This window comes from Chionomys nivalis, chromosome 7, assembly GCF_950005125.1.
Source record: "Chionomys nivalis chromosome 7, mChiNiv1.1, whole genome shotgun sequence".
Lineage (NCBI taxonomy): Eukaryota > Metazoa > Chordata > Mammalia > Rodentia > Cricetidae > Chionomys > Chionomys nivalis.
Window position 1 is genome coordinate 4,338,102 of NC_080092.1, and position 71,053 is coordinate 4,409,154.

At 49.5% G+C, this 71,053-nt stretch overlaps 2 protein-coding genes across 3 annotated transcripts; both read right to left on the minus strand.

The window, feature by feature from the left end:
- Positions 1-388: 388 nt before the first annotated feature.
- Positions 389-51,821, minus strand: Ciita (class II major histocompatibility complex transactivator). Of its 2 annotated transcripts, none has more exons than XM_057776024.1 (20): positions 51,505-51,821; positions 30,360-30,503; positions 30,096-30,191; positions 28,608-28,670; positions 28,386-28,466; positions 25,746-25,790; positions 24,706-24,852; positions 24,432-24,566; positions 22,745-22,909; positions 21,977-22,045; positions 18,155-19,796; positions 17,211-17,369; positions 16,287-16,358; positions 10,505-10,585; positions 9,516-9,608; positions 6,798-6,884; positions 3,039-3,122; positions 2,846-2,929; positions 1,481-1,577; positions 389-1,026 (listed from the first exon to the last, which is right to left on the minus strand). In XM_057776024.1, the coding sequence occupies exons 1-19, from the start codon at positions 51,785-51,787 to the stop codon at positions 1,502-1,504; spliced, it is 3,606 nt and encodes a 1,201-aa protein (XP_057632007.1). In that variant the 5' UTR covers positions 51,788-51,821; the 3' UTR covers positions 389-1,026; positions 1,481-1,501. The 2 variants fall into 2 exon arrangements, with proteins under 2 accessions (XP_057632007.1, XP_057632009.1); XM_057776026.1 differs by lacking the exon at positions 51,505-51,821 and adding an exon at positions 42,114-42,244.
- A 16,592-nt stretch (positions 51,822-68,413) lies between these two features.
- Positions 68,414-69,458, minus strand: LOC130878129 (aminoacyl tRNA synthase complex-interacting multifunctional protein 1-like). Its single transcript, XM_057775931.1, has one exon. The coding sequence runs from the start codon at positions 69,396-69,398 to the stop codon at positions 68,460-68,462; it is 939 nt and encodes a 312-aa protein (XP_057631914.1). The 5' UTR covers positions 69,399-69,458; the 3' UTR covers positions 68,414-68,459.
- Between the last annotated feature and the right edge of the window lie 1,595 nt (positions 69,459-71,053).

The following is a 71,053-nucleotide window of genomic DNA, read 5'->3' on the forward strand; positions in this document are numbered from 1 at the left end:
GAGTAGCTGGTGCATTTGAAATGTAGTGGGTGTCTGAAGAAGGCAGAGCAGCTCCCAGCGCAGCAGCTCCCATCACAGCAGCTCCCAGTGCAGCAGCTCCCAGCCGCAACAGCTCCCAGCGCAGCAGCTCCCAGTGCAGCAGCTCCCAGTGCAGCAGCTCCCATCACAGCAGCTCCCAGCCGCAGCAGCTCCCAGTGCAGCAGCTCCCAGCGCAGCAGCTCCCAGCGCAGCAGCTCCCAGCCGCAACAGCTCCCAGCGCAGCAGCTCCCAGTGCAGCAGCTCCCAGTGCAGCAGCTCCCATCACAGCAGCTCCCATTGCAGCAGCTCCCAGCCGCAGCAGCTCCCAGTGCAGCAGCTCCCAGCCGCAGCAGCTCCCAGTGCAGCAGCTCCCATCACAGCAGCTCCCAGCCGCAGCAGCTCCCAGCGCAGCAGCTCCCAGCCGCAGCCCTTCCAGTCCTGTAGTCTACCATTTCCCTAGCTCTTGGTTCACACCCAGGATCTCAGCCAGGCCTGACTCAGCCTTGACTGAAGGTTTGTGGAGACAGTCCACAAGTAGAAAGAGCTGTCATAGACTCCCTGTCACATTTAGAAGTCTTCAGGCCGAGGGCCACCCTGAGTGTCTTCAGAGCACCCAGCAGGCCTTATCGGGAGTGGCAGGGAAGAAGTGCCTTCTCACCAGGCTGGCCCTGGCCTGGCTGGTACTTCATTGCTTCAGTTCTGCACTCTGGTCTAGAATGTCAGAGAGAAGGTCTTCGGCCTCCTGGGTGAAGCCACTGAATGCAGCCCCAAGCCTGTCTGCTAGTGCTCAGAACCACCGAATGGGGCTGGCTTCCTACCTGGCCCTGTAAGAGCATGGAACTGCTCTTGGGGCCTGTAGAAGACCAAGACTTGTGTCCGTCCCTCATCTAGGCAGAGGCGACTCTGAGCCTGAAGGGGCAGGGTGACCAGAGGCCGACTCCCTGCAGAAGCACTGAGTCCACAGTACCCAGTGCAAGGTCCAGCGTGGTCAGCGTCCCCGAGTCCGTGCTGTGGGGGATCAGGAGACACAGGTGAGTCAATGAGCTCCCAGGGGAAGAGCCTTGACAGCAGAGGAGGGGATGTCAGAATGTGGGGGACAGGTCAGGGGGTAATGTGGACAAACAGGGTGAGGGGACAATGGTCTTAATATTGTGGCAGGAAATGTATTAATTTCCTATGAAGATGAACCCAAGAGAAATAGCAAGAAGAAAGACTTGCAAATTTCGAAGGAAGGACTACCCAATACCAAGATAGGGATTATAGAGACTGGCTCAGCCTGTCTTTCCCCAGTACTTAAGCCTGACCTCAGGGAGGTTCCTTGGCCCAAGTCCCCAAAGTCTGGAGGACACTTGCCAATTAGGAAACAGGAAGCTCCAGATGACACGTGAACCCAACCAACCTTGCTTGATGTCTTTGGTCCTACCTCACAAGGATACTGACCCCAGTGTCCCTACCCAGTTACCTTGTCCAGAGCACAGCAGGGTCATCTTAGGCTGATCCGGGAATCCAGCTGCTGCAAGTGTTCCTGAACCCCAAAGGGGATAGTAGGTGTCCACATTCTGCAGAGGGGGCATGGAACTTCAGGGCCAGGACTCCCCAGGACAAGCTACCCACAGCCCCACCTCCTACTCTGCATAGAGCCTTAAACACACCCCACCTGGCAGCGCGCAGACCAGCATGGATGAACAGGGCGCTACAAGGCCCCCTTTCAATCCTGACTTGCTGTGTGGCCTTGAACAGGTGTGCTCTGCCAAATTCTCTTTAGCTGCAAAGTGAATCCTATTGTGTTTTAGTATGGTCTGTCCTCCACAAGCTCATGTGGTGAGTGCCTCCCCCCAGACTGGGACACTGGTTTGAAAGCATAAGCAGGCCATTGTGGGTGGACTTTTGAAGTCAACAGCCAAGCAAGTTCCGGTAGCTGGCTGCTCCTTTCCAGAGTGTGAGCAGCTGCAGGCACATACTCTTGCAATCAATGCCTTCCCATCACAATGGACATGGACGGCACCGTGTGAGCCTGTGAGCCCAAATGCACCTTTCCTCCTTTTCCTTGCTTCTGCCGGGTGTTATGGTCACAACGAGAAAGGAATCCAGAGAGGTCACTATCTATCCTGGAAGATGGACACAACTGTGCAGATCAAAGCCACCGAAAGATCAAAAGGTGCTGGATGTCAAACATCACAGTGGCTTAATAAGAACAAGTTTAAAGCTGGGCACAGCACATGCATCTGCAGTACCAGCTTCAGAAGGCTGAGGCAGGGGGATCATGAGTTCAAGTGCAATTCTGCTTCAAAAACAAGTAAAAAAATGGTCTAACTATATGAAGTTGGTATTTTTATGTTTAAGGATGACTGGATTAGGCAGTTTCATTTGGCTTACCTTGATGAAATATCTATTGTGTTTTATGTGGCAATGGTTTCCTAAGAGTTTAGGGCTGGGGACATGGCTCATGTGTTGGACCACTTGCCTAGCACACACCAAGTCCTGACTTTGATCCCCTTTGCCACATGGGGTTAGATGTGGCAGTGCATGTCTGTAATTTCAGCATTTGGGAGATGGAGGCAAGAGGGTCATACTTGGCTACATAGCAAGTTCCAGGCCATCTCAGGCTGCACGAGATCCTGGCTCCCACAAAGACATCTTCCTGTTTCCTGACTAACATAACCGTCTCAAGTCTCTGCAGATTTCACATCCTTGTCCAGAGAGGAAGAAGCCAAGGCCTGCAGGGCAAATCACTTGCCAGCCCAAGCACATAGATTGCTAAGCAGGGGTGGGATTTGAATTCTAGAGTCGCACAAGGATCTCCAACCCCAGGGACAGCGCAACTTACGCCAGCGTTTCCACTTGAGGGCACTTCTGAAGGCTGGAGGCCAGCTGCTGGGCACCGGCAGCCGTGAACTTGTTGAACTGGACACTGAAGAGAGAGGCCCATCCTGAGACCTGGCTACTCACATCCCAAGCCTTCCCACGATGCAGGTAGGGGACCCTTGGCTCCCCAGGTACCACTGAACCCCTCCACTCACTCCATCACTCGCAGGGACACCATGTCCGGAAGCACTTGTGCCAGGCTCTTGGCTCCTGCATCATGGATGCAGTTATTGTACAGGCTGCCAGAAACAGGAAGGAAAGGGTTTGGGTGCTGGGCTATCTCAGAGTCAGGTGGATCCACACTCAATTGAGATGACGGCTCCATTTTATCTGTCAGCTCATCTGCCTACCTACCTATCTGCCTGCCGGCCTGCCTGCCTACCTAACTGCCTACCTATCTACCTACCTGCCTGCCTACCTACCTACCTACCTACCTACCTACCTACCTACCTACCTACCTATCTGCCTGCCTGCCTGCCTACCTACCTACCTACCTACCTTCCTACCTGCCTGCCTACTTACCTACCTACCTACCTGCCTGCCTACCTACCTGCCTGCCTACTTACCTACGTACCTACCTACCTGCCTACCTACCTACCTACTTACCTACCTGCCTGCCAGCCTGCCTGCCTACCTACCTACCTACCTACCTGCCTACCTACCTACCTACTTACCTACCTGCCTGCCAGCCTGCCTGCCTACCTGCCTGCCTGCCTACCTACCTACCTACCTACCTACCTATCTACCTACCTGCCTACCTACCTACTTGCCTACCTACCTACCTGCCTACCTACCTACTTGCCTACCTACCTACCTACCTGCCTACCTATCTACATGCCTACCTGCCTGCCTACCTACCTACCTACCTGCCTACCTATCTACCTACCTACCCACCCACCGACCTACCTACCTACCTAATAGACAAGGGACCATGTATCTCAAGCTATCCTGGAACTTGATATGTAGTCAAAGATAACTTTGAACTTGTGATTCTCCTGTCTCCGCCTTCTGAGTACTAGGACTACAGGCATGTGCCATCACACCCAGCTTCTCAGTGCTGGGGATGGAATGAAGCCAGGGCCTCATACATGCTAGGCAAACACTCTGCCAACTGAGCTACATCCCCAGACAGGCCCTACTGTCCCATTTTACAGATGGACTAATTGAGGCCCAGAGAGTTGCAGCCAGTTATCTGTAGTTTCATGGTGAGTTCAAAAAACAGAGAATTGTACACTGGCTTTGACAGGTCAGGTCTATATTGTAGCTACGTAGGAAACTGAGGCAGAGAGATTGTAAGTTTAGACCAGCCTGGGGTACATGAGACCCTGTCTCAAGATAGAAAGGTCGGTTTAATTTTCTGCATTTTTATTTTTATTATTTTTGTGTATGGGTGGTTTGCCTTCATGTGTGTGCAGTGCCTGAGGAGACTAAATGAGGGCAAGGGACCCCTGGGACTGGAGTTACAGATGGTTGTGAGAAAAATGTGTTAGCTAGAAATTGAATCCAGGTCCTCTGCAGGTGCAGCCAGTGCTCTTAACTGCAGCTCTTGAAAACAGAAGGTTAAAGAAGGCTGGGGTTAGAGCTCAGTGTAGCGTGTTTGTCTGGTGTACATGAAGTAGCTCTAGGCTTCATCCCCACGCACGTGGGTCAGCGCACACACACACACGGGGGGGGGGAGGAGAGAGGAAGACAGGAGGGGGAAAAGGGGGAGAGAGGGAGAGGGAAAGAGGGGAGGAAAGAAGTGGGGGAGAGATGAGTGAGGAGAGGAGGGGGAGGGGTAAAGGTGCTTCCCAGCCCAAAGCATTTGGAAACTCCAAGGAGAACAACTTCCCAGGTTCAAAGGCTTGCCTCTTTCTGTCTGGGCAGGTCACTGGATTCCCCTATGCGTGCTGTTGTTCATTGTAAAATGGGTAGGAAGGGGTCTCTGTAGGGAGAGTGGGTGGGTTCTTGCTGGTTTATGTAGTGGACTAAATGTTAGCCAGGGTCTCACAGTGTGACATACTCACAGAAACCACCGAGGGCCACATGAGACACCACAGAAGGGGTGACCTGTGTTGGCCATGGGAAAAAGAAACCCTGAAAACTGCTAAGACTCTGGAGACTTTGATGTTGGGATGAGTGTAATTTGCATGAGATAGCCATAAGTCCTCTGTAACTCCCGTCCCAGGGGATCTGATACCCTCTTCTGGCCTCTGCAGGTACTGTGTGCATTTGGCACATGGGTGTACACACAGACATGACACCTGTGCCCATAAAATAAAAATATTTTTTAAAAATTAAAAAGGGGAAAATGAGCTGAATACCATGGTTCACTGCTCTCTGCTTCTTGACTGCAGAGGCAGCTGCCTCACACTCCGGCCACCGTGCTCCCCGCCGTGATGGACTGCACCTCACATTGTGAGCCCTAACAACCCATTCCTTCCTTAGGTATCTGGTGGTGGTGACAATGGTAGTGAGCAAGCCTGCCTGGCCCATAAGCACCTGCCTGTGTGTTCTGGACTTCCCTGACCTCCCACCCTCCCGTCCCACCTCCCATTCAGCCACCTTAGGAACCCTTCTGCCCCTGAGAATCCATCTTCTTCCTGCTTCGAGGCCATCGTACCGCTGCCCTGTAGAGCTGCTCACCTCTAGTTTCCCACACAGGGCCATGTCTCACCACGTCACAGCACCCCTGCTCTCTGAAATAAGCTGGTGACACTCCCATGGTACTCTCCTGGGACATACCAATTCCCTTCCTAGAGTAAACCACTGTCCTAAACACCCCCTCTTTATGTCTGTGCTCTGTCCGGTGTGCAACTTGAGGGCAAGGACATCCCATAGTTTAAGGTAGGGAATGCTGTGCACTTAGCACAAGTATAGGGCACCGAGTACCTATGTTATGACTTGTGCTGTGCACGACCCGCTCATCCGCACAGAGGACCGGGTTGGAAGGGCATTAGAGATGGACAGAAGTCACCTTTCCTGGAACATGCCTTGGGGGAAGGAATTCTTTCCCAGCTGGGTAGCCGAGAGCTACTCATGCTGAGCTCAGCGACTGGGACTCTGACTCAGGCTCCCTTCTCTCAGCTCCTAGAACCACACCAAGACTGGCTGAAAAAGTTAGAACTGCTACACTGAGACCCACCAGGAGGTGGCAATGTAAGCACTGACTACCGTGGTAATGGACCACTCAGAAGCCAGCCTGCAGGGCTCCAGTCCGCTCTCCTGCTGTGGGTAGAGGCTAAGGCACAGCCATCCACTGCTCACTAGGGACAGACTGGGGTATAACATGTGATCCACTGACATGATTCTTATTTTCCAGATGAGGAAATAGAGGCTTAGAACAAGTAAGCAACTTGCCCCAAGGTTCTGGTGATGTTCAATTCATCCTAGGTTGATGCACTGTAGGACCCAGCCATGATAAGCTTAATAGAGACCTGAGTCTCAGTAGTTTACCCTGAAGCAATACCTGGTTGCAGGAAGGATCACAAACTGAGATTACACAGGCACCACCCAAGAACAGACCATCTAAAGGAAATGCCTAAGTTCCAACCATTGTAGATACGATCACCTGCTGGCACACACTCACCAGAACACCCCTAGACAAATGTCAGCCAATCAGGGGTCCTGAACCTTAGAAATCCCTCACCCCCACCTTTACTACTATAAAAACCCAACTCTAACTGAGCTAGGGGTGCTGCAATTGTTCCAATACGTTGGGCACACAGAGAGTCAGAGTTTGCAAACTTGTGTAGAACAAAGGCTCTTTGCTTTTACATATGGGATTTAGTCTCCTTGTTGGTTTTTTGGGGGACTTTGTTGATCTGAGCATAACAACACCACCTCGTGACGCAAAGACCTTGCAGCCAGCAAGAGGAGACCATCTTCCTGCCCCCCCCATCTTCCTAGCCCACTCAGCAGGGCACCCCACTCACCTCAGCCTTAGGAGGGACTTGGCAAGGGCAGGCAGGGCTTCCGCAAGCTTGCAGGCACCCACATCCGTGATGCTGTTCTGGGACAGGCTACAGGGAGGGACACAGGGAAGAAAGAGTTCAGGAGTGGAAGGCTCTCACTTCCCCATTGGCCCCCATCATGAGGCTGGAAATGCACCCCCCTCTCCTCAGGTGGCCAGTAGTCACCGACCTATGATAGCCAGTGTCAGGGAGGGCCATGGGGCATGCAGTTGTACCCACAGGAACCACTTACAGATAAGAAGGTTTGTTACAGAGGCAGTGGGTGGCAGGGTGCGAGGTAGATGAGAGAAAAGGTGCTCCCCTCTTCTGCCTGCTCTCTGATTTGCTAGTGACCCCTTTCCTCTTGGACTACAAACAGTAGGTGCTCAATAAATGTGGACATGTCTGGGACTAGAAAGATGAGAGAAGAGAGGGAAACCTATCTCATGGTGTACCTAGGCCACTGTAAATTATGAAGACATCTACACTGTGTATCAAGGAAATGGCCACATGAATTCTTGGGACATTTTAGGCTTCTTAACTTGGTTTATAACATGGAATGTTGACAGATTTAAAAAAAAATGTTTTGTTTTGTTGTGAGAATCGAACCCAGGGTCTTATGCATGCTAGACAAGTGCTCTCCCATTGCTGTGTTCCCAGTGCTTTTGAATTCAAAAAAATATCGTCGTTGTTGTAATGCGTGGAGGTGCATGCTGCCATCGTGCGCATGTGCGGAGGACATGCATGTGTGGATGGGCGTACTGCCATCGTGCGCATGTGCGGAGGACATGCATGTGTGGAGGGGCGTGCTGTCATCGTGCGCATGTGCGGAGGACAGCTTTGTGGAGTTGTGAATTAGAACTCCCAGAAAGAAGCTGTGACTACAGAGACTGACAGATTAGAACTACAGTGACGGGGCGGGGCTAAAAGATAAACCCTCTTAGAGTCTATTAACTTAGTGGACCACTAGCTTCCATCAACCCAAGAGCTAGGACTGTCAGACAGCATCTTGGGCCTGTAGAAAAACTTCCCCCATCTTGCTGCACCGCCTCTCTGGTGAAGCCACCAATGTATTTTTTGTTTGTTTTGTGTTGTGTTTCGAGGCAGGGTTTCTCTTGTAACAACCCTGGCTGTCCTGGAACTCCCTCTGTAGATCAGGCTGTCCTCAAACTCAGGCGTTTGCCTGTCTCTGCCTCCCGAGTGCTGGGATTAAAGGCATGCACCGCCCCCACCCCCAACCTATTTTAAACTGCCTTGATTTATGGCTGTCTTTGTTCTGTTAAACTGTAACACTTCATGAAATGCGTCCATGTTGGAACCTGGAATTGGAGCGTCTAAGTGTGCGTTCCGAGCATTGGCCACTCCAAATGGCTCCCAAATAAACTCTTAGGTGCGTTTAGGGTGAGAGCAGTGTTTTGGCATTGCCGCACTTTCCCGTGAGTTCTGGAAAGCAGACTAGGGCCTCCAGCTATACTCAGAGGTGCCTTCACCCTCTGTGTCATCTTTTAAATTTGTATTCTGAGGCAAGATCTGATTATGTAGACCAGGCCGGCCATGAGGTCAAGGGTTCCCTGTTGTGCAGTCTCGCCAGTGTGGGGATCACAGGAGTGTGCCCCGGGGTTCAACGAGAAAACATGTCCAATCCCCATACCCACTCCAGAACGGTTCAAACGAGACTGGCGCCAGGCACTTTACCGCTAAACCCTAATCTGTTGCTTCCCTTCCAACATGCCAGTGTAGTTTCACTCGCTCAGCTTTTATTACAATGGATTTTATTACATCGTATTTTATATGTTTTTTTTCCTCTTTCTCTTTTCGAGTATGTGTGGAAGTCAGAAGATAACATGTAGGAGTCAGTTTTCTCCTGCTCCTGTGTGGGTCCTTAGGATGGAACTGAAATTGTCAATTTGGCAGCAGCCACCTTTGCTGGCTAAGTCACCCTGCCAGCCGTCCCCCACTTTTATTTTCTTGAGACTGATTCTCCAGGCTGGTCTTAAACTCATGGTCATCCTACTGTCTCAGTCTCCCCATGCTACTATGCCCAGCTTCCTGTATTATAATTATGATTTATTTGCTTGTTTGCTTCTGGTTTATCCTATGTAAAGATGCCTGAGGCCTGGAAGCAGGCTCTTTAGGTTCTCCACTGTTGCCTAGGATAGACAGCAAGGGTTCTTTAAGTCTGTGTTGATTAATCCAATAAATGAGGTCTGGAGAAACAGCTCAGTAAGGTACTTGTCTCACAAGCATGAAGACAGGAAGTTGATCCCCAGAACCCACATAGACACCTAGGCATGGTGGTGCATGCTTATAATCCCAGCACGGGTGGAACTCTGGGGGGCTCACTGGCTGGCTAACCTGGCATAACTAACTGGTGAGTTCCAAGCTGGAGAGAGAGAGACACTATCTTAAAAGAAGTGGGTGGTGCTTCTGAGGCAGTCCCTGTGCTACACACACACACACACGCACACACACACATGCACTCACACATACACATGCACACACACGCACTCACACATACGCACACACACACAACACACACATACGCGCGCGCGCGCACACACACACACACACACACACACAGGAAGAACACTAATGGACAAGCAGTGGCTGGAGGGAGAGTGTATGGTGACCCAGAACAGGAGTGAATGGCAGATGGTGGGGCAGAACTGAGGCGGTGGGAGGCAACCACATTGTGCTTACTTGAGCGTCTCCAGGACCTTGAGCTGAGGAAAGGTGGCTGAGAGCTTCGACACACCGTCGTCCCCAATCTTGTTCTCACTGAGTGAGTCCAGGCTGCAGTGGGATCAGATGGTGGCCATTAGCCCTCTGGTCCCAGATCAGCCCCCTCCAGCCCTGGTGCTACCTGCTTCACTCTGGGGGTGCCATCAGCTGGCCACCCTGAACTGGAAACTCAGCTTGGCTTTATAGGAGTCTCCTGAGCAGGTCAGCTTCTCTAACCTCTTGGAGCCTCAACTTTTTAGCAGTTTCCTGCTCCCGCCTGTCTGCCCTTTGGGATTGCTAAGAGCAGTGAAGGGGCTGTGTGGGGAAAAGGATTTCAAAACTTTCAAAAGAACTCTAAACTTTTTTTTTTTAAATCTGGGGATTCCCGTCCTCTGTCCCTTCCCTGTACTAGGGGTCACAAGTCCCCACAATGAGGTTATTTGGCCCCCATATAGTTCTCCCGCTGAAAAAGTAGTGGGGTACAGAGGGGGAAAAACAAGAAAGGTTCCCCTAGTCCGGGTTTGTCAGAGCATGGGGGGAGGGGGTCCAGGACTTGTCATAGCACAGGGGGAGGGAGTCCAGGACTTGTCAGAGAGCAGGGGGAGGGGTCCAGGACTGGTCAGAGCAGGGGGAGGGGTCCAGGACTGGTCAGAGAGCAGGGGGAGGGGTCCAGGACTGGTCAGAGAGCAGGGGGAGGGGTCCAGGACTGGTCAGAGAGCAGGGGGAGGGGGTCCAGGACTTGTCATAGCACAGGGGGAGGGGGCTTAGGGCTTGTCAGAGCACAGGGGAAGGGGGTCCAGGACTTGTCAGAGCACAGGGGGAGGGGGTCCAGGACTTGTCAGAGAGCAGGGGGAGGGGGTCCAGGACTTGTCAGAGCACAGGGGGAGGGGGCTTAGGGCTTGTCAGAGAGCAGAGGGAGGGGGTCCAGGACTTGTCAGAGCACAGGGGGCCCAGGGTCTGTAACTTACTCCAGGTGCTGCAAGGATGAGAACACAGGAAGGATCTTTGCCAGTGTGGGGAAAGCCTGGGGGCCCAATACCGGGCCCAACCTAGGAAGAAATGGGCAGAAATCAGACACTGAACAGTCACAGTTGATGTGGGAGTGATTTCTTTATAATCTGTTGCTTTCATTGGTTAATTAATAAAGAAACTGCCTAGGCCCATTTGATAGGCCAACCCTTAGGTGGGTGGAGTAGACAGAACAGAATGCTGGGAGAAAGAAGCTGAGTCAGTGAGTCGCCATGATTCTCCCACTCCAGACAGACGCAGGTTAAGATCTTTCCTGGTAAGCCAGCTCGTGGTGCTACACAGAATATTAGAAATGGGTTAGATCAATATGTAAGAGCTAGCCAATAAGAGGCTGGAACTAATGGGCCAGGCAGTGATTAAAAGAATACAGTTTCTGTGTAATTATTTTGGGTAAAGCCATGTGGGCAGCCGGGTGCCGGGGACGCAGCCCTGCCGCTCATATTACAACACACAGCGGACTGCAGGCTGGAAGGACAGTCTGAGCCCCCTTCCCTGCCTCCCTGGCTTACCAGCTGGGCTCCCAATGCCCGCCTAGGACCCCTGAGAGGCCTGCTGAGGCTTCCTGACTTCACTTTCCGCTTTCAGCACCAACCCAGGTCTCATTCCTGCTGATGTCACATGCCCTCACCCTTGCCCTGTGACATTCTCCCCAATGCCAGCCAAGGTCCATTCTCAAGGTCACACCTGATCGCCTGTCTTTGCATTTGTGTGTGTGTGCTTGAGACAGGTTTCTCTATGTGGCCCTAGCTGTCTAGAACTAGGTCTTTGGGCCAGGCTGGCCTTGAACTCAAAGATCTGCCTGCCTCTGCCTCCCGAGTGCTGGGATTAAACATGTGTACCACTACAGCCCAGCTTGTTTTTGCATTTTTAAATATCTACCCCATCGTGTGTGTGTGTGTGTGTGTGTATGTGTGTGTGTGTTTCATGTGCATAGATATGGAGGTCAGAGGTTAGGGTTAGGGATCTTCTTCAATTTCTACTTTTTTTTTTTTTTTGAGATAGGGTCTTACTGAACCTGCAACTCACTGATTCAGCAAACTGGGAAATTCTCTCCCCCGGTGCCAGGATCCACGCTGTCACACCAGGCTTTTCTATGGGTTTTGGGGACCCAAACTCAGGCCCTCCCGCAAGCACCTTATCACTGAGTTCTCTCTCTCTTTAGACTTCTTTGCTTTTTAATAACACACACACACACATTGGGTGGGGACTGGAGAGACAGTTCTATTGGTGGAGTTCTTATTTAGTTCTTAGGAGATGGAGACAGAAGGATCCTTGGCATGATACTTTGTTTCAAAAAGAGTGAGAGCAAAGGAACAAGAAAGAGAACCATTTCTTGAACACTTAGCACGTGCTAAGCCTGTGAGCTTAGGTTGCATGTAAATCACAGCTCTGAGCTGAGGGTCCTCTTACCCCCATTTTACAGATTAGGAAGCCAAGGCACAGAGAGCTTAGGTAACTCACACAAGTTCACACAGCCTGATTGACCAGATTTCAAGGGAACCAATAAGATAAGGACAGCACAGAGACCATGGTTTGGTTTCTAAAAAAAAAAAAAAGTGACTAAATATATCCAGTGTAAAGGACTTTGTTCTAGATTTTAGTTAATTATAAGATATAAATAAAAAGAACTTTTAGTCTGAAATTACATTTTTGAGCCTTTAAAATGTATTTTTATGTCACATGTGGGGTGCGGGTGGTGGCTGTAGGAGCCAGGAGACCTTGCAGCCACTGGAGCTGGAGAAACAGTCTGTGGTGAGCTCCTCGATGTGGGAACTGCACCTGGGTATCTGGAAAAACAGCAAGCTCCCCTAACCTCTGAGCTGTCTCCCTAGCCCTTGGACTTAAATTTGTTTTGTTAATTAACTTATTACCTTACTTACTTATTGATTCATTGTGTGCATGCACACGTATGTCAAGATACACATGTGAGGACCAAGACAGCAGCAGGAGATGGTTCTTCCTCCTGACATGTGGGCTCTTCTTGGCTGTATCACCGGCATGAATTCTTTTGAAATAGTCATTGTTTGATAATATTATGGCAACACCAGTGGGGATTCCTGATTGCTTTTTGATGTTCTCTCTCTCTCTCTCTCTCTCTCTCTCTCTCTCTCTCTCTCTCTCTCTCTCCTTCCCTCCCTCCCCAGGCAGGCCTTGAAATCATCATCCTCCTGCCTCAGCTCCCTGAGTACTAAGCTGACAGGCAAACTACCACTTAAGATTTGTTTGTTTAAATGAACATACTAGTGAACATCAGGAGATTACTGTACATAGTAACGTAAATTCATTATGGAATGTCCTCCAAGTCTGGGGCCCAAACTCTGGAACTTCCAGCTTTCAGGAAAGGCCATAGTTCAGAGCTGGTTCAGCCTTGTGCTGGGGTCCCCTGTGATCCCTTGGATCTCAGGAGGCTGTCAGAAATAGAAAGGCCAGCATCTCTTCACCCATTACCTAATCTCACTGCTTGTCTGCCAGGTGCCAGACCAAGGCAAGAAAGCCCTGAGCAAACAGAAGTTCCCACCTGCATGGAGCTGCCATTGGGGGGAGAGATAATCACAGGGATTAGCCAGGCTCTAGTCTGTGAGATAAGAAATGCTACAAACTAATGGTGCCGGAGTTCAGAACCCTGAGATACACAGTCAGTGGGTCAAGGGGTCTGCACTGGGGCCTGAGACTGGCATGACAGAGAGAACCAACTGCAGCAAAGTGTCCACAGGCACACCAAGGCATGCATGCACATACATGTATCTAAACAAATAAGCAAACACAATGTCATGCGCCTGGGTAGCTAGATCTGCTGTGTAAGGAAAAGTAGTCAGGGCAGAGGTGCTGCCTTGGCAAAGGCCTGGGGCTGAATCTCGTTTCAGGAGGAGGAGCATAGGGTAGGCTGGGACTCAGGAAGACAATGGCGAGGATTGGGAGAGGAGTGCTGAGGATCTGAGCCTGCCTGAGGAACTCTCTAGCTTAAACCTCCAACTTGGCTCTCTGCCTCTACCTTCAGGTGCCGGGACAGCAGGTGTGTGCCACCAGGTAGGTCGTGCTGGGGATTGAACCAGCGCTTTATGTACACTAGGAAGTGGCATTTGTCTACCTGCACCTTACATACATGTGGGGTTTTCAAGTGTATGATCAGACAGCCAAAGAGGTCGGCAGGGTGGGGGACACCCAAAATAGTCTTTTGTTTCCTTCCTTTCTTCCTCAGAACCGTCTCGGGGCTTCCAGCCTGTAGGTGGCTGTTGGTCTGACCCTAGCCTGTTCCACTCCGTAACCTCCGGTACCCAGAGCGCAGTTCCGACCTCCAGGGAGGGACTTTTTAAGCTGAAAATAATTCAAAGCCAGAAAGCACCCTGCGGCTGTCTTCAGACATTTCCTCTTTTCAGCAATATTTTTACCTCTTTACAAATTTGGCATTTTATGTTCTGTAGAAAACAAGAGGGGCTTGATTATCTGCCGGGGTGCAGAGGAGCTGGCAGCGAGTGGGTGACCAGCTGGGACTGCAGGCACATCCCTAACATCGCCTAGCCTCAGTTTCCAAATCTGCCCACTGACTGTCTTCCTGGGCAGCTCTTCCCACGAAGGAGACTTTCTGTAAAAGGCTCTGGGGATCTTGTGGGTGGCTCTCTTTGTTTTGTGACAAGGGTTCTTCTGTGTAGTTCTGAGTGGTCTTAGACTTGTTCTCTTCCCATCTTAGGTCTGTCTGGCTGGATCTCCTCTCTAACAGGACCAGACACTGACAGAGCTTGTTAGTCGACTAGACAGGCTAACCTGATGCTTATAAGTTTGAACAAACCATGCCGTCTCTCAGGTCTCATTATGCCCATTTGTAAATGGGAGAGGATAGCAGTGCCCTCCTCCAGCTGTCTCAGATAACGGGTGGAAATGCAGCTGAGAAGCTGTGTAACAGCCGGTGGTGGAGCATGCACCTTCAATGCTGGGCACTTGGCAGGGCTGAGGCAAGGGGAAGCAAACGTTCAAAGCTAGACTGGCCTAAATATTAAAATCCCTTTTCAAAATAAGAAACACATGAGTTGGGAATGTAGCTGAATTGGCAGAGGGCTTGCTTAGCATGCACAAAGCCCTGGGTTCTATGCCTTGTTCTGCATAAGCATGTGTGGTGGAATGTGCCTATAACCCCCGCATTTGGGAGGGAGAGGCAGCGGGGTTAGAAGTTAAAGGTTATACAGCTTAACCTGGCTATATAGCAAGTTTGAAGTCAGCCTGGAATACATGAAACTCTAATAAATAAATAAATAAATAAATAAATAAATAAATAAGCAAGCAAACAGGCAAATAAATGGGTTAGGGATATAGCTCAGTGGTAGAATGCTCGCTTAGTATGTACAAGGCCCTGGGCTCAATTCCCAGCATTGCAGGAACAAGCTGTTGAGGCAGTCAGACTAAATATAACTCCCGGGACTCTTCAGAGCCCATGTTCTGGCCCTGTCATAACCCAGCCACCCTAGATTCCCTAGAACCTATTGCGCTCCATCATCTGTTCCTTCTACCCTGGTGGCACTGCTCAGAAAGGTGACTCCCAGGCCTGGCTGCTTAGGCTGGGGGACCAACTGTCCCAGTTTGCTGAGACTCTCAGTGCCAAATTACCAAACCTAGGCAAGCTGGACCCTAGCTCACTGGAGTTAGACAGCCGAATTTCTCAAGAAGGATCACCCAGAGGAGCAAGTCTGCGGCAGGGTGGGATCTGAGCATGCCCATGACTGGGAACCCTAGTGAGTCTACTCAGCACCCAGGCTGGGCCCAGTCCCTGCAGATGGTAAGGATGCCTGAATTAAAAGAGCAGTGGCCAGGCTCTGCATTCCCCTGGGGGAGTACATGTGGCCAGGGGAGCGATCAGCCCAGGCATAGGAAGAGGATGCAATTCCTAGTTCAGCAGGGAAGAGACCAAAACTGAGGTCCTGGGGACACCCTTCTGTGTGAGGTCATGGTCTGGGCATACTGGCATTCCTTCAAGACTTCCTCTCCAGCCCCTGTAAGCTCACTCTTAATTTCTCAAGCTTCTGTGATGATGTGACCTCCTCCAGGAAGTCCCCAGCCCACCCTGCAAGGGAACTTACTGGCACATGTTCCATCATGGACGGCAGCCTCTGCTCCTCAAAGAGCTTTTATAAGTGAATAATCATGAGGTCCTGGGTGTGCATGCACATGTGTGTGAGTGTGTATGCTCGCATGCATGTGTGTGTGCACATGTGTGTATGTTATATATGTGTATGTGAATGTGAGTGTGTGTGAGGCATGTGTGTGTACAAATGTGTGAGTGTGCTATATGTGTGCTTGTCAGTGTGTGTATGTGTGTTATATGTATGTATGTTGTGTATGTTGTATGTATGTGAGTGTGTGTAAGGCATCTGTGTTATATGTTTGTGAGTTGTGAGTGCATGAGTGTATGTGTGCAAGGCATGTGTGCACAAGTGTATGAGTGTGTTATATGTGTGCATGTGAGTGTGTGAACATGTGTGTGCATTGTATATGGGGTGGTGTACATGTGTGTTGTCCTGCAAAGGTGCCAGTTCTCTGCTCTTCTGAGCATCTCCTGTACTCACCAAGACAGGTCACACCCAGCAACGGACGCTGCTTTCCCAGTGGTAACTGAGAGGGCAGGAATCATCCCGGCTCTGCCCAGCCACTAACCACGCCTCTGGCCCCAGACCAGTTAAGATGGCAGAAACAACCTCGGGTTACTGAGGCAACTTTCCACCCTTCACTTACGCAAACTCTAGTTTCTTAAGGTCCCGGATGGCAGGAAGAGCTTCGGCTGCATCCTCCGAGGGGTTTCTCAGCCTAGAGAGAAAGGGCTTCAGTAAGTGGGGGTAGCCCCATGGGTGAACCTCCAAGACTGTCTTCCTTGGGAGCTGTCGTTGATCCTCCACTGAAAAGAATGACTTAAGGGGGCTGGAGAGATAGCTCAGTGGTTGAGTTTGTACTGCTCTTGCAGAGAACCGGAGTTTGGCTCATAGCTGCCTGTAACTCCAGTTCACAGGCATTCAGGCACACGTGTATACACATAATTAAAAATAAAACACTTTTAAGAGACTTAGTTAGGGCCAGGCAGAGTGGCATGAGCCTATTTATTACCAGTCATTTGAGAGGATGAGAGGAGGATCGTAAATCGGAGGCCAGCTTCAACTACATATCCAATCCCAGGCCAGCCTGACCAAACAACTTTTAGTAATACCCTGTCTCTAAATAAAAACTAAAAGTGGAGATTAGCTCAGTGATAGAGAACTTGCCTAGCATGTGTGAGGTCCAGAGAGAGAAAGACAGGCACTCAGCAACACCTAGCTCTTAGGCGATGCTGTATCCCCTCTTCTTTTCCTCTGTACCTTGGCTCTATTATGGCTGAAATGGGACCAGGTTGTGTGAGAAGCTGCGAGGGTCCCTTCAGTTAGCAGATGCCGATGGGATTCTTGTTAATCCCCAGCAGGTGATGTCTCTTTGGCTTTAGCCAAGGGCCTGGCTTAGAATGGGGCAAAGGGCAAAATCTGGGTCCTTGTCTGGGTGGACTGCAGCGGAGGGCCTGGGTGGCCATACCAAGAGTCAGGGCACTGGGAAGCTCTGTGGACAGGACATGCATGTGACAGACGCAGCCCACCCGCACAGCCTGGAGTCACCTCCTACCCCTCGCCTTCTCACCTCTGGGTCTGCACCAAGCTGTCCAGGTCTTCCACATCCTTGGGAGACTTGGCCTTGAATGGCTCAATGGTGAATTTCTCCTCTGCTGCCTGGAGTAGCTGGGACTCTCCCTGCTGCCGTAGGGACTCCCATAGCACCATTGTGTCGCTCAAGGAGGCCCTGTGAAGGGAGGGCCTCAGACCTAGGCACAGTGGCAGGGCTACACAACGGGGGTGTGGCTCCATGAGGGGACCACCTATCTCCTCAGATCCTTTCCTTTCTTAGCTTGATCTCCACCTCCCGTGACCTCACGGGCCCTTATGGCTTTACCTTTCTTGAAAAGGCCCACTTTTTCTCTGACTGCCAGGAAGCTCAGCGCTAAATTCCGGGCATACCTGTGGCAGACCTCATAACTTGAGTAAAATCTGTTTATCCGGAACATGGGAGGAAGTTTTTCTGGAGAGACCCTGAAGTGCTCAAGCAAACTGCAAAATGGACTTGAATGAGTCAAATGAAAGAATTCAGAGCCCATTCTGAGGTGCAGGGTATCCTTGCAGGGCTGCGAGCACCCCTGGAACCCGACCTCATTCTCATTCTGGGAAGGCTGCTCTGCCGCCTGAATACGAAGAGCAGAGAGAAAGAGGAGGCTGAGGCAGAGACGCACAGGGGCCATGTCTCTGAGAAAATGGTGGCACATGGTGGCAACTGAAGGATGGGTACAATCTGAACGTGGCCTAGGCTGAGACTGAAGATGTGTTCCAGCGCCTGGTGCATGGCAGGCATTCAAATATTGGTTAGAACAATGGCACTCTCCCCCCATGGGCTGTGTGGCTAATTACCTTTCTCTGACCCCCAGCATTATCATCTTAAAATTGGAGGGGACTGTCCTGCCCATCTGACGCTGTGCTCATAGGATAGGGGTCCCCAGAGCTACAGTCCATGTCTGCCCTGTGTCCTGCCCACACCTGAAACTGGTGACACAGCTGAGTCCCACGAGGTTTCCCAGTCCAGAGGGCTCAATGCCAGTTTGACGAAGGTCCAGGGAGAAGTCCTGGCTGGCCGTCTCTAGGGCCCTGCCCAGCATGTGCACATCTGGGGGTGTGAGCCGGGTGCCCAGGAAGGAGAGATGCTCAGGGAGCTGGTGTGTTACATGCTCCCAAATCCCAGGTTCCTGTGTCTCATGGGCACAATGTAACAGCTCCAGCAGTCGGCTGGCCCGCAGCGTCCCCAGCTGTAGGCGCTTCAGGTACCTGGTAAGAACTTTCCGTTTCCTTTCTGTCACTGCAGGCTCCACCAGAGCTCCCAGGCACTGGGTTCGAGGCTGGAAAACTAATCCAGCCAGAAAGCGTGGTACACCCTCCAGCCAGTTGTCATAGGGTCTCTTCTTCCTTGGGGTCAAGGCCAGGTACTGTGGCAGCTCCTTGTCTCTGATTTCATCACACTGTGCGAGCCACACAGCACCCAGGAAGCACTGTAGCAGAAAACTAGAGAAGGCCAGCTGGTCCTCTGTGGTCCCCAGGGTGGGCTGCACCAAGCCTTGGGTCACTGCCCAGGTCCTCACCTCCACGGATAGTAACTGGCTCTCTTGCAAGGTGCTTTGGTGTCTGCGGCCTAGCTCCCAGGCCAGCTTGGCCAGCTCAGTTAAGGCCCCCGGAGGACTGTCTCGGACTGCAGGGCCCAGCAGGCTGACATAGAGTCCTGTAAGTGTACAAGGAAGCTGGGCCTCTGTGCCCTGTTCCAGCAGGGCCTTGGAGAGCTGGCACACAGCCCTGCACAGAGCAGGACTGTGACTGTGGGTGAGGAGAAAGGGCTGGTGCTCCAGGAGGCCCAGGGCCTTGTCTTGGTCCCCTGCTGTTCCCAAGTTCTCAAAGTAGTGCCTCATATAAGTCTGGGCCTGTTTAGTAGAGAAGCTGGGCACCTCGAAGATGGCGTCTGCCTTGCTCAGGCTCTGAGCCAGGCGGCCCCGGGGCCGGGCCGTGAGGAGCAGGGTACAGCCGCGCAGCAGCTTCCGCTGGAACAGCCCAGCTAGCAGTCCCCGGAAGGAGCAGGGCTCTGGGGGCAGAGGTCCACATGGTCCGTGCAGGAGACCATCTTGGGCCTCTAGCTCCTCAAAAGCATCTAGAATGAGCAGGACACGGTCCGGTTGCCTCACGATGTGACCTAAGACCTCATCATCCATGACCAGTGGCTGCAGGCTTGGGGGACAGAGCAGATCGCGCAGGTGATAGGAGTCGCCTGGACGATCCAAGTAGTGACATGGGACATAGAAGACAAAGTCATATTGTGGCAACTGGCCACGGGCCCAGGTCTGACTCACCATCCGGGCCCAGTGGCTCTTGCCTTGGCCAGCCTTGCCCAGCACAGCGACCACCTGTGTCTCTCGTGGCCACCGGCGGCTGCTGACGACCTGAAGCACCTCAGCTAGGCCACTATGGGCTAGCTGGCGCTCTGTCCAGTCTGGAGTGGCTAGCTCCCTTTCCTGGCTCTTGTTGCTGCCTCTCTCCAACCTGGCCCGTACCAGCTCCATGGCTACCAGGGGACTGCTCAGGCTCTCAGGCTTCACCCGGTACTTGTCCTGCAGGGAGTGCTGGAACCGCTCCACAGACTCTAGGAAAGCCAAGGGTGAGCCAGAGAGTTAGCAGAGTGGGGGTTGGGAGAGGGGAGGTGGCCAGAGCCTCCTCTCACCAGTTTCTCATCCACTGCTCAGTTTCCAGTCAGTGGCCCATTCACTCATCCACACACATTCATTTTCTCTCTTTATCCATTTCTTTCTGCCTTTTAAATTATTTATGAGATGGGGGCTCATATAACCCAGACTGCTTTTGAACTCACTTAATAGCTGAGGATGACCTTGAACTTCTGGTCTTCCTGCTTCCACCTCCTTAGTGTTGTGGTCTTGGGGTTGAACCCAGGGCTTTATTCAGGCTAAGCGACCAGTCCACCGGCTGAGCTACAGCCCACTGGCTGGGTACAGCCCACTGGCTGGGCTACAGTCCACCGGCTGAGCTACATTCCACTGGCTGAGCTACAGTCCACCAGCTGCCTACAGCCCACTGGCTGGGCTACAGTCCCAAACCCTTTTGTAGCTTTTGATTCAGACTCTTACTTTGTAGCCCAGGATGACCTCAAACTCAACTATATCTGGCTACTCTGTGGTGTGTGTGTGTGTATGGGGGGAGGATGTTTATTGTAGATGAAACCCCAGCTTTCAGGGCACTTCCTCTACCACTAAACTGCTCCCCAGCCCCTTCAGTTACCACTAGGCTGGGCCACTCATCCCTATGGGGTTTGGAAGGAGAATTGGTTATTTGTGGATTCATCATGTTAGGTAAGATGAACCAGGCTCAGAAAGACATATATCACATGTTTCCTTTCATATGTGGGACCTGGAAGCACACACACAGACAGATACATAGATATAGATAACATATATGTATGTGTGTATACATATATGTATATGTGTGTGTATACGTGTGTGTGTGTGTATACGTGTGTGTGTGTGTGTGTAGGGGGCATGAAAATAGAAGAGCATTAAGTGGCAGGAAGGGGACCACTGGGAAAGAAGGAAATGGAACAACAAATGATAAGGGTGTAAGTATGAATAAAATACTATATATATATATATATATATATATATATATATATGAAATTGTCAGGATGAAATCCATCATTTTAACAATGATGTACTTCCTGCTAAACCTGCAAACCTGAGTTCCACTCCTAGTGCCTCATGATGGAAGGAGAGAACCGACTCCTGCAAGACATTCTCTAACGTGTGTACTACACACGGACACATGCACACATAATACACACATATGCAGATACACACTGAATAAAAAACAAACAAATACATGTAATTCAAGGCCTTTGAAAAGACGGTGGAACTGGTGAGGCTTTAGCTGTTGGTAGAGTATTTGCATTGTGAGTACGAAGTCCTGGGTTTCAAAACCATGAATGTGGTAGTACATGCCTATAATCCCTGGAATTGGGACATAAAGACAAGAGGATCAGAAATTCAAAGTTTTCCTTAACCACATAGCAAGTTGGAAATAAAGAAAGAGAAAGGAGAAAAGGAAGAAAGGAAGACGAAGGCAGTGGTCATGGTGTTGCACACCTATAATCTTAGTGCTCAGGAGACTGAGACAGTAGGGATGTGAGTTCGAGGCCAGCATGAGTTACAGTCAGGTTAAGGGTGTGAGCTACATAGTGAGAGTCTGTCTCTGAACAAATAATGTCAACAGCAACGAAAAGAGCTAAAACTTGGGAGCCCATGTGTCTGAGTCAAATCCTGTTTGTGTGGCCATGAACATCTGTACGCCCGTTTGTGTGGCCATGAACATCTGTACGCCCTGCTATGCTTCGGGACAGTTCATCTGTGAAATGGGGGTGATGCAAGGGCTGGAAAGGCGTTAATGCAAAGCTTAGGGGTGGACCTGGAAAAACCGTCCAGTGGCTTAGCTTTTTCTCACTTCCCCTGGCAATCCTTCCCTCCTACTACCCCACACTTCCTTCACCTGCTCACTCACTCTCTCCTCTTCTATCTTCTCCCTTACAAGGCAAGCTCAGTTCCCACAGGTGACTCCTAGGAATAGGGACTTATGTTCTGTGTACTACTGCTTGGATGGCTGAGCAGACGTTGCAACAGTGGGGAAATCAACTGGGTGATAAATGAATGAATAAGTAATGAATGAACGAGCAAGTGCACTGACGAGGGGCTGGCTAAGTATTGCATGGGTGAAGCTTTTTGTATCAGGTCTGCAGGACAGAGGGGCTCAATAGTAACTCACCTGGCCATTTTGGAAGCTTGATGGAAGACTCAGGACCTTCCTGGCATGGGGAGGGGGATGTTGTGTCCTCTGAGGATGGAGAAACAAATGTCAATCAGAGTCTGGAACGTCCCCATGGACACCTGCCAGTATTAGGGGCATCCAGAGGACAGAACCACATGCCTGAGCCTCCAAGGCCAGGTCACAAGAGGGCAGCTCAACTGTAAATGAGATCCTTATTTTAGCCAGCTGTACTTACAAACAAACACATTTTAACCAGTGTTTTAAAGATTACTGCAAGCCAGGCACTGTAGTATCTGTAATCCCAGCCTTCAGGGGGTGAGGCAGGGGGATTTTTGCAAGTTTAGAGTCAGACTAATAGGCACAAACTGAGTTGCAGGCCAGCTGAGGATGTACAGCAAGACCCTGCCTCCAAACAAAAAAAAAAAAAGCAAAATTTAAAAGTATGGGATTCAATAAAGCCTAGGTTTCCCGCTTTAGAAGGCCCAGTCAGGCTGGGCATGTTCTTACACCCTAAAGATCAACTGGAGGCCTGTGGCTTATGGCTCTGCTTGGATGGACAGACATGTTCCAGTTGTCACCCAACCCTCAGTCACACTCCCTGCTTCACCAGATCTCACACACCCTCCCTCAACATCCTCCCTCATGACCAGTCACCCATGAATGTGGCTTGCCCACCTCTTCAGGCAGCTCTGACTGACTGAGAAATATCCTGCCCCAAGCCCTCTGTCTTGGTTCCAAAGCCTTTTTTAGAGTCCCGGTTCTCACCTGTTTCATTAACACGGGAGGTCAGCGCAGGTTCAGGCATACTGGGCAGGTCAGCTGCAGATGGTGCAAAGGGGCTGGTGGAGCCCGGCCGCCCTGGGGATTTGGGGAGGCTGGGGACATTGGGGCTGCCTGAAGGGACTGCTTGGTTAACTTGGGGCATCTCACCTGTACGGAAGGAAAAGAGGAGTGTAAGAACCATTAAGGACTCATCCAGGAGTGTGCTGGGTCACTCCATTCCAACCACACTGTGGAGTGTGAACTGACTTTCCCAGGGTGGGGGTGCTGCATCGACTGAATAACTAGAGTTTCTGTGCCTGCAAAGTTGCAGGTCCAGAGCCAAATTGTCTTGGGGTGTCTTTAGCACCCACCCTCATAGACACTAACTGCCAAACCTCTGTGTTTGACCTAGCATCCTTAAGATTTGAGGTAAAAAATCCTTTTGGCAATGTACGAGGAGATGCCTTTTCCACCCACCCAAAGGCTAAGAATGCCAGCAGGTAGCATCTGAGGACTCTAGCAGAGGTACTCTACCTTGCTGTAACCTGCCTGGGGTTTCTACTAATGCATCTGAAAGATGACCTGGCTTATAACTCTCCTTGTTCTGTTACTATTAAAGTTCAATTAACTGTTGTCACGCTGGATTGAGGTATTTGGGGCATTGTAAATCTGTGTTCCTGGCAATAGTCTCTCCCATCTGGATCCAGAATAAATGATCTCTTCCTGCTGTTGAGGTGAGTGCTCGGTGAGTTTGGGAAGAGAGGAAATCTCCTAGTGAAGGCATTTCAGGGTGAAACTGGGGAGGAAACCCCAAGTTACATCCAGCTCCCATCCATGGAGTGGACATACTCTGCTCACTGGGAACTCAGGACAGATGCTTCTTGGCACTCCTACACTTTAGAAGTTGCTCCCTTAGTTCTGGGACACCATTATCTTAAATAGAAACAGTCATGCAACCCTAAAAGGAGCTTGTGGACTGTAGTCGAACCATCCTCATCCCTGAGAGTCCAGACATGCCTTCCCAGGGTTTATTCGAAGCCTCAGTATGGTGTGTCAACAGGCACTATTTAGCTGATCAGAGGAAAGGCAAATTAGAGAGCCGTGAAAGGATGCACACAAGACTGCTCACAACACACCGAAGAGGGGCAAGGGGACAGTTAACTCTGGAGTCTCTTGTTGTTTGGCTTAATGATGAGTTCCACTGATGTCAGAGTTTAAAAGTAAAGCTGAGGGTGCTTGCTTGTTTGTTTCAGGGTTGGGGAGATAGCTCAGTGGCAAAGAGCAAGAACTACTTATCCGGAGGTCCTGAGTTTGGCTCCCAGAATCCATGTCAGGCTGCTCACAACAACCTGTAACTCCAGCTCCAGAGAGAAGTCACCTCTGGCTTCTTCAGGAACTGCAGTAAAACATTCTCATGTGTGTGTGCACATACACAATTAAAACAAAATCTTTTTTAACTTTTTTTTTTTGATAAACTAAGCCGAGAGGAAATAGTGACACAGAAGCCTGTGAGTCTGGTCACCTCTGCAGACCACCTTGACTTTGGGGGAAATGAGGATAGAGGAAGGTGTTGTGGGGAGGGAGGATTCGTGAATAGGTGCTGTGTCACAATTCCAAGTGCCTGCAGGAGAGCAGGTCGCGGAGGGAGGAAGGAGAGACCCTCAGCTGCGATGCTGGCTTATACACTCACCATGGTAGATCAGAACACTGGAGAGACTTGTGCCAGCCCCTGAGATTTGCAAAAGTCCCTGGGGCAGAGTAGGAAGAAGCTGGATGTGTCCGATGGGGAGATCCAGACAGTTCAGTGAGGACCTAGAGGGGGGCCCTGCAGGAGACAGGAGGCAGTGGGCAGGGACCATCCACAGCACCCATTTTTATACTTCTGTTTAGTGATGTGGGGTGAACATTCAGCTCCCTCCCAAGGGGCTCTCATTTCTCACATCTTCTCCAATCCCTCAACATACCAGATGTCTGAACAGCTCCCTCCAGGTATAAATGGCTGGGCACTGGCTCTTGATTGGATAGAGTAGGTGATAAATAAGGCATGGCGGAGAGGCTTGCTGGCCCCATCAGGAAGCTGCCAGTCAATATGGGCATGGAAGAGGACTCGGCTGTGAGAAAGGGGTGGGTTAGAGGCTGGATGGACACTTGAAATGGGGTAGGACAGCAAGAATCTCTCTCTTGGGAGTTGAAGGAAATGCCTGTCCCCTCTGACCCCAAGAAGCTGGGTTGCTCAGCTGTTGATCTATGCCAACAATACCCAGCCTTTCCTTGTGGCTGGCCTTAGGGGCCTCCCTAGAAACCTCACACAAGAAACCTATGATTTGGCACCCATAACTCCGGCCCCTCCCACCCGGAGACAGCAGGTCACTAAACCCTTAGGAGACTAAGTGCCACCCTCAGCCTCCAGCTTCTGTCCAATGGATGGGGGCAGTACCATGTGCTCCCATGAGGGTGGACACAGCATTCTCTTCTACTGAATGGGAGACTGTGAGATGGGATGGGTCCTGCTCCCTCATCAGGTTGGGACTCCCTAAAGACTGAAGCTACCTCTCCATCATCTTGGGGGATCCATGGAAGCTAGTAGGAGAGAGGTTTGGAGGGGGCGGAAGATGAGTCTCCTACCATAGCGCAGACTGAGGAATCACCATCTCTGTTTGTTCCTAACTCACTCTCTCATAGCTGTGTGATCTTTGGCAGGTGACTTCATTTCTCTGAGCTCTTTCCTTCCCTCTCTCCCTTGGTCTCTCTCTTCGGATTTCCCTTCCTTCCATCCTCTCTTCCTTTTTCTCTCTCTTCCCCCTTCTTCCCTCTGTCCCCTCCTTCTTTCTTTCTTCTTCCATGATGCTAGAATACAACATATTGCCTTGTTCACAATAGGCACACATTCTACCCCCGAACTACTCCCAATCCTGATTCCTGGTGTTCAGTGCCGGCTTGTGCTACATTTGAGGAGGCCTATGCTCCTCCAAAAGTGGCTCTCTGGATCATATGCCCGTCTCACCTAGCTTCCTGTGTTTGGAATCCGTAGGGTGCTCTTCTGTGGAGCCTGCAGAGAGAACCCTGAGATCAGTGGCCCTGGGTTGGGATATGCCCAGCCATGGGAATTTCTTGGTTCTCAACAGGTCATGTGACCTTGCCTGAGGACTTGAGGTATTTTGCCCCACTTCCTCCCTACTCCTCACGGTGTTGGCCAGTTCTTGCTTGAGCCCAAGTCTCAGCTACAAGAATCTCGGCAGGTAGGTGAGAGGAGAGGAGAAGCAGAGGCACAAAGTCACAGATCAGGTGAAGTTAGAGCCCGCTGCTCTGGGCTCTGCCCAGGTTGCCCCCATAGCCTGCCAGAGAGCTCTAATGCTTCCTCTATGGATGCTATACCTTTGCAAGTACTTGTCCACTTGCAGACAATAGTGAAAAGCAGAGAATGTCTTAACAGATCAGTGGCAAAAACCATGTCCCTCCACAAGAGACTTGTACAGCCACCTGTGGGGCAGCCACCCGAGGACCCAGCTTGGGCCAGATGTGAAAGAGTCAGGATGCTGGAAGGTATGTGGCAAGTGGAATCATGAGCTGTATTTTACTAGGAAGGTGCCAAAAGGAGATGGGTAGAAGGATCAAGGAATCTACCAATGGGTGAAGCTCCTCAAGGCATATAGGTCCTAATATTAACTGTGGAATTCAAGAAGAGGGGAGATATGCTTGCTCACAGAGGGACTCATACCTTAGCTCAGTGTAGAGGCAGAGAGGGAGGAAGGGGCAGAGGGATGGAAGAATGGAGGGACAGAGGGAGAGAAGAAGGCGAGGAGGCAGGAAGGAAGGGAGGCAGGCAGGGAGGGAGGCAGGCAGGGAGGGAGGCAGGTAGGGAGGGAGGCAGGAAGGGAGGGAGGCAGACAGGAAGGGAGGGAGTCAGGCAGGAAGGGAGGGAGGCAGGGAGGGAAGGGGCAGGCAGGGAGGGAGGGAGGCAGGCAGGCAGGAAGGAAGGGAGGCAGGGAAGGAGGGAGGAAGGTTGGGTGTAGGGAAGAAAAGAAGAGAGGAAGGGAAGAGGGAGAGAAAGGGCAAAAGGAAAGACCAGAGGGGCCTGTGAAGTGGCTCAGTGGGTACAATACTTGTAATGCAGCTCAGAGACCGGAGTTCAATCCCCAGAACCACGTGCAGGTGAAAACACAGAACTGACTCTGCAAAGCTGTCTGACATGGACATGCTCATATAGCATGTGTGTGCCCACACACACAATAATAAGGAAGAAAGAAATTTGCAAAGAGGAAGGAAGAGAAGAAAAGAGAGAAGAAGAGAAGTGGGAGGGGTATTCTGGATACAGATCCTTGTGTTCTCCAACAGCAATCTGGAAATGCCCTCCAAGACATGGTAAGGGCAGAGAGTGAAATAGTGTGTGCATATGTATGTGTGTATTTGTATACATGTACATACGTTTGTGTGTATATATTGTGCATATATGTAAGTGTATGTTCATATGTATGTTGGTATATGTGGTGGGGGTGGAGCAGGTGAGTAGAGTATTTCTGACAAGGTTCAGAGGGGGAGGTAGACACAAACTGCCTTCAGGGGGAAGTGCTAAGGAAGGGATGAGCTGGAGACAAACTCTCCCACTGCCCATTCTTGGCACGCTAGATTACAGCACACACCAGATTCCCATGCCCACCAGTAAATAAATGCGCAAGGCCTGGGGTTGCAGCTCAGTGTAGAGTGTTTGTGTAGCATTCCAAAGGCCTGGGCTTCATCCTCACACACATACACGTGCTCATGCACACACACACCAACCTCACACAAGAAATCAACATAAACTGGAGAGATATCTCAGAGCACCATCCCCCTCTTCTGGCCTCTGTAGGCACCAAACACACACGTGGTACACAGACAAGCAGGCAGGTAAAATACTCATACACATAAAATAAACACACTAAAAAAGAGAGATAAACGTGAATAAGACAGTGACTTTATGTGGATGAGTGATCAGGGAGGGCTTCCTGGATGAGGTTGACTAATGGTTTGGAAGGACCTAACTATGGGAAGAGAGGAAGTGCTTCAGGAAGAGGGACAATGCGGCAGTCTGCATGGGCTGCAGCATGGGGAAAAGAGTGTAGCCAATGTAGTGTCTCTCTGTGAGCCAGAGAAGAGGAAGGATGGCGCACACAGGCCTCTCAGAAGGTATCCTGTGACAGCTGGAGGGTCAACAAAGCAGAGGTGCCATAATCTGTATGGCGAAGCACCCATGACCACTAGATGAGAACAGACTAAGTAGGCAAGAGACTGGGCAGGAGGCTCAGAGAGGTGTAGATACCTAGCCAAGGTCACATAGCCCATAAACAGCTATTCAAGATTCCAACCCAATCCTGGCTGAGACCACACCCATCGCTTAAAGAGACCCTCCCTCAGATACCCCAAGGGAAGGGGAAGTGGGACTCAAAAATCATTGAGGAACAGGAACCGAAGCAGCCCACAGAGATTCTACCAGGAGGAGGGAGCTTTGCTCTTGAGATGCCTGTTCCTCCCTGGGAAGCAGTGGCAGGGGTTGTGGTGGGGAGGCAGACAGGACTTAATGGAGTAACTGTGACCACAGCAGGCTGCAGAGATAAGGAGGGACGAGATCTGAGAAAGGCCAGACTAGGTCAAGGAGGGGCTCACTCACGTCTCTTCTGGGGCCTCTGTCCTGCTTCTCCAGAAACCTCAATGCTCTCACCGAAGCCTTCCTCTGCTCCAATGTGCTCTACTTTGGAGAAACACCAGAGACCCACGTCACAATCCCAGAGCCACCAGTAGGGTCTCTACAGTGAGTAGCTGTGACTGCCAGGCATTTCTTCAGGTCAGGAAGAAACCGAGGCAGGGCCACTATCAGCATCCCCCGACTTACTGAAGAGGTCCTTGGTGAGGCCCTCCAGCTGCGTGTCCTGAAACACGTACTGATCCAGTTCCGCTGCCGGGGAGGAAGCACAAAGTCAGGCAGAAGGTCTCCCGAAAGTCCTACCGTGGCTCCAGCCTAGGGGCTGCAACCTTCTGGGTCTGGTGCACAGTAGGGTCTCTATAAACATGGCTGAGTGTAGGCTGAATGAACAACAGGCAGACGTTGCCTTCCATGTAATGAGTAAAGTATGTGCTCATGAAAACATATCTACATCATAAAATAACTCCAAGAAGAACAGTAATGCTGGCCTTGGGGTTGAGTTCAAACTCAGTCTTTATTCTCCACTAGCTCCATTTGCTGGACAATCTTGAGCTGATTGCTTAATGTTTCTGGTTCCTGTTTCCTCATCTGAATAAAGAGAACAAACAGCACATACTATCCAGAGGTGGACACAAATGGTCAGACGTGTGTTAGGAGCATTCAACATGGTAGACCGGAGGCACTCCAGAAGTGATGGCAAACGATGTAGTACGTGACTTGGAGCTAGTAGGAAGACATTTGCATGACCGGGAACTCACTGTGCATGTGCGTGTGTATGTGTGTGTGTGTGTGCATGCACATGTGTGTATGTGTGTGTGCATATTTGTGTATGTATACTCACATGTACCAGTGCCATGAAATGTATGTAGAGATCAGAGGGCAACTAGCAGGAATCAGTTCTTTCCTTCCACCTTAAACTCAGGTCATTAGGCTTGGTGGCAATTGCCATTCACCCACAGGGCTACCCCTCTGGCCCTGAATCTCTTTTCAAAGCTGGACATGCCTCAGCAACCTGCTCAATCTCAGGCACTTCCTTTTCATGCTTAAGTTGGGACCTGGAAGTGAGGAAGCCCTGGCAGTGGATTTCACATCTGCTCCTGGTCATGTGCGTCAGCCTTGAGGCTGCATCACCTCCCTCAGCCTCAGTTTCCTCCTCTGTAAGCAGGAAGCTCTGACACCAAGGACTTGGTTGGCCATACAGTGTAGCAATGAACATGCTGCCAGTGTCAGTTGCTGCAATGGCAGACTCAGTGGCTCAGATGCAGGAGAAGGGCATGTGGTGTGTGCCTATGATCCTGCACTTGGGGAACTGAGGCTGGAGGGTTGCCATGAGTTTGAGACTGGCCTGGAGTGTATAGTGAGTTTCAGGACAGCCTGGGCTAGATAATACCCTGTCTCAAAAATAAAATAAAATGAACACAACACAAAAATCATAAAGAAAAGGAAAGAAAGAAAGGGAAGTACCATAAAGGCCATGGTTGGCTTGACAGTAATCAGGGAAGGGACCCGGCTCCCTTAGTCCTCCCTCCTTTCTCCCCACAGTCCTCTTCCAGCCCTAACTGCTCCCCCTAGCTACAATTTTGGTGGGAGAGAAATTTTTGTTGTTCAAGTTGACCCAGTGAGATTAGTGAAGGAGAATTTTTTTCTCTGTCCCTTCTCTGGTCTCCACCACCTTACCGATGTTGGCATAGGCCTCCCTGGTCTCTTCATCCCCTTCCATGTCCTGCAGCAGCTTACTGAACTGGTCACAGTTGATGGTGTCTGTGTCTGGCTCTGGAAGGGAAAAGCCCCTAGGGTGAATCCTGGGAATCTGGAAGGAGGGGTGATGGGGAAGGAGAGCAACAGTCTCCAGTTGAGGGGCCTTGCGATGGGCTGGGAGCTGTCCGTGGTCCTGACGCTTGCTGACTGTCTTAGCCAGCAGAAGGGAGGAACGAGGCTCACCTGAGCTGAGCTCGATCTCCTCTCCAGCCAGGTCCATCTGGTCGCACAAGTGGTAGAGGTGGAGGGGGTCAGCATCGCTGTTAAGGAGCTCCAAGTAGCTACCCTCTGGAAGCCCCAATTCCATGGTGGCACACAGACTATGACCTGGGAGGAAAGACACACTCACTCAGCTGTCTCACAGGTGGTAGGAAAAGGCAGAGCATGAACATCCAAGACTGTTGAGGGCTGGGAGTGGGAGGAGCCAGAGGGCGTGAACAAAGGGGCATCAGGTGCTGATATGGGAGTTTGAGGCCCAGCTGTGGGGCCTTACAAGTGACAAGTGACTTACCCTCTCTAAGTATCAGTTCTCTGGAGACATGGGGAGAACCTTGAAAGGCCAAGGGTGGCGTGGTGCAGTGTGACAGTCACATGGCAACCTCCAGTCAAAGGAAGTTCATTATGTTGGGGGACTCAGAGAAGGAACTCTCCTCTCCCAATTTGGATCCTCTCACCACACTAAATGTGCTTCCACTCACACCCAGGGCTCCCAATGCCTCTGAGGACCATGCTCCACATGTTTCTGCTTGCTTAGGAATTTCTTCAAAAGTCACTGAAATAGACCCTCTCCTCTGCTGGAAGTTCCAAAAGGGGTGGAAGGCAGAGATAACCCTGCTCACCCCAATGTGAAGAAGGGTTCTCTTTAGCTGCCCCAGCTCAGGGCAGACAGCTCAAGTCATGTGGGGCTGAACAAAGAAAAACCCTGCCCACTTAGCACCTGTAATGGTTAATCTTGATTATCACCTTGCCAGGATCTAGAATTACCAAGGAGACAAGCTTGTGGCCAGGCCTATGAGTTTCTAGACTGCAGTGACTGAGACGGGAGGACCCATCCTAAATGCGAGCAGCATCACACTCTGTGGGCCAGGGGTTCAGAACTGAGCAGCAGCGTGCATCTCCCTCTGCCTCCTGATTGTGGATGCAGTGTGAGCCGCTTCCTCCCTCTGCTGTCACTGTGCCTTCTGGATACAATGTCCCTTCAAACTGTGAGCCAAGCCAAGGGTCCCTTACGTTGTTCTTGTCAAGTGTTTTGTCACGGCGATGAGACCGGTAGCTAGCACAGCGCCCTGCCCCAAGCCTGCAGCACATTCCCGCCACTAGACTCTCCCCTCACCTAGGACCGGTGCAGGGAAGAGCGCACAGATACTCCGAGTTCCTCGTATTGTATGACGAGCTTCACACATGTCCCCCCTCAGGTCTCATGGCACCTTAACTAATTACATTCCTGTCTCTTGGTGGAGCACCAGATTACGATAGTGAGTGGCCAGCCACATCCTCTGCTGCCGCCATGGGAGGGACTGTTACTTGAGAAGAGAACATGTGGGTGACAAGACAGTTTCCTCTTCTGAGGAAATATCTGCGCACACCAGAGCGCAGGGGCTGCCTTTTGGCGAATGGGCCTTCTGCAAACTGCCCTTCCCTGAGGCTTCCACACCTACCTAAGAGGTCAGTGCGTTCCACCATTCCAGTCCCACAGTGGAGGCTTTGTTTTGTTTCTCTTGGGTTAATGACAATGCTGTGAGATGAAGGGTTCAATGAACTCAAGATTTTAAAGGTTCCCAAAGTGTCCACTAAGTGGACAACAAGTGTGATGGTAGCTGCTGCTGTGCTGCAGTTACGAAGATAATAATATTTTATGTGTATAGGCTGATGTGTGAGGGAAGTGCTCATGGTGGTCAGAAGAAGGTGTTGTAGCCCCAGAGATGGAGTTACAGCTGGTCAGAAGAAGGTGTGGTAACCCCGGAGATGGAGTTACAGGTGGTCAGAAGAAGGTGTGGTAACCCTGGAGATGGAGTTACAGGTGATCAGAAGAAGGTGTGGTAACCCCGGAGATGGAGTTACAGGTGTTCAGAAGAAGGTATTGTAGCCCCAGAGATGGAGTTACAGGTGGTCAGAAAAAGGCGTTGTAGCCCCAGAGATGGAGTTACAGGTGGTCAGAAAAAGGCATTGTAGCCCTGGAGATGGAGATACAGGTGGTCAGAAGAAGGTGTTGTAGCCCTGGAGATGGAGATACAGGTGGTCAGAAGAAGGTATTTTAGCCCCAGAGATGGAGTTACAGGCAGTTGTGAGCAACCTGATGGGGATGCTGGGGACTGAACTCTGCTCCTCTGAAAGAGTTGCAAGCAGCATTAACACTTGAGACATCTCTCCAGGCCCATATAATTTTTAAAACATGAACAATACTGTATTCTTGCTACCTTGTAAGCTGTCTGGAATTTGGGGGGTGGTGACCCTGTTCCAAGAGCTCATGGAAGAAGATGAAGACTAGGATTGGGCAGGAGGAGGCAAGTGCCATAGACAAAGGAGGAAATGGCTTTCAGGCCTGTGTCTCAGAGTGGGCAGGAGGTTCAAGACCATGACACAGAGGAGACTGACGGAAACTGCTACTCTCAGCTAGGACTTTCACTTCCTTCAGGGGCTTCAGGTGATCTCAAGAGACAGAAGAGAAACGGAGGCACGTAAGCAATATTGAGAGACTGGGCGGTGATGTAGCTCAGTGGTAGATCACCTGCCTAGCATGTGAAAGACCTTGGATTCCATTCCCCAGAGCACACACATGCACTTACACACACACACACACACACACACACACACACCACAGAAAGCTGTGCTGAGGGACTTTGGAGTTTAGAAGGGAACAGGAGGTCTGGTATTTCCTTTGAAGTCAGGAAGCTTGGAAGGCTCATGTATGAGAAGGTTCACATCAGGAATCTCTGGAAATGCTGTAATTGTTTGACTCTTGGATGCCACTGTGAATGACAGGTTGAAGTATGGCTTCAAAAGCGGGCCTTGAATCAAGTCCATGATATTAGTGGTTTTGTTTCCTAAGCTAATGAGTATATTTGAGTGGTCTGTGTGTGCACACATGTATGTTCATATGGCCAACACAATGTTTCTTTTCAGATCATACAACCTGCTGTTGCTAACAACCCCAATTCCTGACTCTCCTCTAGAAGTTAGTGATTCTCAGTTGTGACTTCTTCAGTTCCTGGTTTGCACCTCTTGCCTTGGAGGCTGTCTCAGGTCCTTCTGACTTGGCCTGCTGCAAAAGACAGCTCAGGATAGCCACTGGGACAGGGTCAGTATGACCTGAGAACCACAACTGTCCAGAGCACAGAGATGTCAAGGGAACACAGGGCTGCAGCTGTGTGGTGCCGGGAAAGGTGATCTGAGATGAATTCGCCCTCTGGTTGTTCTCGCCCAAGAACCCTCAACCATCTTGGCATTTCTATCCCAGCTCCCTAGCTCCTCTGGGCTCAGAGCAGTCACCCAGCATATGGCAAGATATAGTAATTAGAAAAACTGGAAATAGATTTGGTTTTGGTCCCTGGCAGCAACCCACAGGGCTTTTCCATGGTGGAGGTGGGAGAGAGGAAGCAAGGGTAGCCCAACCATGGGATGACTAAGTTCACAACAACCCAATGGCACAAAACCAAAGCAAGAGTCATGGGCCCTGAGAGCCAAGCCCTGTCTGCTTTGGAGGCTGTGTAACTCTGGGAAAACCCTTTCCTGCCTCCAGTTACCAAGGCTGTCATCTATTACATAAGAGAGTTGCAGGGGAACAATGGCTTTCAAGTGACATTTTACAAGGATTCCAGATCCTTTAACAAATAAGAAAAAGTTGTTGTCTGAAAGGGCATTGAGGAGCCCAGAACCTCCTTTTCTCTAAAAGGGGCTTCACAGAATAGTTTAAAAGCACAGCTGTAGCTGGGTGTGATCATACAGGTCTGCAATACCAACTGCCCAGGAAGATGAGGCAGGAGGATCATGAGTTTGAGGGCAACATAGGCTTTATAGTGAGACCTCATCTCAAGCACACAAAACAAGAACACTGAGATCCAAGCCTGGTGGAAGGTCTTGTGACACCAGCTTCAAGTGGCAGCAGGAAGACTGCAGGTTCAAGGCCAGTCTGGGGATATAATGAAAGGGAAACACGGGGTTGACATATAGAGAGCCGTCACTCAACATGGGGAGGCCCTGAGTCCTTCCCTCAGGACTATAAGACAGAAGCAAACAGAACAGCTCCCAACAACTTTTCTGAATGGAAGACACTGACCCAACTTGTGTAGTGCCAACTTCACGTCACTCCAAAGGGTGCTAGAGCCTGGACAGAGCCACAGAGGAACAATGGTTGGAATGTTGTAGTTTATTGGGCAGGGAAACCACTCTGGAAGACACTGCCATCATGGACATGCTGACCCAAACCCACACTGGTCCAAACTCATGGAATGTGCCCTACCAAGACTGAACGCAAACTTAGGCTTTGATTTTTAAGTGAATATGAGGTGCTGTTGCAGGGTCATAGATGGTGACGTGGACTGCTAAGGGATGCAGGTGGGTAGCTGGGGAGGCTATGCATTCATGGACATGGTAGATGAGAAAAAAAAAACACAACTCTCCGACTTCTCTTAAATATCACTGCAACCCCAACAATGTTTCAAAAATTGAAAAAGCAAACAAGTAAACAATCTAAAGAAGATCAAGACTAGGGAGATGGCTCAGGCACGAAAATGCCTGCTACACAAGAGCGAGGGCCTGAGTTTGGATCCCCAGGACCCACATAAGAAGTCCAGCAAGGTCGTGTGTGTCTTATTCATAGTGCCTGAGCATGGGCACAGGCAGATTTCCCAGAACTCACTAATCAATCAGTGTAGCCAATCAACGACCTCCAGGTTTAGTGAGGGACCTTGTTAGAATAATAAGATTTACACATATTACCCTCACACCCACATGCACATGTATACACACGAACACCATACCACACACACAGGATGGAGAGAGAAAGCAACAACAATGAAGGCTGGACATGGTGTTAAGTGCCTGTAGTCCCAGCCCTGGGAGGTATAGACAGAAGGATTCCTGGAGTTTACTGACCATCTGCCTAGCCTAGTCAGAGAGTCCAAGATTCCAGCAAGAGACACTATCTCAGAAATGTGGTCCTCAGGTGGACAACTCCTGAGGAATGACACCCAAAGTTGGTCTTTGGTTCCAACATGCACGTCACGCACACACATATAAAGAAAAAAATCGATGCGAATAAGAAAAAAGGAAGGGAGGGAGAGAGGAAGAAAAGAAGAAAGAAAAATGGGAGTGAAGAAAAGGAGAGGAATCAAAGGAAGAAGGAAGAAATGGAAGAAAAGAGGAGAGAAAGGAAATGGAAGGAAGGAGGAAGGAAGGAAGGAAGAAGGAAGGAATAAGGAAGGAAGGAGGAAGGAAGAAAGGAAAAAAGGAAGGAAGGAGGAAGGAAGAAGGAAGGAAGAAGGAAGAAATAGGAAGGAAAGAAAGAAAAACCATTTCACACTACAGCTCAAGAGTGACACCCACAGTGCTCTGACTTGATGCATCAGCCTGTGTGGATGCTGGACCACCATCCAGCAGCTTGTGGTCCCTGATAGGTCTCCCTGGGAATAACCAAAGACATGCCACTTCTCCCAGAGGATGTCTTCAGAATTCATGTACCAGTCCCCTACCCTTAGCCTGGTGGTACTCAGAGGAGGGAAAATTAATGTTAGATGATGTCACTAGGGTGGGAACCTCATGGTTGGGTTAGCAAAACCCTTCCTCAAAAGAGGAACAGTCCTGAGGGTACACTGGCTCCATCTTACCACATGACATCTCTGCCATACTAAGATGCAGCAAGAAGGTCCCTGGCTGGGTCCACAGCCAAACTCTTTAACTTTCCAGAGTTCAGACTTTAAGCTCAGCCTACCTCCACCTGACTGTGATGCTCAGTTTCAGCGTCAGAACACGGACAAATACCCCAACTCACACCTAAGCATAGGTCCAGGCAGGGCACAAGGTCTCCTCTCTTCGTTTTAATCTGAGATATCTCAGAGAGTCAACTCCTAGGCTCCCTAGGGGATGTGCTGTGATATGCAGAGTGACCTCACTGTAGTTGCGTCCCCCCTCTATCCAGCTCTGCCTCTGTCCCATAGTGCACCTCACTCCAAACCCAGGCTGCCTCTGATATGAGCATCTCCAGCTCAGTGCTGGGTTCTATGGGAGCCTCACCTCTGATGATATTTTAAAATACATTTTCCCGGATATGAACTGGAAATCATATGGAAGAAACTCACAGAAGACTCCACTAGTGTCTAGTACAAGCAAGCCTCCCCATCTGTGCTCTGAGCCCTGAATGGAAGCACCCACTGAACCACAAACAGAGCAAATGCAGCCTCCACAGGTACTGGTAAATGGCAGGCATCTGGGGCCTAGGGAAGGAGAAAGGGGACACACTGGGAGAGCTGCCAGCACCCTGTCCCTAACAAGAACCCCTCCCCTGCTCCAGGCAGTCCAATGTGTCTGAACATTCCTGTGGCAATCAGTGGATTGCAAAGAAAAGCCAGCATATTTTGCCAGAAAGAAACCCAAACCAGAGACTGAGCAGGGAGAAGGAAGGTCTTATGGCTGTAGTTTATCAAAACAGGGTCCCAAACTCCAGCCCCAACCATGACGTGAATTAGGAGTGGCCCTGCTTTCAGGGAGGTGAAGGTGGAGACCCAAGGCCTTCACTGAAGGACTTTCACAGGTCAGAGCGTGGTGAACATGGTGCCTGCACGTTCTGCCTTGACACTTCCTTCCCCCGTGTTAAACCATTAGGTCACATTCCTAAAGCTAGCCACACAGGGCCATTCCCTTATTTGGCCACTTCCTTGTGCCTGACTGACTCCTGAGGCTGATCACCAAGGTTCAGCTATCAAAACACCAAGGTCCAGCAGCCAAAATTCATCATTTGGCTACACCAACTAACATGTCCAACCGAGACTTACATAATGCAGATTTCCCCAGGTTTCTTCTTAAAAACTGTCCTTGTGCAACACCTGCTGCTGTCTTTATCTGATCCAGAGGTGGCATCCTCCCTCCCTTGTCCCCTTCAGAGTAAATAAATCTCCTTTGTGCTGAGAATTTGGGTCTGGTGTGTTCTGTGTTGACTCCGAGGTCCCAGTCTTGACCTTGAACATGCTTCCAAGGGCAGGAATCGCACAGCAACATCCTGCGCTCACACCAAGCACAGGGTCTTCAGCTGAGCCCGGGAGCTGCACTTTTTGTGGGTTTCGTTATTTGTTTTTGTTTTCAAAGGCAGGGTCAGGCTATGTTCTATACCAGTTTGGTCTAGAACTCATAGCAATCCTCCTGCCTCAGTTTACAAATGCGCACTGACATACATGGCACTTAGCCTGTCTGGTGTTTTCTGGTGGTCAGGGGATACTCTCCGAGTTTCGATGCCTGACAAGTCTGAAAGCTTCACTCAGAGAGTCTGGGACTGCTTTACTGTCATTTAATCTGCGTCTCTTCCTCTCCAGGTGTAATTACCATCCCAAGTTTCGCCCCTTGTGGTGGGATAGAGAATCTAGAGCCCTGTGTCCCAGACATGAGCTCTGTCACTGAGCTATGCTCCCAGGCCTTGGATTTGGGATTGATATTCCTTTGGAGGGCATTTTGTTTTTCTTCTGAGATGGGGTCTCTCTGTGCAGCCCAGGCTGTCCTGGAACTCAGCTCCCCTGCCTCAGCTCTCAAGTGCTGGTTGCCAGCGTACACTAACTCTATCTGGCAGCTACCTACATGTAACACCCAGAACCCCCCATAATGCTCCTTTCCTCACACCTGACGCTGAAGAATGAGTGGAGCTGGGGCTGAAGAGATGGCTCAGTGGTTAAGAGTGCTTGCACCTCTTGCAGAGGACTTGAGTTTGGACTCCAGCACCCACGGCAGACAGCTCATGGCTCTCTGTAACTCCAGCTCCAGAGGATCCAACTCCTTCGGCCTCTGCAGACACCTACACTCATATGCTCATGCCCCCATGCATACACATGCACACCTACACCTAATTAAAAACGATACAAAAATAAATACTGTTTTAAAAAGAGGGGAGGCTTAATTCCCAAAGCCCCATGCCTATTCCTTTGCCATGCAGACTCCATATCTTGCCTGGCTCCTCCCATAGTTCCTTGCATTCTGCCATATTTCCCATACTTCCCCTCAGCTGGCATCTTCAGGGGCAGGTCAGACACTTCTTCCATTCTTCTGGGTTTCTTTTTGAAAGCATCTCGGCTGCCCTCCATAGAGCGACCTGACCCTTGGCGTAGACTTCTCCACAGCCTCATCTTCCTTTCCTCTAACTCAGTGTTTTCCAGTCTGCTCTGGACTGTTGCTTGACAATACCCAACTTATTTACTCTAGTATCTTCCATAACTAACATTGTGAAGAAACACAAATGTGGGCTGATTGGGATTATTCACGATGATGATGATGATGATAATGATGAGATATGGTCTCATTTTTTAACCTTGGCTGTCCTGTAACTTGCTATATAGACCAGGCTGGCCTTGAACTGTCAGAGATCTGCCAACCTCTGCCATCAATGAGCTGGCATTGAAAGCATGTGCAACCACATGTTTGGGGTCTTTGTTTGCTTGTTTGAGAAAGGATCTCATTGTATCTTTCAGCCCCTAAGTACTGGGGTTACAGATGTGTGTCCCTGTCTTACTCAAATATACTTATTTTAAAAGAAAGTTACTCAGGTGGTAGAGATTACTCAGCGGGTAAAGGGGGTTCCCAGGAGCCACAAGCTGGAAGGAGAGAATTGGTTTCCACAGGATGTCCTCTGACCTGCACAGGCATGCCATGGTACTGGCTCCCAAACCTACACAACCAAATAAATGAATAAATGTACAAAGAAATAAATGAAAACATCTGGCTGGGTGTGGTGGTTCATGCCTGTAATCCCAGCACTCCGGGGGCTGAAGGAGATGATGGCAGTGAACACAGCATGAAGCCATTTGGGGCTAGAATGAGACTAAAGCATAGAAGAAAAGAAGAAGTTTTTGAAATTAAAAGCAAGTAGCCAAGCAGATCATTGACATCAATATTACAAGTAGTCCATAGACTGCTGGGTGTGTTGGTGCTCACTTCATTTGTAATCTCGGCACTTTGCAGAGGCAGAGGCAGGAGATTGCCAGCATGGGGTACAGAGTGAGAACCTTATACCCAGGTCTCAAAATTATAACCCAAACAACTACAAATACAACAAAAAAGGAAAATAAGACCAAGTTCAAAGGCAGAAACAAGCTGCGTACACCCCAAAGCTGCCTACGAGCATGACACATGATCTCTCTGTGTTAGGTTATTCTTCCCTTGTTGTGCTCGTTCCCGGGGTGCAGCAGAGATGAACCCTGAAGATGGGCTAACAAAGGAAGGCAGACACCGAAGGACTGCACTTACACAAAGCACTCAGAGCAGGCAGAATCAGAGAGCCAGATGCAGAATGGAAGTCACCAGGGATCAGGAGTTAGTGCTCCAGTGCCCAGAGTTTTCATTTGGGAGTGGGGAGGAAAGTTCTAGAAACAGAGGTAGTGATGGTTCCAGAACACTGTGAGCATGCTCAGTAGTAGATTTAGGTTGCACGTTTTCACCATGATTTTACAGTAATACTTCCTATCATTGTCTTGAGCTGCCAGGAAACAATGATGCCACCTGCCACCAAAACAAAACAGCACTATTGAAATAGCATCAACTTCTCCAGCACTGTGTTAACATAGTGGCAACCCCCTGGAACCTTCAGCTCTCAGGGGACCTGAGAGGGAGGATGGCATGTTCGAGTCTTGCTGAGCTACATCTAGACCTTATCTCAAAAGAGGGGAGAGAGAGCTAGCGAGATGTGCCCAGTGGGTAAAGGCGCCTGCGGCCAAGCCTGACGAGCTACATTCAATCTCCAGGACCCTCGTGGTGGAAGGAGAGAACCAGCTCTTGCAGGGTTGTCCTCTGACCTCCACATATGCATGTTGGTACATGTGCCGCCCCTTTCCACACCACAGCTAGATAAATAATAAACAAAATGCAATTACAAAGAGGAGGAAGAGAAAGAGAAGAAGGGGGAAGCAATGAGAGAGAGACCAGAATGAGGAAGTGGAAGAAGAGCAGGGGGAGGAGGAGGAAATCACTAGTCTGTTAAAGACACTGACAGTGAAGCCCAGATTCTCTTTTGAGTAAGGGTTCCCCGAGTGAGAAGCTTCCTTGGCCACTGCCTCTTTGTGACACTCCTTTGGGTGTGCACCAGGTCTCTCAAAACCCTTTCCTTCTGACACACACTGGTGGGTTTCCAAAGCACTCCTGCGTGAGTTGGACAGCTGTCCAGAAAGCTCTTGTGTTTTGCATGTTCTGCAGAGCAGTGAGGGAGAAGGGAAGCCACTTGTCAGCCAGGATAAGTGAAGACAAGCCTGAGAGTCAAAGCTAGAAGCTTCCCCGCCCTAGCCACTCCCCTGATTGCCCGAGACAGAGCCTTGGCACAGCATCCTCCAGTCAATTTCCAGAATGTATGCCAAATAAAATCTCTGGCCCATCAGATGACCTCTGCTCTACTAACTGCCAGGTTTCTCTTTGATAGTCTGCTCAGAGCCCACAAACATTCGTGGGAATTCACGTCTGCTACCCAGGTAGCAGACAGGGTTCTCAGGAGATCTGGGTTCAAATCCTCTCAACAGCTTGCTTCATGACTTTTGACAAAACAAAATCAAACATAAACATATTAATTAATAAATGTGATTATATACACTTTTATAAGTTATGTGTATATATAAATTATATATTGCTTGATTATGAGTTTAAAATAAATTAATATATGTGAATATATTAGCATGTACTTAAAAACAACAACAAAAGACCACTTCCCCAGACTCAGTTTCCCCAGATAACATTAGTGCTTCTCCTTGAAAGTCGCTAGAATCAGCACGGAGAGGTTATTTAACCCAGGTTCCCAGACTATGCACCTAGGGAACACCTGTAGGACAGAGATAAGGCCTGGTACTCCAGGGCCTGCCTGAGACCTTGAGGGGGGGGCTGGTACCCCCGAACCGAGCCTGGAGCAGAGGACCATGTGACCAGGGACCTGCCAACAACAGTCTCCCAGATTTCCCAAACCTGGGCTACTGGGACATACATCTGTGAGGGCTTCTCCCCACCTTCATTCCGAGCCTCAAGGAAAGCACCTTTGGCTACACCAGGCTACAAAGGAGGAAAGCCAAGTTTCCTTAATTAAGTTTCATCAATCTGCCTGAGAAATTGTATGTATTTGTTTGGAAGCATTGCTTAAGACTTTGCTCAGAAGTGAGGAACCACTGGCCTTGAGAGGAAGAGGTCTGCTTTGTGAGGGACTAGGTGCATGAGGCCTAGGAGGAGAAGGGAGCCGTGGAACTCTGGAAGAGAGTACTTGCTTAGGGTCCCATACAAAGCTAGGCACAGCGGCTGCCCTTATAACTGCCTGGGTCTCCAGGAAAACTTTCCCCACCCCTTCTGGCATTCATTGCAACTCTCTTTAAAGGATGTGGCAAAGTAAGGCGGAGATGCCTCTGCCTCACCCCCTATATGGTCATTGCCAGAACTCTGCACCTTATGTGCAAAAATCCTCACAAGAAGTGCCCTGTACCCAGACTCCAAAGTGGTATGTCCCAACAGGCAAATGAAAGTTCAGAGAAGGGAATTCCCTGGTCCAAGGTCCCGAGTCCCTCCTTTGCGCGCGTCCCTGGGTAGATGTCGAGGACTGGTGAGGTGCGCACCTGCCTTTCTGCCAGAGCGGCAAACACTCCGCAGTCTCCCCTCCCCTGCTCCCCGCGCCCCTCCCCCACCTCATGCCCTCCCCGTGAGCTTTGCGCACAGCCTAGGGGCTCTGACTCCCAGCTCCCAAGTCCCTCACGCAGACCAGGTTCGGAGAAACTTCCCTACCGTCTGCACACCCGTCCAGCTCTTTCCAGCCTGGCCGTCTGACCTCGGGCAAAGAGTTGCCGGCCTCAGAACTTCAGATTCCCAGTCGCACCTTGGCGACATCTACCGCGGCAATGCCTCAACTCCTGCTCTCTGCTAGTCCTCTTCCTGCGCCAGCGCCTCAGCGGCTCCTAGGAGCTTGGGGCGGGCAGTCTCCTGGCAGCCACCTCACTCCTGCTCTGTGGCGGCTCCCCCCACCATCCGCCTTTCACTTTCTATCTGCACCTCCAGCTTTGGGCCAAAGAAAGAGATAAGCACCCTCCCTCCTGCGCGCGACACCGACCACGTGCTTTCTCAGAAGCATACACATGGCAAACCCAGTTTGCATGGACTGAGTGTCCCCAGAGACTCACCCTCCAGGCAGATCTCACTTAGGCCAGCTCTTGGGTAGGAAGAGAGGGCTTCAGGGTTGAGGCGGTGGAGCTGAGCTCCAGGGCAGGTGTTTGACTTTGCAGGCCATGTCACCTACAGCCCTGGCGGCCTTTTGTTTCTCTCCACTCGGTCCAACAACTACGGATAAGCTGCTCCTTGAGGGCATTTAGACTGAGACTCACTAATAAAGCTCTTAGACCCTCTGCTTTTCCAGGACATGCCTCCTTGGAGAGGTCACTTCCCCTTTCATGGCTAGATTTCCTCATCTGCGGCGAGGTGCTCGGTCAAGTTCGATTCTGACCTCTCTCCCCACCTAAAACACTACTTCCCACCCAGAACCGTCAACTGCTTGAACACTTGCCACTATGGTTTAGTCGGTATATTTCAGGGTCGTCTGAGAAAAGGGGTCCAACCCCTTCTAACCATACAGTAACATTTACCAAGGACCCCCATGACAGGAGGTTACTCCAGAGAATCAGGTACTACGCCCGCACTGTTCGATTCTCGCCATTACCCCACCCACAGACACATTCCTGTGAGCCCGCTGTGTGACCGCTGAGGAAAACTGAAACTCGGGGCTTAGCAGTGGTTCAGAGGCACAACACAGATGCAGCCAAGAGTGTAGCTGGGTGATGAACCTACTGCACTGTCTCCAAAGCAGATGCTCCACAAGAGAGTCAATGCTCACCGTCTGTCCCTGCACCTACTCCTCAAAACCACTCGGAGACCAGAGAGAGTAGAGTCTGCCAGAAGCTCTGTGCCTACCAGATACACACCAGGCCCGATTACAGTTTGGGGAGTGTTAAGCTTCCCAGGGATGCGGTAGAAGTCTACAGAGGCACGCCTCCAGTTACCCAAAGACAGACCTGGGCTTGAGATGTAGCTCAGGGGTAGAGAGCTTATTTAGCGTGCCCAGGATCTTGGTTCAATATCCTCAGGGAAGCAGAGAAGGAGAAAAAGGAGGGAAAGAAGAGGAGGAGATGAAAGACCAGATAACTCCCCAACCTCAGCAGAGCCGAGTGCTGCCAGCACAGCCCTTAGACATCTGAGTGCTGAGAAAGACTCTTTGCCAGGCATCTAGAAGTTTCCAGTGTCTCTCAAATGAAAAGACTTTCCATAGGCCCACCCCAGTGGGATACAGACCCTTTTTCTTACCTCCTCTACCAACTCACAGCAGCAGCGACTCTGTCTGTCCGGCAAGCCCCTCACCACGCCTGTGAAAGCTATAGTCATGTCAGTTTTGTATCCCCTCCTTTTTACCTTGCAACTCTGGCAGGTAGGACCCAGAAGGGCAAGGAACCAGGCCACGCATGATGTGGAGGGCAGAGATGCACAGTGTCTGGGGTTCGGGTGTCCCTCCTGGGTGTACTAGACTTCTTCAAGAAGGTCCTCAGATGTCCAGGTGAGAAGCAGGTGACCTCACCACTCGCCTGCCTCCCTAGACCAGTCAGGAGCCCAGGGCCTACCAAGTTCAGCTAGCATGCAAAGGAAGCAAGTAGGGGACCAACTGAAAATGGCAATGAAGCCCAAACGGTTCATATCCTGTAGCTGGATACCCTCTAATTTGCCCATATTCCCTTAGCCACCCACAGCTTCTTATTTAATTTCAGTTCCTCATTGCAAGCCAAATTGGGTGACCACAGAAGGCTGCACATTGGCTAAGACACCTGAAAGGATGATTGCTATGGATCCACACTGGTGCCCGCTGCCTTCTCTGCCATCTTCTGCAGGACAGGGCCTGCATCAGATTCCCACGCATGCCCACAAGACACCAAAGGGCTGTTAGGTTTGTGGGGAGTGCTAGCTCCTGCTCCCTAGTGTCACCCTCGTGGACACAGCAAACTGCTTTGGATTTCTCTGGAAGGGCCATCATTTTTATTCCTACATGTTGAATTAAAACCCAAGCTGCACACGGAATGTTGACTCTAAGAGTGTAGCCTGAGAGCTCGCTGGCTCAGGGCGACTTAGTTGTGATAAGCAACAATGAGTCACAGACAGAGAGAGTGAGCACCTTTTCACTCTGCCCATCCTTCAGGAGACATCAGTGAAAAAAAGTTCTGGTTTGGGTGACTCTGTTTTGAAAGCCTCACAGATGGCAGCTCCCCATCAGGGAGCAATATCTGGCTTGAATCTACTAATATTGCTCGATTTTTTTTCTTTAAAAATGACTTGCTGGGGCTGGGGCTGGAGTTGGGGCTCTGTTGGTGAGGTGTTTGCCTAGTATACATGAAGCCCTGGGTTTAATCCACTGCACAAGCCAGATGTGGTGGTGCATACATGCGATCCCAGAGTTCAGGATATAGACACAGTAGAATCAGAACGTTAAGGTCACCCCAAATGCCGCAGAGAATCGGAGGCCAGACTAGTTACACGAGACCCTGCCGAAGACAAACAACACTGCTGTTTGGACTCTTTCCCCTCCTCGTCGCAGAAAACAAAACTTGCTTTGAAAATGAATTATAAGCCTGAACGGTTTGGGAAAACACGTCAAGGAAATCCTCGTGTGGGTGGTAGGAGGACTGTGAGCGTGGCACCAAAGTGGGTGACTTCTGGGGCACAAAGTGTGGCGTGGCTGTTCCTGGCAGCCGAGTGACCTTAAGCTCCTCGATTCCCATCTGAGAGCCTTCGTTTCCCCATGGGTAAAATGTGTGCAGTAACTGTCTTTGTATGGTGACAGTTTTATAGCCATCTTTACTGCTTGCTAAAGTCCCAAGAGGGAAGTAGACAGACAAATGAGAAATGCTAGGAGTCAACTTGAAACAGCTTTTGTTTGGTAGGGGAAAACAGCTAACAGTAGAAATCTCACTATGCCCCACTCCCAGCCTCATGACCTGGAGTCAAGGAGAGGTACTGGCGTCAGATACTCTGCTCTTCTGAGACACATGTGAGGTCCCTTCTTTTTTTAGAGGCAGATAGTTCTGATGGCCCCCAGGCACCCCAGAGTTGCATCACCAAGGCGAGTCTGTGTTACAGTAGGGCTCAGCTTGAATACACTTGGCTGGCAGCACCATGCACTTGTGCTCTTACCTGGTTTCTCTACATCCTCCTTGACATCCCTAGATCCCAGATCTATGTGCCTCAATAATTAAGGAGAAGTGTGCCCATGCCTGTGCAGACAGTTTCTGAACTGTGACAGGGTGCCATATCAGCACCCAGAAGAATAATGCTGGAGATTCAGAACAATGCTGGTACCCATCAGAGGTCAGTGAAGATGGGAAAGCAAAGGAAGGGCACAGGATAGCGTAGACAGCAAATTATACCCTCCCAGTATGAGGTAAATGGAGACAAGGCATGGAAAGGAAGGGTCAACCCAGCCCTGGGCAATCTTTTCCTTAAAGCCTTATTTGGGAACTAGGAGATGCTCCACTGTCAAAGTGTTTACTGTACAAACATGAGGATCTGAACTCAGATCCCAGCACTCAAGTAAAAACTGGCATGGTCCTCTGCACCTATGATCCCAGAGCAGGAGGATCACTAGAACTTGATGGCCTTAGTGTTGAGCAATTAGTGAGCTCCAAGTTTACTGAGAGACTCTGTCTCAAAACAGAAGGTAAAGAGTGATTAAGGAAGACACCAATGGTGATCTCTGGTGTCTATTCACAGGTATACACATATGCATGCACATCCCACTCCCCAAACATGTCCAGATGGACAACATGTCCGTGTGTGTATGTGCACACCCAACTCTGGAATTGTCTGAATGGATGAAGGGCAACTGTTTGCTGATCAAGGCTGGCTCGAGTCCTAAGTGAATAAAGACGGTCCCTTCGCTTGTCATAAGTGTCTTTTTGCCTCATGGTTCTTGGGATACACATAATTCCCAGGGGGAGCTAAATAAGTGACTCGGGGAGGAGACAAAAACGGTAGGTTAGGCTAAAGGTGGCATGTTACAAGTTAGGAAGGCAGGAAGTCCTGTGAGAATGCCACTTCCAGATGGATGGCACGCAAATGGATGGAGGGTGGGTGGGTGGATGAATGGGTGGGTGGAAGTGGTGACAAGTGAGTGGATAGGAAAATAGGAAAGCTAATGAATTTGCTAAGTCAATATGGGTTATAAATGGATTCATTGAGAAGTAGATTGCAGAAGGTTGGGGGATGAATAAAGTGTGCTGGAGGGAGACATGAAGTGCCTGGAGGTGACTGGAAGGACGGGTCCAGGTGAGCCACTCAAGGCGATAGCATCAGAATCAGAAATAGTCCCTGACTTGGTCAGGAGCCAAGTTCTGAGGCAAGAGGACACAGAGTAGGCTGGGAAAATCCTCCTGGAAGTGCCAACTTCCTGTTCCCAGCACAGGCACTTCTCCTTTTGTGGCTTCTGGGAGTGAAAGAACCACAGGCTAACTGCTGGGAGGCATACCAGGGGAAAAACTGAGTCCAGAAGGTCAGGAGGCTGCTGCTGGGAGCAGGGCAGGAGCTGGGGAAGACACCTGGAAGAGGGAGGAGGGAGGAGCCCATATGGGCAGTCCCTCACCCTCACCTCCAAACAGGGAAGGAAGCTGGGGGCTAGGGAACGTCCCTTTCCAATAAATCAGGTAGCATCCTAGAGGGAGACTTTATGCTGTGTTTCCCAGAGTGGAACCCATATGAAGAAATCCCAGAGTCCCCGAGACAGTGTGCAGTAATGTAGTACTCAAAACAGTATGCTGCAATAAAAAATAGCCCAGAGTCAGGAATCTGGAAGGGATGTCCTGAATATCAGAGAAAAAAAGATTAAAAGACTTCCTAGCTCATCAACAAACCCAAGACTGGGGCTACCCTCTCCTGTTCACACCAGACCATGGTCACCTAAGACACCAGCTTTGATGTCTCGGAGTCAGAAGCAGCTGACTGGGACTGGGAATGTTCGTGTCTCACATTAAATGTCAGAGCAGTGACTCTGTGACTCCTGTCACCTCTATTTTACAGCTAATTTTTTCATCAGGACCCTTCCAAGTTTGCCCTTCCCTGGCATGTGGCTACCCTCTCAGGGGCTATCAGCTTCTGTCTGAGTGTCTGATTTGATTTCTCATTGAGCTCACTGAGTTTCCTCAGGATGAAACCGTGAGCTCCAGACTCCCTGGAGCTCTCCTGGGGCTGTGTGTACACAGGCTGCTCTCTGTAGATCAGAGTCAGCCTTCCAGGTCTTCTTCCAAACATGACTTTCTTATACGGTTGCAGTGAGGACAGGCCACCACCTGTCATCAGTCCGTTAAAGTTTAGTGGTTGCTCACCTGTTCTGGTAGATTTTCTGGATCCTGGGGCTGTTCAGAAAAGGGAGTCAAGCAGAAAAGTCTGGAATGGGTCCTCTCTCTTTAGATGAAATAGCCCTCTCCTAGCTCCAAGGCACGTGGTTACTTAACTTCTCCGGGCCCGGGCTTATTCATTTGTAAAGAGAGAATAACGGTAGTGCATGACCCATATATGTTCACCATCTGTCTACCCACCCACACACTCGCCCAATAATTTATCCATTCATCCATCTACCCACCCCTATCTACCTATCCATCCATCCATCCATTCATAAATACATATGTACATATACATATCTATCCATTCATCCACCTAGTCACCTACCCATCCACCCATGCACTCACCTATCCACCTATCTACCTTCTTCTACCTCGCCTATTTGCCTACTCACTCATCTACCTATCCATCCATAAACCTATTCCCACTGTCATGCATCCATTTATCAATCTACCCACTCATTCAACTACCTTTCACCATCCATCCATTCATCCATTCACCCACTCACCCATCCACCCACCCATTCATCCACCCACCCACCCTCCATCCATTCATCCACCCACCCATTCATCCACCCATCCATCCATCCATCCATCCATCCATCCATCCATCCAACCACCCACCCATCATGTTCACCCACTCCCTTACCTAATCATTCACTGACACCTATTCATCTACCCACATACCCACCATCCACTCATCAATCCATCCAACATTCATGCCAAATGTGTCCCTAGGATGATACCATAGGGCATTTGACACACATAAGCTTGTGTCCTGTGAAATTTCTTCACAAACACACAAAACACAATAATAAATTATATAGATGGTTAAAAAGAAGTCAGTCTGGGCAGGATATGCGCTGTGTGTGTGTGTGTGTGTGTGGAGAGAGAGAGGGGGGGGAGGAGAGAGAGAGAGAGAGAGAGAGAGAGAGAGAGAGAGAGAGAGAGAGAGAGAGAGAGAGAAAGAGAGAGGTGTTTGCAGACAGGCACAGAGGTCAAGGGAGGGAACTGGATGTCCTGTTCTATCTCTCTCCACTTTTATCCCCTGAGACAGTCTCTGCTGAACCCGGCACTAGGGTGACAGCCAGAACGCCCCAGAGACCCTCCTGTCCCTGTCCCCTCAGCACGGGGTTACAGCAGGGAGGGACTTGTATGACTTGGGATGTTCAGGGTAGGCTTTGACGATAAGTGATATTGGAAGCAAGAGTTAAAGGACATTTTAAGCCGTTGGTCAAGAGGATTCCTGGGGAAGAGGACTACGGGCAGAGGAGAGAACACACAGAGGTCCTGAGGCAGGCGGTGAGCAGATGCATCTGGGGACACTGGGGACATGGGAGGGGCTGCAGGAGACAACAGCAGGGATTGAGGCCGGAGAATGTGGCAGGCCTGTGTGCTAGCATCCAGATTTTCCTCAGTGATGCGGAGCCAGTGTGGTGTCAGGGCAGTGGAGGGCCTAGATCCTTCCCAAGTGAGCACAAACCCAACACCAGTGGTTTCCTTTTTGCAACTTTCTTTTGAATTCAGTCAGTGTGCTTTCCTCCCTGTGGGACCTCCCCTCCCCCATTCTCCATCTCTGTCTGCTCTCTCTCTCTCTCTCTCTCTCTCTCTCTCTCTCTCTCTCACACACACACACACACACACACACACACACACACACAAACACACACACACACCATGTGTGTCCCCAGTCTGGGACAGAGCTGGCTTGGAGGGCAGGAAGAGGGAATAGGGAACATGCCCCTCTGTCTCCCAGCCCCTGATGATCATACCCTAAGTCCACTTCCATTTTCTGAAGTCACGTGAGATCCAAAACAAAATATTACACCCCCAGGAAGGAAACGGAGTTAAAAAACAGGAACCAGTGTACTCAGGAAGAGGGGATAGCAGTGGCTGAGGTGTGGGCATCAGTGGAGGGAGGGAGCTGCCCTTGGTGGTGGTCAGGAGAAAGAGGAAGACTTGCACTGCTTCCCCAGGTGGAGAGCTGCCCCAGTAGGGATGACAATGGCCACTTTCCCCCTGTTGGAAATCCAGAGAGATGAAAGAGAGTAAAGATTTCCTACTGTGTCTGTGTCAGGAGGGAGGGAATGAGAGTTGTGTTCAGCAGAGGAAAGATACCATCGACTTGGGAATTTATACACAAGAACAGCCAGCCCCACTGATATATAATGCATATGCCATAGCAGAAACATGGCATTGTCTAGTGTTTCATAGTCATCAAAAAACATTGAACACTCCCCACCCCCGTCAGACTCAGGAGCACTTGTCTGTGTTCTAAACTGGCCTCTGCGACTTCCTCCCTTGAGGCATCTAGTTAGCCTCTGCTTTGTGCATTAGATGAGGGACACATGCATTCAAAGGACTGGGATGGGTGGGAGACCTGGGAAGTGGGTACGGATTGTTTCACCTGTGCCCTACACACTCCAAGGACTCCATAGGTACCAATTGTAGGATGTAGCTTTGGAAGCATGATGGGACCAAAGAGGCTGGAATCTGTGGCCCTGGTCTGATACCAAACAGCATACATGGAGAACAGAAAAAGATCTGTCTCAGTGAGCATCTCTTTGCTCCTGAGGAGGAAGTCAGACATGCTGAGGGAGGGACGGATGGGAGCAGAGGCAGCGACACTGACTTCTCTCTGGACTTAAGAGGCAGAAGCAGGCTAGGGTGGAGCTCAATGATGGAGCACATGCCAGTACACACAAAGACCTGGGTTCCATCCTCAGCACCAAAGGAAGTGAACGAAAAGAACACTGTAGCGGTACCCTAAGACACCAGGACAGGCGGTAAAGGTACTGATGACCTGAGTTCAATCTCTGGAACACACACGGAAAGAGAGAATCAACTCCCACAAGTTGTCCTCTGACCTCCCTCACAAAGAAATAAATGCAATTTTTTTTTAAAAATAAGACACCCCTTCTCTTTCCTCGTGAACTGGCTTCTATTTCTCCATGTCTCTGTCTCCTGCCAGATTTTCAATCCTTTCCTTCCAGCTCTCTTTTATTTCCTGTCTCCTTTCCTTTTCTCTCTTGGTCCATCTGGGCATCTTTGGCTTTCTTTTTCTCTACCCCTTTGCCAGTCAGTTCTCTCTCTCTCTCTCTCTCTCTCTCTCTCTCTCTCTCTCTCTCTCACACACACACACACACACACACACACACTGCCCTCTGATCCCCAGCTCTTTCGCCCCCTATTTTCACAACCTCCCTTTCCCTACGTTTTTAAACAGGGTCTCATGTGGCACAGGCTGCTATCACTGTACAGCCAAGGATGAGCTTCTAATTCTCCTGATTGCATCTTCCAAGTGCTGAAATTACAAATGTGCACTATTACTTCCCCTTTAAGCAATGCTGGGATCAAACTTAGTACTTTGTGCTTGCTAGGCCAGTCCTCTACCAACTGAATTTCATCCCCAGACACAGTTTCTCTGTTTTTGACCTGAAGTGACTAATTATACCTCTTTCTGTCTTCCCACTAGATGGTGTGTTAGCTAGAAGCAGGGGTCCTTCTGTCTACCGTGCACCTTGCAGTCCAGTGTTGATGGCTCTTAGGCATGGACCAAGCAGGTGGTCAGCAGTATCCCCTGAGGATGCTCTACTCAATGTGGGAAGCATGCTACATGCCCTCAGCACTCAGTCACCCAGAGTTTCCAGGAGCTCGCCCTGCATCCTGTCCATGGATTTCCCTTTCAGAGAGGAAAGGACACCTTAGGGCTGGCCACACATCGCTGCTCTTGACTCCAAGGGATGCCGGCTTACCTCCATGGTCCCTGTAGCTGGTGACCCTCTCTAACACTGGGTCCTGCAGCCTGCTATGGACCCAGCTCGAGCAAGCCAAGCCTAAGCCCCCTTTCTCCAGCAGGCTCAGAGAAATCTTCCGGGCCAGAGCTTCGCCGTCAGGCTCCCGGAGCAGGGCACAGTGGTATTCCCGGGAGAGCAGCTCTTCTTCCAGCAGGCTGTCCAGGAGGGTCTGCACCTGCCTGGGCTGCTGGCTGGAGAGCAGCATCCGCACCTGAGCCAGAATGGCCTGGAAGTGGTTCATGGCAGTGCCCGGCGCAGCCCAGCCGCCTGGAGTCTCCTCTCACACAGCCTTGCAGCATCCAAAATATGAAGTGAGAGCCAGGATGAGGGAACCTCTGCTGTCAGTGCGGCCTATTCCTTCTTAGGAATATTTCCTCATTCGTGTGCAGACCGGGGTGCCTGGCGAACGGAAATGAGTTCAGGGTGATTCGGATAGAGATAAGGGAATTTCTGCTTTTCTTTCTGCTTTTAAAATTTATTTTTATCTTTTTAAAAAAGTTGTTCAAGTTTTTCAAGACAGGGTTTGTCTGCATAGCCCTGGCTGTCCTGGAACTCACTCAGTAGACCAGACTGGCCTTGAACTCACAGAGATCCACCTACTCTTGTCTCCCGATGCTGGGGTTAAAGTTGTGAACCACCTCTGCCCAGCTAAGTTATTTTTATCTTTTTTAAAGTTAGATAAGAAGCCCCTGAGGAGTAAGAAAAACTATTGCTGATGGGCACCCCTCGGTAAGTGCCATGCAGGCAGAAGTCTGAAGTTTATCAGCAAACCAACATAAGGCTTCCTGACAGACTCTGTCGAGAGTGAGTGGAGACAACACACTGCAAAACTGCACTCAGCTCAGAAAGCCCTTCTGTGTGTGAGCACGGGGGCACCTTAGCTTCAGCTTGGCAAGTCCTTTCCGTCGGCTTAGCTCACAAGCTGTAAAAGGCCTCACCTTGTCTCAGTCGTCACTCTCCCCTCTTCCTGATTCTCCCTCCCTTTTGAAACTTTTTTTTTAAAAAATATTTATTTATTTATTTATTTGTTGTATACAACATTCTGTCTGTGTGTATACCTGCAGGCCAGAAGAGGGCATCAGACCTCATTACAGATGGTTGTGAGTCATCATGTGGTTGCTGGGAATTGAACTCAGGACCTTTGGAAGAGCAGCCCCCCATTTTGAAACTTTGAGTGGTCCTTCTCCTCACTGAGTTCCCCATGAAACACCCATCCAGTTCAGCCACCCAGAAGCTCCTCAGCTCAATCCTGTTACACAGGCTCTATTCAATGAGCTGTAGTACCAGGCCTAAGAATGAGCCCAGAGGAGGCCCCTCCAGGGAGCTGGCTCCCAGTTCAGTGAAGCCTCCTTGCCCTCTACTGTGCTCACTCCGTCGAGATCCTGAGGCAACCAACGCAGAAGCCACTGCTGGAGTGACTGGAGTTTCTGAGACCCCAGTTCTTTGGGTTAACCTTACTGGAACCTGTAACAGTCCCTGTCACACTCCTCCTCAGCTCTGGGTACCTACCACCCGGGCGTAGATGCTTAAGAACCCCCATCCTGGGGATTCTGTGGGAGCCAAGCCAGGATAGACGGAGAGGAACCTACCTCTGTGACGTCTCTTAAAGTGATGGATTTTGCTCATGGCTCATCATGGAATGAAGGCCCTGTGGTATCAAGGTTGGCTTCAGAACTAAGCTTCGAGGGTTCAAGTCCCAGGCCCTCCATATGCTAATATAATATTCTAGCTAAGTTAGCTAGGACACCTAAAATTAAAAGAAGAAGTAGCTTACTTGGCAGAGTGATGGCTTTGTGTCTATAATACCCCAACACCACACAAACTAGGTGTGACGGCACAACCCATGAGGGAGGTAGAAGCAGGCTGTTCAGGTGACTTCAAGCCTAGTGCAAGTTATATGAGACTGCCTCAAAAAGACAGAAAAAAAAAGAAAAAGGGAAATTCTATTTCTCTGAAACTCTGAATAAATGGAACCCAAACACAAAATTGGAGCCATCATGGTGCACCCATCTGAAATCTCAGTAGTGGGGAGAGGGACCCAGGGCTATCAAGGCTAGCCTCAGCTACCTAGTGCGTTCACATCCAGCCTGGAACGAGACTCCGTCTTTAAAAAAGTAGCTGGAAAGTGGAGTGGACACAGAGCGTAGTAACATGAATGTCTCCAAGTTCGGTGGATAAGCTTCTCAGACATCTAGCATGTATATTGCACAACAGTATCCAATACCCTCAGTCAAAATGCTTCCAGAGAGATTTAACTGAGGAGGGAAGGGCTGCCCTGAATGTGGACAGCACTACCCCGTGGGCCGGGGCCTCGGTTCAATAAACAAACAAGAAAAAGGGAGCTGAACATAAGCCTCAGCCTCTCTCTCTCTCTCTCTTTCTCTCTCTCTCTCTCTCTCTCTCTCACACACACACACACACACACACATACACACACACACACACATACACACACACACACACACACACGATGCACTTCATCCTTCCCTGAAGGATCGCTTTTGTCTGGTATTTTATGGCTTCATCAAAAAAGGCAACCAATACAGACACAAAGCAGCCAAGTCACTGAAAGGTACAGATAGAGAAAGGTATGACAACTGCAAACGGAAATAGTACAATCCACATGGGAAAACCTTCCGAGGGAAGGGCCTGGGAAAGGGAGCTCCTGAGCCTGGAGAGTGCGCTCAGACTCACTTTATTAGCTGAGACTTTAGAGCTGGTCCTTGGCTGATTATAACTTCACACATGTCTAAAGCCATAGCCAGCTGAGTCACATGAAGTCACTGATATTTATCTTGATATACATATAAAGGGTTTCCAGAGTTTGGAGGGATGCCTCAACAGTTAAGAGCATATTCTGCTCTTGCAGAAGACACGAGTTCAGTTTTCAGAACCCATACAGGGGAGGCAGCTCACAACAGTTGTCTGTAACTCCAGGTCCTGGGGATCTGACACCTTCTGACCTCTACAGACACCTGCACTCACATGCACATACCCACAGATACACATAAATAAAATTAAAAAAAATAAACATTTGTTTAAAATTGTCTTTCCATTTTGTGAGACCCAAATAGTAGTGGTGGTGATGGTGATGACGATGGTGGGTGGATATGGTGACGATGGTGATGATGGCGATGACGATGGTGATGGTGGTTATGGTGATAGTGGTGATGGTGATGATGGTGATGGCGATGACAATGGTGATGGTGGTGATGGTGACGTCGATGGTGACTTGAACTTGCTCTCTTTTTTGTTGGTTACTAGCAGTGTGGCACAAGAACTCTCCTTGAAGAAACACTGCTGTAGTGCCTGTACTCATAATTATGTCATAAAACGAGACCTGGGTCTTGGTCCATAGAATCTTAGGAGACTCAGAGAGGAGGAGCTTGGTGGCTGGGGAAACAAGTGGTACACAGGGGTCCTCTAGAGGAGGCCAGCTGTGGGTTTGTAAAGCAGAAGAGGGCCAGGAACTTAGCATTCACCAGAGTGGCTGCTTCCTTCTGAGAGGTCAGGAGACATGCTCTGCAGGTCTACAGGCGTGGCTGGGTACTTCCCTGTGGCTCCTGCATGTCTGCCCACAGGCCAGGGCAATACCTTACAACATCTCAGCCTGAGTCACCTTGGCCGCTGCTTGGGGATATGTGTTGCTTCCTCTGCTTCCTGGATTCCCCCACCAAAGGCACATGGAGTGCATTCCTCGCTTGGAACTGATGAGGCACAGGACAAGTGTGCGGAACAGACTGGCAGTCCCCAGAAAGACAGCATGGTCCGTGAGAGTTAGGAGACAGGATGCCAAAGGGGTGTCAGAGTCAAGCTCACCACCACTGCTCCTCTCTTCTGCCGTCTTCACCACCGTCTCCGCATCCGCTCTAGCCACCGTCAGTGCCGCTATCATCATCGCCGCCATCGCCACGTCATCGCCGCTATCGCCACGTCATCGCCGCTATCGTCATCGCTGCCAAAGCCACGTCATCGCTGCCATCGCCACGTCATCGCCGCCATCGACTCGTCATCGCCTCTATCGCCATCACCACCACTGCCATTTTCACGACCACTTCCCCTGTTATCATCTTCACCCCCTCCACCTCCATTACCATGGTTAGCATCACCATCTCCCTCACCCCTTCCACCATCCCCACCCCAACCCACTGCTCTTGTCTTTGGGCACCATCGTTTCTACCACGGCCCCTTTGTCATCTGCACCACCATTCCTACCGCTTCCGTCATTGCTGTTAGCCCCTTCACGGTCTTGCCAATTGCACTACCTCCATAACTATCTCCTCCTCTTCTTGATGGCCATGGGCTCCCTAACTCCATACTCCATCACGGTCAACACTGGCCCACCACAAGCCCTCCAGTGGCCTCTGGGCCCAGGTTCCTCTATGGAATAATCTCTACCATAGCCAGAGATCTTGTAGTCCTGCTTCCACTGTGATATAAGGGATATGAAGAAGATTCAAGGTCATAACATGTCTATGTGTTTTCTCTAAACCTCCTAGCATGCAAGTATGCATAACCGCTTATTACTACTTTCATGTGTGATTCAGGTCTGGGGACACAGAGAGGCCAATTAGCTTTCTCTACAAAAACCCAAGACAGAGGGAGACAACCTGGGCATTGCAGGAACCTGAAGTTCAGAGATGTCAAGCATCCTGTGAAAGCCCACACAGCCTACGAATGCCGGGATTCTCGTAGAGAACGAATATAAAGGCCTGCTAGGACTTCAAGTCCTTTGTGAAATATCAAGGTTGTGTGGGCTGGGGAGATGGTGCAGATGCAAATGTTTGCTTCTCAAGCAATGACTACCTGAGCTGGACTCTCAGAACCCATGAAATAACAGAAACAATAACAAAAATTTCAGTGTAGTGGCACACACTAATCACAGCACTGCAGAGGGAGAGACAGAGACAAGCATCGCTGGAGCTTGCTGCCTGGTTAACCTAGCCAAATCTGTGAGCTCCAGGTAAAAATTCAGTCCCTGAAGCTGATTTCTGGAGTTCGTCCCTGTGCATAGGTACTCACACATACAAAAGCAAGTACACCCGTTTTCAAACAATCAAGGCCTCTGAGATGCGACTCACTGGTCCCCCGGAGAGAACATGCCATGGGTGGCAGCTTCCAACCTCCTGCAGAAGCACATGGTCTCCTCCTCGGCTTGTAAGTAGACACCAGGTGCTTTCCAGGCAGCTCTGGACGTGTCTAAACAGTGTGGCATCCTCTGTGATCAACCCCACTGAAAGCTTTTCCTGTAACCCCTTCCTTTCCTCTTTCCCTATGTCAGACCTACCCACTCTTTTGGAATGTCCCCCACCCCCACTGTCCTTCAGAGGCTATATTCCTGGAGCCCTCTGGCACCCCAATTCTGTCTTGCTGTTTGTTTCCTGGAGGCAAATGACCCAAAGGTGTAAGTTTACTCCACAGCCAGGGGACTGTTTTCCCTAGGCCCCAGTGTTGACTTCTGCCAGACTCTCCTCAGCTCAGTAAAGTGATCCTGCAATACATGGTACCCTGTTGCAACTATAAACAACTGTAAGTGGGCTACAGAGGTCAATGCCTCACACCAAAAAGCAGTCAGGATGGAGAGGGAGAGATGAGTTTTGTTTCTAGCACCTGTGAAGTGTGTGTGAGTATGTGTGCATGTGTGTGTGCTGTGTGGTTTGCGTGTGTGTGGTGTGTGCATGTGTATGTGCATGTATGTGTGTGGTATGTGCATGTGTGCATGTTCATGGTGTATATGTGGTGTACCTGTGTGTGTGCATGTGTATTATGTAGTATGGGCATGTGTGTGGTGTGTGTACATGTGTGCGTGTGCATGGAGTGTGTGTGGTGTGTACATGTGTGTGGTGTGTGTGCATTTGTGTGTACGTGTGTGTGCATGCTTGTGTGTATGTGTGCATGTGTGTGTGGTATGTACACGTGTGCGTGTTCATGGAGTGTGTGTATGTGTAGGCCAGAAGTTAGCTTTGAATGTCTTCTTCAGTCTAAAACAAGAGTTCTCACTTTTCGCCCAGGCATCTGTCTGTCCTCACTTCCCCAGCACTGGATGACAAACCTGTGCCACCATACGGGGCTTCTGTGCTGGTTCGGGAGATCAAACTTAGGTGCTCATGCTCGCAAGGTGAGTGCTTGACCATAAGACTGAGCCAACTCCTAGTGCCCCTCTCACTGTTTAAAGTACTGAAGACAGAACTGGGAGCCTCAGCCTGTTAGGCAAGTGCTCCACCGCTGTGGCCTGCCTCTGAGCTCTGCTGCTGTGCTCTGGCAGTGTGCTCTACCACTGTGCCCCACCACTGTGCTCCGCTGCTGTGTTCCATCAGTGTGATCCACCACTGTGCCCTGCCACCGTGTGCTCTGCCACCATGCTCCGCCAGTGTGATCCACCACTGTACTCTGCTACTGTGCCCCATCACTATGCTCCACTGCTGTGCTCCGCCGTGCTCCACTGCTGTGCTCCACCAGTGTGATCCACCACTGTGCTCTGTCACTATGCTCTGCCACTGAGCTTCACTGCCGTGCTCCACTGCACTCGGCTACTGTGCTCTGCCAGTGGGCTCCACCACTGTGCTCTCTCTGTGCTCCATCACTGTGCTCTGCCACTGTGCTCCGCTGCTGTGCTCCACCACTGTGCTCTCTCTCTGTGCTCTGTCACTATGCTCTGCCACTGTGCTCCACTGCTATGCTCTGTCGTGCTCCACCGCTGTGCTCCACCATCCCATCCCACATCTCCACTCTCTTTTTACTTTTGGTTTTGAGACAGACTTTCACTCAGTTGTCCAGGCTGGTCTTCAACTCATTCTTCAAAGAAGGAAGGCCTTGAACTTTCCACCCTCCTGCCTTCCTAAGGCATGGGTTAACAGTCTTATGCCACTGAACTCTGTTGATGCATATGGATTTAATCCCCGATTCATGATTAACAAGTTTTTCTGTGCCTTGAACACCTCTGGACCTCAGGACCCAAGAAATAGTGTTGCTCATTTAACAACCAGAAACTAGGAAGATGGGCCTGGTGGTAGGAGTGCTAGCTGGACACACTTGAGGGTCTGTGCACAAGTCCCCAGAACCTATGTAAAAAGCTGGATGAGGTAGCATATACCTTCAACCAGTGCTGTTGGAGGGGAGAGGAGGCCACTGGGGCTTGCTGGCCACCAGCCTAGTCCCAGATTCAGTGAGAGACCCTGTCTCAAATGAATAAGGTAGAGAGGGATAGAGCAGGGTACCAGTGTCCTCCATGGCCTCCATGGGTGTGCCCACCTGCACATACCTGCATACATCACACACATACACACCCTCTGTCTCTGTCTCTCTTTCTCTCTTTCTCTCTTTCTCTCTCTCTCTCTCTCTCTCTCTCTCTCTCTCTCTCTCTCTCTCTCTCACACACACACACACACACACACATACACACACACAGTATGTCCCCAAGACTTAGCACAGAGTAGGCATCAGAATATTTATTATTTTATTCAGTGTCCAATTCAAATGTGAGGCTTTGGGTTCAGTTGGGGTGGGGAGATGGGGTGGGGGAGGGGTGGAGTATGTGTTATCAGAAGTCCCTGCCCATGTGGAGCCTACCCTGTTAGCTAAAGCTGCAATCCTTGAAGATTTCCGACCAACCGGAGGCAAACCAAACAAGCTAAGAGTCCTTTGAGACCGGGGAATATAGGTGACCCCTATGCACAAGTGGCCCAACAGCAGCTCCAGTTACAGGTGAACCAGGGACTCAGTGAGAGTGCTTGTCCCCAGCTCCAGTGACTCTCCACCCAGGAATGCTAATGGGGCCTAGGTTAAACAATCAAAGCCGCTAGTGTGGACTGCAGAAGAGAGGGAAGGTCAGTGCTTCCAGCTGAGGCACTTTTCCCTTTTCCTGTGAAGCTCTTTCATTTCATAATCTAGACAGGTAAACGCAGTGTTAAATGTGTAGGAATGCCATTCACAGTTCATGTAATCTTACACCTCATCTCACCACACCACACCACATACACCACACCATACCACACCACACCACACCACACACACCGCACCATACCATATTGCACCACATCTCACCACACCACACCACACCATACTACACCACACCTCACACTACACCACACCACACCACACCACACACACCACACCATACTACACCACACCTCACACTACACCACACCACACCACACCACACACACCACACCATACTACACCACACCTCACACTACACCACACCACACCATACCACACTGCACCACACCTCATCACACCACACCACATCACACACACCACACCTTACTATACCACACCACACCATACCACACCACACCTCATCACACCACACCACATCACACCACACCACACCATCACCTCACCACACCATACCACACCACACCACACCTCACACCACACCACACCACATTGAATTATATCATATCATATATCATATCATACCATATCATATCATATCATATCATATCATACCATATCATACCAGAGTTTCAGGAGTGTGTTGTCTCACCTATCTGTCTAGACCTTTCACATTTTCTATCTTTCATATTTTTAGAGTTGGTGAACCAGGCTGGGAATGTGGTTTGGTTGGTAGAGCACTTGGTAGCATTTGTGAAGCCTTGGGTTGAATCCCCAGGATGCTATAACCCAGGAATGGTGGCACATGCCTGTAGCCACGGCACCTGGGAGTTCACGGTCATCTTCAGCTGTGTCTCTCTGCTAACTTCATTGGCAGTGCATTTTCTTCTCCATTTTCTCTCTGTTTGTCTCTTTGTCTTTCTTTCTTCTTATGTGTTCACTGTTTTTGAGGCAGAGTGACCTTAGACTGCCCTTCTGCATCAGTCTCTGGATTTCCGAGACTGTACAAGTTGGCACCCTCAAGACGTCAGAGAGCAGTTGACATCACCCTGTCAGCCCTCGGATACTTATTTCCGACTTGTAACATCTTTAAATGATGTGCATGAGGTTTTCTTTGTCTACATAGGTGCTGTGAATTCCAGCCACAAACCAGAATGACCATCTGCACATGGTGGTAGATTCTCAGGCAACATGGCTTCCTCCTCCCACTCTAATAGAAATGGTACCCTTTGCAGGCGAGAAATCACTCCACACACTTAGGGGCTGTAAAGGAAAAACTATACTGAAAAGTGGGGTGGGCAGCTGATGAGGCTCATGTCCAAGGAAGAACCAGCCTTACATGGAGATTTCCCTAACTTACATAAACCCTAGATTTATACTTTCCACATACGATGTCATCCTTAAATCTCTTTAGATCCTGGCCCCAGGTTACATTTTGAAAAATTTAGACAGAAACAGGAAACTGCAAATCTGGCCACTTGGACAGACGGGATATTTACACAGAATTATTTGCATATTTCCAGAATTATTTTACCAACACCAGCATTGTTCTCTTCAAACAGTTATTACCCAGGCTCATCTTGCCCACCTGGCAGAAATGTACATTTCCTGATAAGAGCGCGAGGAGACTTAAAGGCAAACCAGGACTTAAGGGTGGGTGTGGGCTGGTGCTTCTCCCTTGAGCTGACGCTTGGAGACATGTTCTTTAGGGATGGGCCCAATGTCTGGCCAGTCTTGATGAGCCTAACGTTGTGAATGTTGCTTATCTCTAATAGGCTAGCATGATACTTATCTTTGGATATTTTGGAGGCAGTATTCCCTTAACTAAATTCTGCTTGGTATGATTTACTTAATGTCTTCTAAGAAAATCTATCAGCAGCCCCTTTTTAACATCCACTCCCTTACTCTGAGCTTCTTCTACATCACTACGGCTAACCCTAAGTCTGAGATAAGCAGACTTCACGTATCCCAAGGACAAGGTGTACTCCTTTGGGTCTGGATCTGTTTGGGAATCTACCACTGTTATGTGCTACATTGCAAACATTACACGCTTACAGAGGGTGATTTTCCACGTGTGTATCGCACATTGGCCTTGAATTCACTGTGTAGATGAGCAGACTCCCAGATCTCCCTGTCTCCACCTCCTAAATGTCAGGATTTAGCGTGTGTGTGGCTTTGTTCAGAGTCGGTGATGCAACCAAGCGTTCCACCTGAGCCGCTTCTCCATTCCCACAGCAGATATTCCAATCTTTAGCTCCTGAGGAAATGGGGGGTTCCCTTTCATGGGTTCTTAGTCTTGTTAATAAAATAAACTAGACACAGACTTGAAAGGAAGCCTGAAGAGGATTCCATTTGTGTATCCCAGCAGTGGACCAGGATAGAGAGAAGGAGGAAGGGAAGGGAGAGAGAGTTCTGCCTTCGTGATGGAGGCTGGCTAGTAAAGGCGGAAGGATAGGGAGTGAGGAGAGCTTCCAGCAGAGGGAGAAGGCTCGGAGCCTCAGGGACAGTATGCCCAGGCTGTGGAGGTTTTAGTGAGAATGACCACACAGACTCATAAGTTTAAATGCTTCATTTCCAGTTGGTGGATGGTTTGGGAAGGGTTAGGAGGTGCGGCCTTGCTGGAGGAGATGTGTCACAGGGGCAGGTTTTGAGGTTTCAAAGACTTATACCACTTCCAGTATGTTCTCTGCTCCTGCTTGTAGCTGGATATGCGAGCTTTCCAGCTGTTCCTACTGCCATGCCTTTGTTCTGCCATCTCCAAGCATTGAAACCCTTTCTTCTAGAAATTTCCTGGGCATGAAGTCTTGTCACAGCATTGGGAAAGTATCCAAACAAAACAAGCAGGAAAGGAGAAGTCGGGACTCCAAAGTGCTGTGTGATGCTAGCTGTACAGGTGACTGCTACGGGAGGGACATCCAGGAAGAAAAAGGGTGCTATCTCATCGAGGGGATTGTCCCTTTTCTTTCTCCAGTCTTGGAGTATTTGGGTTTCCTGAGGCAAGTGAGCACCTAAATAGGTGTCAGACAGGCCCAGCTGAATTAATTCTTCAAAAGAGGAGGCAACCATGGGGGATGTCTGGGTAGCTCAGGTCAGGTCTCCATCTAGAACTTAATTCTGATCTTTTGATAAGAACTAGCTTGCCTTACCAGGCCTCATCAAGGCCACGCAGATAGCCTCCACCCTTCGGTAGGGTAACTAAGTTCTACAGAGAGGTAAAGCGGAAGATGCCAAGGAAACAGGACATGGGCTTCAAAACCTCATGGTCTCCGAGGCTACTGTGACATCTGCTGTAACCAGTGAGGAACTCAGAGCACAGAGTGAGGGAACTGGTTTGTTTTTGAGATCACCATGCAGGCTGGCCTCAAGCTCACCATCCTCCTGCCTCAACCTCTCCCAAGTGCAGAGATGCGTGTGTGCACTTGGCCAAGATGGAGCAATCCTCGCAGCTCTTTGCAGCAAACACAAACTTCTTTGGACTTTGGAAAGTCCTCCTTCCCTCCCTCCCTCACCTCCTCTCTAGTTCCTCACGTATTGAGGAATTTCAAGTCTGATATTTCAAAGAGCAGTCACTGGCATTCAGCTCCTTCAGATTTCAGCCATACCCACAATGATGATGACCCTTGTGCCATCAAGACTTCTGGAAGTATGTCCCTGTTGGCATTCTCACTTTTCTACCCTCCTAGCAATGCCACAACATGGCATAGGCATTTCCAGTCATTTCTCAAAGAGAACTAAAACTCCTAATGACAGATTCATTGCTCCTGGATCCCCCAGCAGGCAGTAGCAAAAGCCACCATCAGAGTGCTTGTGCTAAATGGGTGTGGTACTTGTGATTATAATCCAGCACTAGGGAGCAGAGGCAGGAGGATCAGGAATTCAAGGTCATCCTAGTGAGTCTGAAGTTATCCTGGGCTGCATGAGAAACCCTGTTTCAAGATAAAACAAGCCATGTGCTAACCCAGCATTTCACCCTTGCAAATCCAGGGCCTTCTCCCTCCCTCCTACCACAGGAGGTCCTAGGACAGGGAAATCTCCAGCTTCCTCTGGTGGCAATACCAGATACACCTCAGCTCTTACATGTCTGAAGGAGAAGACTTCAAAAGGAACACCATAAAACAAGCAGTAAAGAGCTCAATCAAGGCATGCAATGACGGAAGAAATATATTCTTCAGAAGAGGAGATAGAGCCAAGCAATGACACCATCTTGGAGAGCAAGTGGCTTAATTATCCCCCCCCCCTTGTCCCCTCTCTGTGCCTCTCCCAGAGTGAGCACTTCTAGAAAAGAGGTGTGACTTTTTCCACAGAAACCCATTTTACCCAGAATTCAGTCTGTTATGTGTAGATATATAAGATGCAAGAATATGTATAGGTTGCCCATCAAAATCCCAGCAAAATTCTTCAAAGACCTCGAATGAACGGTACTCAACTTCATTTGGAAAAGAAAAAAAAAAACAAAAACAAAACAACAAACCCAGGATAGCCAAAACAATCCTGTACAATAAAAGAACTTCTGGAGGCATCACAACCCCTGACTCCAAACTCTACTACAGAGCTACAGTACTGAAAACAGCCTGGTATTGGCATAAGAACAGACAGGAGGACCAATGGAACCAAATCGAAGACCCAGATATCAATCCACACATCTTTGAACACCTGATCTTTGATAAAGAAGAAAAAAATATCAAATGGGAAAAAGAATGCATATTTAACAAGTGGTGCTGACATAACTGGATATCAACATGTAGAAGAATGAAAATCGACCCATATCTATCACCATGCACAAAACTCAAGTCCAAATGGACCAAAGACCTCAAAATAAAGCCAGCCACACTGAGCCTTATAGAAGAGAAAGTGGGAAATACACTTGAACGCATTGGCACAGGGAACCACTTCCTAAATATAACCCCAGCAACACAGAAACTGAGAGAAACAATTAATAAATGGCACCTCCTGAAACTAAAAAGCTTCTGTAAAGCAAAGGACATGGTCAACAAGACAAAATGACAGTCTACAGAATGGGAAAAGATCTTTACCAACCCCATATCAGACAGAAGTCTGATCTCCAAAATATACAAAGAACTCAAGAAATTGGACACAAAAAGATCACATAATCCAATTTAAAAAAAATAATGGAGTACAGACCTATACAGAGAACTCTCAACAGAGGAATCTAAAATGGCTAAAGACACTTAAGGAAATGTTCAACATCCTTAGTCATCAGAGAAATGCAAATCAAAACAACTCTGGGATTCCATCTTACACCTGTAAGAATGGCCAAGATCAAAAACACTGATGACAACTTATGCTGGAGAGATTGTGGGGAAAAGGGAACACTTCTGCATTGCTGGCAGGAATGCAAGCTGGTACAACCCCTTTGGATATTAGTGTGACAATTTCTCAGAAAAATAGGAAACAGCTTTCTTCAAGACCCAGTAATACCACTTTGGGGTATATATCCAAAGGATGTTCAATTGTGCAACAAGGACATATGCTCAATTATGTTCATAGCAGCTTTGTTTGTCATAGCCAGAACCTGGAAACAACCTAAATGCCCCTCGATTGAAGAATGGATAAGAAAAATGTGGTACATTTACACAATGGAGTACTACACAGCAGAAAAAAATAACAACAGCTTGAATTTTGCAGGAAAATGGATGAAGCTAGAAAACATCATTTTGAGTGACGTAACCCAGACACAGAAAGGCAATTATCACATGCACTCACTCATAGGTGGTTTTTAAACGTAAAGCAAAGAAAGCCAGCCTACAGACCACAATCCCAGAGAACTTAGACAACAATGCAGACACTAAGAGAAACTTACATAGATCTAATCTACATGGGAAGTAGAAAGTAGAAAAATACAAGATCTCTTGAGTAAATTGGGAGCATGGGGACCTTGCGGGAGGATTGAAGGAGGATGGGAGAAGCAGGGAGGGGAGCAGAGAAAAATGTAGAGCGCAGTAAATATCAATTTAAAAAAAAGAATATGTATAGGTTAAATTTTAAGTGTCCCCAAAGTTGAAAAGTTTACTGAGGGAAAGGATAAATGGCACTTTGTGCATGCTCTCCTGGACAGGAAGTCCTGCAGTTTCTGGAATCTGACTTAGCTGGTGCGGACCACTGTCCTGCCTCGTCCCTTACATCCGTCTCTGCCACTGAACTAACCCACCTAGAGTCAAGCACCCTCTGCCAATATACTTCATCTCAAAGCCTTGAGCTGGCCCACCTACTGGGGAGCCTGCTGGTCAGTCCGTCCCACAGCTAAGCACCAAATATTCAGTGGCCACTTCATCTGTGCTCATCTGAAGTTGCCGTGTCCGGAGAGGTCGAGGATGAACATGGTGATCATCTCCAGGACCACAGAGGAAGACCAGTGGGCGAGGGCCAGCTGCTGCTCGGGCTGACTCAGCTTCCGACTGTCCCCATCTTAGGTACCATTGAGGTCAATTCTAAGTATCCAAAATATTTTGGAAAAAAGTTCTTCAAAAGTTTTTTTTCTGTTTTTCACAGAACTTCCTCCCAAGATGGAGAAACCACAGGAGTAGTTCTCCTTTCCAAATAAACGCGTTTATCCACTTCTCTGAATCTGAGCAGAGCAGGAAATGTGTGGAGCCATGCTAGGTGCTGGCTTCTTCACTGACAGCAGTTTTTCAATCAACAAACAGCAAGAGAGCCTGCAAATTGCTTTCTGGGGAGCAAGTAGGTTTGCACAGGAATCAAATTGTTATGTGGCTGATTGATAAGACAAGGTCTTGTTTGTGACTAGACTTGAATTTAGCAGTCAGGGTCCTGGGATTAGAGTCACAACACCCAACTAAATTGTGCAGATTTATTGAAGCATGTGGAAAGTTTGTTGGGCTGTAACTCCAATGTTGTCTCTAAATATGGCAGAGGTTTAAGACACAGACCAGTGGGGATGGAAAAGGAGGCCATGCGAAGGCAAAAGTCAGCTGGGAGTCCTGTGTCAACATACTGAGTAACAGGAATGCAAACCTGCAGCTTTACAGGCCAGGGAACATCCTCCCTTTCAGGCTTTGTGGGGCATTGTGTCTGGCAGACCACAGCCCTGAGGATATTCACAACTGGGTTAAATTCATGACACCATGTCCATGTCCTCAATCTCTCAGTTCTTGCTGCCATGAAACGGGCTTTTTTTTTTTTTTTTTTTTTTTTTGAGACACTGTAGCACAGGCTGACCTAGAACTCACTCTGTAGCCTATGATGGCCTCAAAATCTTAACAATCTTATCTGTCTTCCAAGTGCTGGATTACAGGGTTAAGTCATCGTGTCTGGTTTATATAATGCTGGGAATTGAAGCCAGGGTTTTGTGCATACTAGGCAAGTGCTCTACAAGAATAGTGGATCAATCACAGTGACTTTGCTTCCTGGAGGACACTGAACCTGGCTGGAGACACTGTCAGTTAATGCCACTAACAGTGGGGAGGCCCCAGCAGGCAAGGCCAAGGATGCATCCTTAGCAGTATCCTTGGTATACAAGAGATTCCTTATAATGAGGTAGCATTTGATTCAGACATGGGAAAGTACAAAGGCTGGAAAACAGGCTTAAAAATGGACCGAAGTCTGCACATGCCCACGTAAAGGATCTTCTGGGAAGTTGTGCAAAGGCCTGTTGCCCAGCCCGCACCTCGCCCTCATTAGTTACTTTTGTGTTACTGTAAGAGGAAGTTCGAGGGAAATGATGTATGGGAAGAAGCTTTATTTGGTTCTTCATTTTGGAGGGTCTCAATCCAGCCTGGTGGGGAAGTCCTGGCTTTGTCTGCAGCTGCAGGGCATGCCGTAGTGGCTCATCATACCATGGCCTACAAGCAAACAAGCGTGGAACCAAGACTCCCCCTCACGCCCTATTTCCACCAATCAGACCCACATCCTCCTGAAACACTACTAGCTAAGGAATGAGTACTCAAAATATAAACCTGGGTAACCTTTCAAATTCAAGCCAAAACACCTCATCAGACTGGGGTAGAAGCTCAGGAGCTGCGTTAGTCCAGTGAGCAACAAAGATTGGCCCAGAGAACTGTGGGTATTTCTGTTCATGCACTGATCACCCCTTCACACCACCACCGACTCCAGTGCAATGGGTCCTGGAAAGTGCCAGAGACACCACCTCTCCGAGAGGCTCATAGCTTGGTGTGCTGCAGGCACAGGTCACTGGGGAGAACTGGGGCTATCCTGGGTCCTCTGAGTCTCACTGGCTACCCTCTGAGAGCTGTTATTGAGACCAGAATTACTGTCATATTCATTGCGTGGATGCTGCTTTCACAAGGCTGGGTCACATAGAACCTCTGTTTTTACTGTGGGAGTATGCATAATCCAGACGTATCAGTCAGGGTTTCTAGGGGAACAAAATTAATAAGAGGATTAATTGGAGTGGTTTATGGTCAGTGATCTGATTGTACAGGAGACAGCAATGATTGTCTCCCGATGGAAAGTTCAAGAATCCATCAGTTGTTTGGTCCACAAGGCTGGATATCTCAGTTGGTCTTCAGTAGATGTCAGAATCCTGAAGAAGCATGCTCAAGGAATGGACTTGCCAGCAAGAGTGAGGACAAACAGGCAAAGAGCAAGCTTCCTTCTTCCATGAATTCATATAGGCTGCCAGCGAGGTGTGGCCCAGATTGAACATGGATCTTCCCATCTCAAATGATCTGGATTTAGGTTGGGTCTTCCTACCTTGAAAGATACAATCCAGAAAAATCCCTCACAGGCATACCAAGCATTTTGGGTGTTGGTTAATTCCAGATATAGTCAAGTTAACAACCAAAAACTGCCATCACCCCAGATCAGTGGAAACTTCCAGACACACAAGTAGGAAGGTCCTTAAAGGCTGGATGGTGATGCCAGTGTCCCTTGCCTTGACTACATACTCCAGACATCTGATACAGGATGGCCAGTTACATCTGATTTTGAATGTCACAGAGAAGAATTAAGAATTATCTAGTACAGGCGTGTACCATGCCAGCAAAAGGCATTTGTGTTTTTTTGTTTTTTTTTAAGTGACAAATATACTCCTCTTTATTGTTATCAAGGTTTCTCAATGTCTTTCAGTAACAGAACACTTATTTAATTCCACTATTGGCCATGGTTTGGGCTCTGCAAACGCCCTTTCCCTTCACCTGGAAGGGAGCCCCTTTGTATGTGGCCACACACTCAGCATTGGTGTGCAGGTCAAGCTGGATCTGCTCCCAGATCTTCTTCTTAGGGTTCAGCTCCTTGTCAGGCTCTCCAGGGAAAGCATCAAAAGTAATTCTGTCTCCAGGAACAGACCCATCGGGAGGTGCCAGAATTTCCACTTTCTCCGGTGAACTAGCACACATTACCATTGCTTGAGACAGTACTCCCCGCATTTTTGCAGGCTTCAGATTACAAAGTAAAACCACCATCCGATTTTGCATCTGCTCCAGAGGAACGTGATTCACCAGTCCACTGACGACAGTCCTTGGGGCTGCTTCCCCCACATCTACTTCTTCTACATACAGCGAGTCTGCATCTGGATGCTTTTTGGCAGTAACAATACAACCAATGCGAAGATCCAGACGAGAAACATCTATTGGCTTTGAGTCAGTACTTGCTGCTGCTGACTGCTGCTTCTTCTCCTTTTTCTCTCCTTTCTTTTCAGCTTTCTTTTTTACCTTCTTTTCTTCTCCTCCCCCTCCTTTAGTCTGTTCTTTTACACTAGAAGAGGTGGTTGATACTGAGGTAGACTGTACCATAGTAGCAGAAACTGCAGGTTTAGCTTGCTGCAGAGTGTCAGATGGGACTGGAATTTGCTTCACTCCATTCTGAATCTCCGCCTGAATCAGCTCCTGCTTTAGCTCTTCTATTTCTTTCTTCAGTTTAGCATTTTCAACTCGAAGTTTCTTTTCTTCTCTCAAAGTTGCCTGCAAAACTGCCTTCTCCTTGAGAAGGGCAACCTGCTGCTTGAGATATTCAATGATCTGGTCTGCCTCTGCACCTTTCTGCTCTAGCCTCTTTAGAACAGCATCACTGGTTGCCATCTTTGTCCAGAATCGGCAGAAAATTATGAAGCGGCAAACCGCAGCTTTCAAGCAGCCTCAGCCGGGAGCAGGAAAGGCCCGGCATTTGTGTTTTTATTTGGTAAATCTAGAAGCCCCACCCCAAAGCAATTAAGTCGCTATCCATGGTATTGGTCAATCATCTGCAACACATTTTTATCCTTAAAAATCTTCCAAGTGGATCCCCAAACAACTCAGGCTATTGGTTGCTCTCCATAAACTGGTGGTAAGGCCCTCTTGCTGACGAAAACATCTATATATCTCACTGAACTGGAGAAGTCAGACTAGTACCTAGAGCCTTCACCCTACTGACTGGCGTTCACATAAGATCCTCTGTGCACTAACAGGGGAGATATAAGCACCAGCTCAACTGCAGGCTCCTTCTGTCTACAGTGGTGACCTTCTTATGTGATACACTGGTACGATCATAGCACCAATGGGGTGTGAGTCACCAACCACTATGTCATTTGACTTAGGGCCCACTCCATAAGATCAAACCCATGCCTGACACTATTTGCATAGCCAAGAGCCTGAGACTAGATAGGCCATGGAGCTAGAGGAAAGCCAAAGACTACTGCTCTGCTAAAGAAATGTAGCAATAGCCCCCAGTACTCGCCTGTATTGTGGTGGTGTGGATGGGGGAGAGATTCCCCACTCCATCAACACCTGAGGCAGATGGGAGAGCTGTCCCCATGATCTGGCATGTGGTGGCATAGGCGGGGAAGAGAGTCCCTACACACACACCTTAGGTGGGAGAGCTGGCCCTGCCCTTATCAGCTACAGCACTGGGGAGAGTGGTCCCTACATCATGACTGGACAACATAGTTATAGGTGTGGGAGAGCCGACCCTGAGAACGTGAAAGCGGGAGAACTGACCCCACTCTCTGCTCATTGCTACAAGGGGTGGACTAGCCAGGGAAAGAGGGAGCAATGCTAGACCCTGGTGGTGAAGATGGAAGGGAGCTGGCAGGCTACCCAACCCTGCAACTACCCAGACCTACAACCTGGGTTAGTGTTGGCCCACCCCAACATCCAACCCAACTGTACAGTCTCCTGGAGCACAGGTGTGTGTGGGGGGAGGGGTGTCCTGCGGACCCAGGGCTGCAGGATCTCCACAATACAGAGAGGCAATGGGATGTCCAGAAAGAGACCCGTGAGGGTCCAGTGTCAATAGTGTAGCAGAGACCCGAGACCTCAAACCATCCCACAATTCTTTTCGATGAACGGTTGCATGTAAAAATGCATGGATAGAGGAGCTTACTGCATGACTCACCGTGTCACACTGCACCTTCCATGAGGAGAGTTTCCCTTTCTCCCTTCTTTCTTCTTTTTTCTTTTTTATCTTAACTTTTGTTTTATTTGATGGAGAGAGGTTGCAGAGACAAAGGGCAGAAGCAAAGGGGACAGGAGATGGGTGGGATCAGAATGTGTGATGTGTAAATTTAAAAAGAAAGTAAAAAAAAGAAAATCATAAAATATAGGGTCCCAGGGAAGATGACTGGGGGCCAACAGAAGGACGGCAACAATATGGCGAACCATGCAATTGGGGTTCAGAAGTCAAAGGAGAAGAATCCAGTCAGTATTTCCTCAGCCATCCACATTTGAAAGTGTAAACTTGCCTTTCCCACAATTATTTG

What these genes read in the sequence shown, in the direction of transcription:
- Ciita (XM_057776024.1), bottom strand. Translation starts at nt 51,787, where the DNA reads ATGAACCACTTCCAGGCCATTCTGGCTCAGGTGCGGATGCTGCTCTCC. An exon ending in CAGCTACAGGGACCATGGAG is followed by an intron (nt 30,504 to 51,504) that starts GTAAGCCGGCAT and finishes CTTTCCTCCCAG; the next exon opens with GTCATAGTCTGTGTGCCACC. An exon ending in TTCCAAACACAGGAAGCTAG is followed by an intron (nt 24,853 to 25,745) that starts GTGAGACGGGCA and finishes CCTTTCTCACAG; the next exon opens with CCGAGTCCTCTTCCATGCCC.
- LOC130878129 (XM_057775931.1), bottom strand. Translation starts at nt 69,398, where the DNA reads ATGGCAACCAGTGATGCTGTTCTAAAGAGGCTAGAGCAGAAAGGTGCA.